General features: G+C 43.2%; 3 protein-coding genes across 3 annotated transcripts; all 3 read right to left on the bottom strand.

The window, feature by feature from the left end:
- Positions 1–566: 566 nt before the first annotated feature.
- DDX51 (DEAD-box helicase 51) lies at positions 567–29,615 on the bottom strand. Its single transcript, XM_070951083.1, has 16 exons — positions 29,543–29,615; positions 27,328–27,689; positions 26,241–26,419; positions 25,610–25,760; positions 10,857–11,002; positions 10,257–10,328; positions 9,206–9,312; positions 8,661–8,769; positions 8,065–8,210; positions 7,693–7,885; positions 7,093–7,208; positions 6,793–6,909; positions 6,108–6,209; positions 5,890–5,953; positions 5,460–5,594; positions 567–954 (listed from the first exon to the last, which is right to left on the bottom strand). The coding sequence occupies exons 1-16, from the start codon at positions 29,563–29,565 to the stop codon at positions 928–930; spliced, it is 2,049 nt and encodes a 682-aa protein (XP_070807184.1). The 5' UTR covers positions 29,566–29,615; the 3' UTR covers positions 567–927.
- Positions 29,616–29,701: 86 nt separating this feature from the next.
- MIF (macrophage migration inhibitory factor) lies at positions 29,702–30,347 on the bottom strand. Its single transcript, XM_070950737.1, has 3 exons — positions 30,142–30,347; positions 29,868–30,040; positions 29,702–29,790 (listed from the first exon to the last, which is right to left on the bottom strand). The coding sequence occupies exons 1-3, from the start codon at positions 30,247–30,249 to the stop codon at positions 29,724–29,726; spliced, it is 348 nt and encodes a 115-aa protein (XP_070806838.1). The 5' UTR covers positions 30,250–30,347; the 3' UTR covers positions 29,702–29,723.
- Positions 30,348–32,759: 2,412 nt separating this feature from the next.
- LOC139321945 (solute carrier family 2, facilitated glucose transporter member 11-like) lies at positions 32,760–50,640 on the bottom strand. Its single transcript, XM_070950895.1, has 12 exons — positions 50,617–50,640; positions 47,270–47,368; positions 46,868–47,028; positions 46,502–46,626; positions 45,989–46,118; positions 40,241–40,389; positions 35,925–36,112; positions 35,508–35,618; positions 35,153–35,254; positions 34,798–34,873; positions 33,177–33,304; positions 32,760–32,966 (listed from the first exon to the last, which is right to left on the bottom strand). The coding sequence occupies exons 1-12, from the start codon at positions 50,638–50,640 to the stop codon at positions 32,760–32,762; spliced, it is 1,500 nt and encodes a 499-aa protein (XP_070806996.1).
- Positions 50,641–52,978: the final 2,338 nt, after the last annotated feature.

Here is a 52,978-nt window from a genome sequence, read left to right as displayed (position 1 = left end):
TAGCAAGACCTGGAGGTCTTGGATCATGAAGAATCCACCAGCATTGAGTCCCTGATGACCAGAGCTCAGGTGACATGGGTGGGCCATGGCATCAGAATGGACGGCCTCGCCTATTGTTCTACAGTGCACTAGAATCCGGGAAGGTCAACCACACAAGGGCTACAAAGATGCTGTGCAAGAAACACTGTGCCCTGGGACATCCAGCCAAGGGAAGCAGAAGCTGCGGCTTTTGACCTAACCCGCAAGTGAGCTCTGGGCTACGAAGCCTCCACTGGCTTTGAAGACAGGCAATATGGAAACCTGACAGAAAAGCTGTAAACGGCATCGCAGAATAACACCCCCAGTTACAAGAAGAGTAGATCTCCGGTGTCCCTGCTGCGCTAGACTGTTTCCACTGCAGAGCAACGGTATCCCTGCTGCAGAGCAACCTCCGTGTCCACAGAAGATCTGCCGCAAAGCGTGTCTCCTTTGAACCTGAAGGACTGCTGTACAGCTTAGTAGCAGAATGCATGCACTCAAATAGTGTAATTTTTGTAATTGAGACATAGCTAGAAACAGACTGGATATTAAAAATTAGCATAACTGTTATTTCATCAACAAGGACATCTTAGACACAACTAGTTTGCCACATTTTGGAGATTCAGCCATTTCAAATACTAATTTGTGCAAGTGTGGGGTTGCTCATGAAAGTGGCACTGCGCTGGCAAAGGCTGAAGTCTTCTGCCCAGAAAGGCTTTTATTAATCTGTTTTTTAAGAGTTGAGAATTATTCCTCCTGCTTCGCAGTGAGAACAGGCTGTGTCCCTTCATTCATTCTTTGGCCCTCAAGTTGCTCTTCATGAATATCTGCTTCCAGGCATTGTGTCCTCAAGAGTGTGGGGCCAAATTCCAGTTCTGCTGGTTCGCAGCATCTTGGGGGCAGACTGCCTTAAGATCGCTTTCCAACCTGCTCCTCCTGTTGAAATAAAGAGGAGGTTAAGCCTATTTAATTCATTCAGCACTTGGAATAGTGGTTTGGACAGTTATCTCTCCTCCACTGTGGAAGAGATTAGCCTCAGAACTTAAGTTCTTTAGGCTTCTACACATTTTCACAGAGAGACAAGAGGAGCCAGTTCATGTTGTGGCCTGCCGGCGGCCAGCAGAGCTGGCAGCAGTCAGACAGTGAGGAGATTGGGGAGAAACATGGGCCAGTCCTGGGGGCTGGGGAAAGCTCGGACGAGGGCTATACATCAGAGGCAGAGAGGGAGATAGACAGCAGTGAGGCAGAGGAACAGCTGGAGCCCGTTCCCAGTGTGTGCATACGCAGAGCTGCCAAAAGACAAGAATAACTCAGAAAACAGGGTCGACTTGGAAGTAAAACCACACCTTAGAGATGATTGGCCCCTCCCATAGGAAACAAAAGAGGAGCAAACGGGGAGGGGGCTTTTGCAGGAAATAATTCGTTTGTTCGGTAGTTTCAACAGTGCAAAGTTCTGTTCGTAACTCTAAGAGACTCTGTGCCAAATTTTGCCTTACTCTGCGGTTGGAAACAAGTTACGTGGCAGTTTGCCAAACAAGATAAGGTGTGTTGAGAAATATTCCTTTGAAAAACTGTTTGGACAAACTTTGCTGATTGAGAATGAAAGTAATTCACAGTCGTGTAAATAAGAAGTGGACCAATTCCTGCTTCCTGCTTTTTAAGGGAGTCTAGGTCAGAACAGTTCACTTTTGCTCTGGCTAAACCACAGCCTGAGAAATGGGAGCTCAGAGTTCCCGTGCCGAATTCTCCCCATTGGTGGGCTCTGAGGGGAGTCAAAGCCTCCCTGTAGGGAAGGCGAAGCAAAGAGGGGTGCCCTGCGAGGTCATAGAGAGTCGCAATTCTCCTGTCTAACCCAGGGTTTTTCTTTCCCTGTCAGCCACGACGAGAAGAGACAACCTAAATATGGCTGCCATAAAGCTGGGGCAGCCAAGGAACACCTAAGACTGGTGCTGGAGCAGAGTGATTGGAGCTGGGTGAGAAGATCCCTTTTTTTGGTATTTAGCCCCTAAGCTTAAAGGAAAAAAAGAAGAAAAGAGAAAAGAGACTCTTAGAATTACCTTTTTTAAAGCGGCGAACAATCATAGAGAGAAAAATCCTAGACCCGAATGAAAGGAACTGAGGGGAGAAAAGCTAAAGATCTTTTAATCACAGAAAATTGGATTTTAAATTGGATAGCCATTGTTATGGAAAGGCATTATAAAATGCTGGAACTATTTACCTGAATCTACTTGAGTACTTAATTTTGTCTCTACAAATTGAATTATATTTGGATTAATTAATCTATCATGTTTGAAACAACGCTAAAACCTCTGTTGATGCTGCCATCTACTAGTGAATGGAATATACTACACCTCTACAAATCTAGGAAAATTCTGACAGAAGAAACGAGCAACATTCTTTTGAAGGATTGTGGTGAGACTAATTGTTCTATAATTAATCAGTTTACTATTGTGAGAATAAGAAAGACCCTTAAGTAAAGTAAAGTGACTTTTGTTGTGTGGAAACTGCCTGGACTACTTAAATGGAATTGATCAATAACCCTGAGATATAAAGAGCTATGACTATGGAACTCTGATGAGCAAAATTGGAACTGAATATATTGTTTGTGGCCCTGACTAAAAGCGGACTTATTAAACTAGATGCTCTTTCAGGGGGAAATAAAGTGAGATTTCAAGAGATATGGTGTGGATGTTTCAAAGCTTTAGGGATACCTTCATGGCTTAGGCCTGAGGTACTTGCAGGACCATCTCCAGCCGTTCTCCCATCGTCCTGTGCGCTCTCACAGAGTGGGCCTCCTCAGGGTACCGTCGGCCAAACAATGTCGGCTGACGGCCCCCAGGAGGAGATTGTTCTCTGTGGGAGCCCCGACCCTCTGGAATGGATTGCCCACCGAGCTTAGGACAGCCCCCGATCTTCTTTCCTTCCGTCGCGAGCTGAAGACATGGCTCTTCCGTCAACTTAACTGATCCGTTTGGGGGTACACTGTTATAATTTTAAATTGTTTTAATAGAGTTGCTGATTTTAATCTTTATTTCATTGTGATTTGTATTGGAAACTGTCATTTTGTAAGCCGCCTTGAGTCCCTAGGGAAAAAGGCAGCATATAAATCGCAATAATAAATAAATAAATAAATAAATAAATACCATGACAAAGAATCACAGAGTGATGAAAGACTTAAGTGGCAAATTAGAAAGTATGATGCAGTTGGCAATGACTGAAGATCAAAGAGTCCAGGAAAGGGAGGAGGCAGTGGAAAGAATGGAGGAAAAGATAGAATAGACAAATCACCAAATAAACCAGGAGGATGAGAAATTTTTTTGAGAGATAAAAAAATGGAATTGGATAACCTGGAAGATGTTTTTGAAAGGGAGATAGGGGTATGGGTGGATACCTTGGAGATTTGGCAGCTTAGAGATGGGAGAAATACTTAAATGGAATAATGAAGATACAGATGTTGACAGAGACAAAGATCCAAGAGAGGAGTATGGGAGGAAAGCCAAAAAACAAGAATTGAAGTATTAAAATGGACAAGAGATGACGGATAGAAAAGAATTATTTTTTCTTTCTTCTTTTTTCTAATATAATGATGGCCTGATTAAAAACTAGAAATAGAGGTAGAAATAAGAATACACACCTTTATATAAAGGACTATGCCTTAATTAAATATGTGTATTAACATTAGGATTAGTAAGTGACCTGATTAGAAATCAGAATATTATTATTATTATTATTATTTATTATTTATTGAATTTCTATACCGCCCTACTCCCGAAGGACTCAGGGCGGTGCACAGCCATGAAATAAAACACATAAATATACAAAATTTAAAATCGAATAAAATGGATTAAATAAATTTGGCTGAATTAATACCCATAATTTAAAAATACCCATATTTTAAAATCCATTAAAATTTAGAATTTACACTTAAAAGGGAGAAGATTTAGGCGAGGCCAGCTTGATGAAATAAAAGCGTCTTCAACTCGCGGCGGAAGGTGCGCAGATCCGGAATCCTCCGTATCTCTGGGGGGAGCTCATTCCAGATCGTCGGTGCCCCCACAGAGAAGGCTCTCCCCCTAGGGGCCGACAGCCGACATTGTTTGGCCGACGGCACCTGGAGGAGCCCCTCTCTGTGGGAGCGTACTGGTCGGTGGGAGGCTGATGATGGTAGTAGGCGGTCCCGTAAGTAACCAGGTCCCAAGCCATGGAGCGCTTTAAAGGTGGTAACCAGAACCTTGAAGCGCACCCGGAAGACCACCGGGAGCCAGTGCAGCTCGCGCAGGAGAGGTGTTACATGGGAGCTCCATGTTGCTCCCATAACCACCCGCGCGGCCGCACTCTGCGCCAGTTGGAGCCTCCGGGTGCACCTCAAGGGGAGCCCCATGTAGAGACCATTACAATAGTCCAGACGAGAGGTGACGAGGGCATGAGTGACTGTGCGTAACGAGTCCCGATCTAGAAAGGGACGCAACTGGCGAATCAGGCGAACCTGATGAAAAATCCTCCCGGTCACGGCCGTCAAGTGCTCTTCTAAAGACAGCTGTGAGTCCAGGAGGACGCCCAAGTTACGAGCCCTTTCCGTGGGGGCCAATGATTCGCCCCCAATAGCCAGCGATGGCACCAGCTGACTATATCGGGACATCGGAAACCACAGCCACTCGGTCTTGGATGGGTTGAGCCTGAGCCCGTTTCTCCCCATCCAGATCCGTACGGCCTCCAGGCACTGGGACATCACTTCAAGGGCATCGTTGGGGTGGTCCGGGGTGGAGATGTACAGCTGGGTGTCATCAGCGTACAGATGGTACTTCACCCCGAAACCACGGATGATCTCGCCCAGCGGCTTTACATAAATGTTGAACAGAAGGGGCGAGAGAACCGATCCCTGCGGCACCCCACATATAAGGGGCCTCGGGGTCGATCTCTGCCCCCCTGTCAACACAGACTGCGAATAGAATAGAGGTAGAAATAAGAATTAAGGGGAATATTAGCAGTTATAATTTCTATAAATTGAATATAAGTAATATTAGATGGAAAGATGAGAGGTTGAAAGATGGTATTACTATGTATGTTTAAGATCATTGACATTAGAATGGAACGTTGAAATATTGAATAACTACTTTAAAATAATTAAGTATATTAATATTAGGATTATATAAGTTTGATTAATGTAACAATTGACTGTTATTATTTGTATTAACATGAGCTATACCCAGAGACACACTGTTCATGTATTGATGTTGATATGCTTAAAAATAAGAATCCAATAAAAAATAAAAAAATAAAAATAAAAATGGAACTTTTCCACAACTGTGTATACTGTGAGTTGGTACACAGAATTTGCTTCTAAAGGCATAGTGACATATGCTAGTTGTACAGCTGCTTGAATATTTACTCTAGTGCCCCCTCCAACACTTTTGTTTCCCTCCCTCTAAAAGCCAGGCTACCTTGATAGTCTGTGCAAGTTCGGCCAGGGCTGCTTCATACTGCTGGAGGAGAGGCTGAATGGAGGTGCTCTTGACCAGCTGTGGCTGCAACTCTGGAAGGCCTGCATCCTTCAGCATCTTTAGGAACCTATACTCCTAGAGAAGGAAAGTGGGCTAACCTCATGACTTCTTCACACTGCAGTAATGGTGGCCTTCTCCAGCAACCAGCAGGTTCAGTAGAAGTGCATCTAGCCTCCTAAAGAGTTAGCCACTGGGTGCCCAGACCACAGGCCCTGCACTTTCGTGGGCCCTTTGCTCAACCGTTCTTGAATGTACCATTGAAACATGTCACTCTTAACTGGCTTGTGATATGTGCTCCACCCCCTGGCACCCAGGGGCGGCAGAACACGTTCTGAGGAGGGTTTCCAGAGGGCGGGACAAGGCCACCTACCTGTTGCTTGAGGAGCAGGCTAAAAGCCAGGCCTGCCTTCCCAGCACGAGCTGTTCTGCCCACCCTAAATGCAAAAGGCGTCTGGTGAGGAGATGAACAATCCCCCCCTCCGATCTTCCCCAAAATCAAAAAGGAAACTTGGTGCTTTCAGGGAGAGATCAGATTCCCTGACAGTATTTTCAGAATGCCTCGTCCCCACATTCCTCTGAGAAAAGTACCGGTGAATGTAGGTTCTGATGAACTGAGGGGCATCGTAGCTAATGACACATTTCACACCACCAAAATCAATTCCTCGAGCCGTGGCATCTGTGCTGATTAAACTGTTCCGGAAGAAACACAGGGCAATTAATTGCTTTCCACATGACACAAATAATTCGAGCATGACCAGACTCCAGTTGTGACAACCAGTTTGGTATATTGGTGAGGGCTAGAACCAGGAGATGGTCACGCCCAACTTGGGCACAAAGCCATCTGGGAGACCTGGGCCAGTCACTCTCTCTCACCCTTAGGAAGGAGGCAATGGCAAACCACCCCTGAAATCTTGCCAAGAAAACTGCAGACATTGGTCCAGGCAGTCACCAGGAATCGAGGCTGACTTGAAGGCACTCAAAAAAATAATAATGTGCTAGCCAAAGCACTAATGGATAAATCTGAGTGTTAGAAATTAGAATCAAAAATATGTAGCATTAAGAACAGACTATATTGCAAAGAGAAGTTGGCAAGATTTAGCTAGCAAAACTGGTGGTGAAGAATTGTTGAAGGCCTGAAGAGGAAGCCTCCAAAGAGAAGCACCTTCCCTGGTTAGTGCCACAGCCTCTAAATCCTGATGCAAAGAGGCCCTGGTGCAGATGGGATCAGCATTTCAGAGCAGATGATGCCAAAACTCCTCCAGGAGAGACTCACAGCTGGATCTTGCCTTGCTCAAACTCCTTCAGGGTCATCTTCCTTTTGCTCGAGCTCAGCTTTGAAGAAAACTCAGCTACCTTCACTCCACCAAAGGCCTGAATTAGCAGGAAGAGTCTGAGGACAAACAGAAGTGACAGTTGGGGGAGAGGGAACTGACTGGAAGATAATGATGCTTTTGTGCAAAGATGATCAGTACAGCTGACAAAGATCCTTGCTGGAAAACCCAGGGAGCTGTCACCAGTCAGGTCAGGCAATAGGAACCTGGGATCTAAGACCAGCTCTGCCATGCAATCTCACCTGTGCGAAGTTTCTTTGCTATTGGTGAAGCACAGCACTTGGGAGAATTTCAGCCTCACCAGGAAATGCAGGAGGAACAGCGGTTTCCAATTCAGGCTGCACGGGACATAATATTGCTAGAGAGAGAGAGGGAAAGGCAGCATTTGCCCTGGGAGTCCGGCTTGTTTGAAGCCGTCTCACTCAGGAGCAGAATATTCTGAAGAGTTTACCCAGGCCAGCCAGTAGCCACAAGGGATAAAAGTTCGGCAGTTCTGCTTTGTGTTTTTTATGGTAATAGGCTTCCAATGCCTATTTCCTTATTTAATTCTTTTATGAATTACCCATTTATTTACCAACTCTTGCAACAGCTGATCAGGTATCTAGTCCACCTTCAAAGCTGGAAAACAGAGGTGTCTGTTATCCAAAACCAGTCCCAGAGAAAGAGATGCTTCCAGTTCCTGTCCTATTAGATTCCTTTTGGTGGCATCCTACAGTAACTGTCTTGAGGGCAGTTATACTGACAGTGTATAATACTAAGCAAATCAACATATTTTCCTGGGCAAAGACTCCTCTTCCGAGGGCACAAAGGACATGAACAAGATCCAGAGAAGGGACACTTACTGAGAGTCCCTCGGGGAGAATGTACTTTTCGCTGACACGTGGCTGAGAGCCAAGCACATTGCTCCCTTTCTCAGACTGAGCTGGCGTGAAGAGGCAAGGCTGGTAGAGACCCAACCACTGCAGCTTCTCGGGGTTCTGCGTCAGAGTGGCTGAGAAGAGGAGCCTCTGCAGAGGGAGCCGGGGGCAGCAAGCCCTGAAAAGGAAAACAGGGAAGGGAGAGCCTTCCTCCTGAAAAGCCAGCCGCCCTCTTGGTTAATCCACCATCCTCCAGGTTGATTCTTTGAAGCTCAGTCCCCTCTCCTCTCAAGGGGGCCTCTGTGGCAGGATGAGACCCCTGTAACTCAGTGCAGACTCCCCGCAGAAATCTCTTACCTGGCTGCTGTGGAGGGATTTGGCTGCATCCTTTTGAACAGCCTGCCGGGACCAGAGCCCCCTTCAGCCCGGTGCACAGCCTCTACTACTTGCTGCAGCCAATCCTGATGCATGTTGTCAATCATGCGATCTGCTTCGTCAATGATCTGCACTCAGAAATAAGGGGGGGAAACCCATTAAGCCAGGTGACTCTGGTCTGGCAGGCTGGCAACCATGGTGGACATGTCTTGCCAAGAATTTAGGCTGGTTGCTCATTCTTGTGGGGAGGAAAGAAGTTCAGGATCTTTGGGGAAAAAGCTTGTGATGCATAAACTGTGATTCCAGCTATAGCTGCTCTGCCAACAAGCTCGCTGATCTAACCAGAACCTAGCCAGCCATGTCCTCCACTCCCAATTTACAGGCCCAATCAAAGGCAAATATCAGCATAAATATGTTGGGAGCTGCTGAACTCATGAATTTTATGGTAAAACATGAATATGCAGAAGTAAACTTGAAAACCCTTTTGCCTTGGGACACAGGAGGAATTCTGATGCTCTCACAATGGCTGCCCAAAGAGAGTTTTGATTCAAGCCCCACTTTTGGGGAGTTGCCCTCACCAGGAAACGAAGCTCTTGCAAGCTGAACTGGGGACTTTGCTGGAGATGGTCCACCAGGCGTCCTGGGGTGGCTACAACAATGTCTGCCAGACTACGAAATCCCATCAGCCTGCCCAAAAACAACAAGGCAGAAAAATTAGTAGCAGCACTCTTTGGAATGTTGCTTTGGGTCCCATCCAGATTTGATTCACCCTGGGGCTTGACTGTTTCCCCATCTCTTTCTAGGAACCAGAAAGCATCGAGCAAATGGGGAATTGACAGGACAATCAGCATGAGGTTACACAAAATATCACATAACAGGACAATCAAGGTCAAGCCACAACATACTCAAGGTCATGTCAGGATTAAGGATTCACAAATGCAGATATACAGCAGGCTTGGACTTAGCTACTGCTCCCAGGCAAACTTCTTTTCAGGGTCAGAAAAGCTGCAGTTGACCATCCTTAATTAGGATGGTAACAAATTTTGTATCTCTTGTTTCAAAGCTAACAGGCCAAGGCAGCAAGATTAAATTAATGCACAGGCCCAGGAGAACGTGGACTTACGTTGTCTCAACAAGGGACTCCTGTTCTTTCATGAAAGATTTCTGTCCGGTAAGCTGGACAACTTTCAGCCCAGTCCCATCAGTGTAAATGTTGAATATTTTAGCCACCTATCAAAAAAGTCAATGTTGAAAGAGAGATGAACAAAGAGAACATGAACATGTGAATATCAGGAAGGGAGGGAAGGAAAACAGTAAACAGAGTGGCATTTCCTCAACTCCCATCTTTCCAATGTATCCTTAGTTAGAGGGAGGCCCAACATTAGGAATACCCAAAGGCTCTGCAGAGAGGTCACCTGGCCCCGTCTCCCATTAGGTTCCCTAGCAGCCCAAAGAGTTGCTGTTATTCTGCACATTGTGCTTGAGGGCAGAAGGCTGTGTGTCTCAAAGTCATCTGGGAGCCCAGCTTACAACTCCCCTAGGGGTTGACAGTGAAGTGGCCAAAGCAGGGACTTCGCAATAGGAGACTCTGTAGTGGGATTCTCTCCACGGGAGGTTCCCCTGATCTTGCACAGCCTACTTTAAGAAGTAGAGGAAGACCAGCCAGGCTCTCTACGGACAACTTGATTGCGATTTTATTTTATTTTTTTGGCTAAAAATGAATATTTGTTGCATTTATTTTTTAAAGCATTATTTGTTTTTACTGCTCTCGTAGAAAATGTTTTAATGACATTGCCTAGCCTGGTAATGAAACATCTGGAAGAAGTCAACAAGCTCAGAGAGCACCAAAAACCTAACTGTTACAGCCTGAGCTCCTCATAGTCTCTTCTACTGGAGTATCAATAACAACAATGGCATCTCCCACTATGTTTGGGTCACCTGGCAGGTGGCTCTCAGGGCTCTAACAAAATACATAGCAAACATGACAAGCCACAAGTCTGTCTGCCAGTTTTATGGGGCTCTGCTGCAGATGCACTAACACAGTGTGAGCAGAAGGTTGTAGCAACTAATTCATTTTCTTGTGTTTGTCTCTTGGCCAGCTAGCCCACTCCAATATTCCTGTGTGTGGAGGGGAAAAATAGGGGCCACAAAAACCAACTCCCTTCAGATGATACCTGTTGAGCCAGCTCTTTGGTGGGCAAGACTGCCAGAGCCCGTACATGGCAGACAACGCGGTCCAACAGGGCCTGCCAACACAAAAACAGGAGATCAGAAACAGTCTTAGAGTTCCGTTACATCCTCCCAAATAAGTGCACAAAAAATACCTCCCTTGTACAAACAGAGAAACACATGCACATAAACATACGCACACACACACACTCTGTACAGAGAAACACACTCACACTGAAACACAGGCTGAGAGTTTCCAGAGCACTGACCACAATTATCTGTTGCTATTGTCCCTTCAGATGACCTACAACATTCCTTTCACTCTAGTTTTTCTATTTCATCTTTCAAAGGTACTTAACTCACTACAAAACTTTCAGTTTTATGGCAAGAAAATTAAATCTTTGCAACTGGACTAAATACTCAAATTCAGAAATCCTAGAAGTTGGGATCCAGTTCTCCCTGCTTCCACTGTTCACCTCTGGCATATCGTACAGACTTTGCAGCACTGGCTGTGGATCCTGGGTTGGGTGGGGACTTTGGTTCTGGATGATGCCCTGCACACCCCCAGACACAACCAGCAGTGCTTGATTCCAGCTGAAGCTCACCTGCACCACTGGAATGATGAAGGCCAATGTCTTGCCACTGCCAGTGGGGGCTGAAACACAGATGTCGCTTGGGGGATAGCCACCCCTGCCAGCTAAAGCCCCATTGGGCCCACAATCCAAGATGGCTGGAATCACCTCAGCCTGAACTAAAGAGGAGAGTGGGAAATATTAGTGGGTTACCACCCAATAGAACGCTTGAGAAGAGCTTCACACAAAACAGAAAATGGTAAAATGTCTCAAATGTCCATTGATATGAAGAAAACCTTTAGGGACTTCCGGTTTGTCTGCTACCGATGAAAGACGGTCCCTCTTCTTGGACCGCCAGCCCCGCCGCCTGTAGAGCCGCTTCGACTCAAAGAAGCAGCTTGAAAACTCCCAAATCTGCAGGATTGGAGGAGGAGAGTGGGCAAGGAGCAGGTTGAGCCCCTGTGAGCCCCCAGAAAATCGCTACTGGGGAGGAAACAGGCGCGGCTCCCTTTCAACTTGCTGAGACTCCGGACGGCGTGGGACGACTCTGCCTTGCGCAGAGCAAGTCGGCTGCAGCAACCTCTCAAATTAAATGAAATTAACTTCAATAATTAGTGGAAACAACAACCTGAACCTTCAAACCTAGAAACTGCAAGTATTATGCTTTTGTGACTTTTTGATTCAAGTAAAAGTGCGAGGGAGTGAAAGAGGCTTGAAAATGGCGCCCGGCTTCAGCGTTAACAAGCTGAGAGTGAGAGTGGATTTATAATGTTATTCCAACTAGCTACAAAGTTGCGCTGTTTGTAACAAGGAGGAAAAAGAGAAGAGGAAAAATTCTTTTAAAATAAGCCTGAGCTTGCTTCAGTTTAATTCTATCCCCAACTTGATTAAACCTGGGGGATTTTTTTAGAGGACTTTGTGGTGGTGGAAAAGGAAAAAGGATCTCCTTTTTCAGAAAAGCTAGTCTACGTGGCAGAATGGCTTCTACGAAACAGGAAGGAAAGGCAGCGGGGGGGGGGATCCCCCCACGTAAACCTGAGCAGCAGCTTCCTCCCAGTCAGCAGAGTCAGAAAAAAGATTTTGATGTTGAAAGTTTAAAAGATTTTATTACTCAGGCTCTGGATGATAAATTTCAAAAATCACAACAGGAAATTAAGCAGGAAATTAATGAAATTAAAAAGGTGGTGCAAGAGAAATATGACAAGGTGACTAATAAATTAATGAATGTGGTGTCTGGCCTGTCAGAAGTTATTATTAGAACAGATTCCAAGTTGGAAGAATTTAAATCAGAAATGAATGTTAAAATGAAGGATACTGATTACAAAATTTCTGATGTTGATGATAAAATGCAGAGAGTTGAAAACGAAATTACGATGATGCAGTTCAGGTCCATGGAGTTTGCCATAAGGCTTAGAGGTATTAAAGAGAATGATCGACAAGACCTGAGACAGATTTGTGCTGATGCTCTGGCTGTGCTGTTAAAAATTAATCCTGAAGAGATTTTTTACAAAATAGACAAAATTTACAAAGTGAATTCATGGTTGGCCAGACAAAGACAACTGCCTAGAGATGTGGTGATATATTTTACAGACAGAAGAATGAGAAATGATATTCTGCAAAAGTCTTTTCTCTCTGCTGTGCAAGTGGAGGGAGCTCAGATCGGAGTCTATAAAGAATTACCACCCAAGATGTTAAAAGACAGAAAAGATTTTGGTTTTTTAGTGAATAAATTAAAAAAACAACAAATTCCATTCCGGTGGGATGCCCCAACTGGTATAATTTTGAGGTATAATGGAGAAAGACATCGATTAAACACTGTTGAGAAGGCGGAACACTTCTATTCTACTGTTCTTAAAGAGAGATCACCATCCCCACCTACATCCACTGTGTTGGAGATAAAGGAGAGTGACAAAGAGAAGCAACTTCAGCAAGAGATGGAAGAGCAGCTTAAGCAGGTGGAACCCGAGGTAGTGGAAATGCAGGGTGCTACAGAAGGTTTTCTGGAGGAGCCCCTGTCAGAATCTTCTCCAATTTTGACTACAAGAGATGTGGCTTTGGACCTAGTCCGGATGGCTGAAGCTAAAGACCAGCGTGTAACCCGAGCAATTTCCAAGCAACTTAAAGAAAAACAACGATAGGAAAGACTCAAGCTACAACAATACAAGAAGGGAGTTAAGAGTACTACACAAGAAAGTGAAGCCATGGGGGGAGCAAAGCCAAAGACTTCGGAAGATATTCGGCAATTCTGCTCGTCGCTTCAAAAAAGTCTACATGACGATTAAGTTTCTATCCTGGAATGTGAATGGATTGAATTCATCACAGAAAAGGAAGAAATTATTTACATATTTGAGACAATTTAATAATGACATAATTTGTTTACAAGAAACTCATGTCAGAACACAAGATCAAAAATACTTGATAAACTCAAAACTAGGAACACATTTTATAGCTTCAAATTTGGAAAAAAAGAATGGTGTGGTTATTTATATAAATAAAAGACTGTCAGCTAAAATTCTAGAAGCAGATGAAGGCGGCAGGTTTATAGCAATTGAACTGCACACAGTAAATGGCCAAATTCTAGTGATTGGAATTTACACTCCTAATCAACAACAGGATCACTTCTACAAAACTTTGCACACCAAAATACTGCAATGGGATTATAGATCTATTTTAATCATGGGAGATTGGAATGGAGTAATTGATTCCAAAGTAGATTAAAAGAGTTTGGTGAAATCAAGGATCAGACTACCACAGACTTTTTTTGACATGAAAGAAGATCTGGAATTAAAAGATATTTGGAGGATACATAACCCAAAAGAATTGGACTTTACTTTTTTCTCTGATAGACATAGATCTTTTTCTAGGATTGACTTTATTTTATTATCAGATGATCTACTTGTTAAGACAAAAAGAACAAAGATTTTTCCAAGAACTCTAACCGACCATAGCCCAGTATGGATAGAAATTGAGATTGGAAAGATTGAGAGAAGATCATGGAGATTAAATGAAAATTTGTTTAGATATGAAAAAAATTTAACAGAATTTAAAAAGCAATTGAATTTTTTGAAATGAATTTGAATAAGGGTACCCCAATTGAAATAGTGTGGGATGCGAGTAAAGCGTATATGAGAGGGGTACTCATTCATATGAATTCTAAACACAAACTGAATCGACAAAAGAAAAGATCTGAAATGGAAGCAGAAATAAAGAATAAAGAACAGTTACTTATTAAAAATCCAACAGATGAAAGAATACGTGGTGCTATAAAACTTCTGAAAGATCAATTTCAAATGCTTATGGCGGAACAAACTGCAACAAATTTACAATATGCGAAGCACAATACATTTTGTAACGCTAATAAACCGGGCAGATGGTTGGCTTACACTTTAAGGAAGAAGCAGAGTATGCGGACTATTGATAGCATCGATATTGGAGGGAAAGAAATCTTTCAACAAAAACTAATTAAAGAAGTCTTCGTAGATTATTACACTAAACTATATGCTAAAGATGATATGTAGAATGGACTTATAGAAAAATATTTAGAAAATAAAAGAGTCACAAAAATTACCAACCAACAAAAGGAAAGAATGAATTATCCTATAACAGTTGAGGAGATTATTGCAGCAATTAAACAACTGAAAACAGCTAAAGCTCCTGGAACGGATGGCTTAACTGCGGTGTATTATAAAACTTTGCAAGCAGAAATGGTTGAGCATCTTAGAGACTTATTTTGTAATATACAACAAGGGGGTAAAATACCCCCGTCATGGAAAACAGCTTACATTTCTTTGATACCAAAAGAGCAAGCAGGTCCTAAAAAACCTGAGAATTATAGACCAATATCTCTTCTGAATAATGATTATAAAATATATGCAAAAGTATTAGCCAACAGGTTGATGCCAGTTATTCAAGAGGTGATTCATGATGATCAAGCGGGATTTATAAAGGGCAGATACATGAAGGACAATGTAAGGCAAGTTATAGATTTATTGGAATATCTTGAGAAGAATAAACAGATCCCTGCAGTGCTGGTTTTCTTGAATGCGGAGAAGGCCTTTGATAGAGTGGACTGGAATTTTCTATTAAAGACTTTAAATAAAATGAACTTTGGGGATCAATTTATACAGGCGGTTTCAGCAATTTATCAAGAGCAAAAGGCACAGATTATTATTAATGGAAGTTTGACAACAGACTTTAATATTGAAAAAGGAACAAGACAAGGTTATCCCCATTGTTATTTATTTTAACACTAGAAGTCTTGTTGAATACAATACGGGACTCGAATATCTTGAAAGGTATAGTGATAAGGCAAGAGGATTACAGAATAAGGGCATTTGCAGATGATCTGGTTGTTACCCTAACACAGCCGATGGAATCAATAATCCAGATGAAAGACATTATAAAAGATTATGGTACAGTATCAGGATTTAGATTGAACCAGAAAAAAACTAAGATGATAGTTAAAAATATGACACAAGATCGAAAACACGAACTTAAAAGCAAGGCAGGTTTTGAGATAGTACCAAAGGTCAAATATCTAGGAGTTCAGGTTGCACAATCAAATATGAAACTGTTTCAAAATAATTATGAGGTGTTGTGGCGAAATATACAGAAAGATATGGAGACTTGGAAAAAACTGCAGCTGTCTTTACTTGGAAGAATAGCAGCAGTTAAGATGAACATTTTACCAAGATTTCTTTTTTTGTTTCAAATGATTCCGGTGCTTAAAAGTGATAAACACTTGAAAGAATGGCAAACTGGATTGAATAAGTTTGTCTGGAACGAGAAAAAACTGAGAGTGAAATTGAAAATTATGCAAGATGTTCCAGAAAGGGGAGGTCTTAAACTTCCAAACCTACAATTATATTATGAAGCAGCAGCTCTGACTCAAGCAAGTGATTGGTTTGGAAGGAAAAAGACTGGAATATTGAATATAGAAAGTTTTGATCTTGAATTTGGTTGGCATGCTTACTTATTCTATGAAGACAAAGTGGATAAAGTATTTAAAAGCCATACACTTAGAGATTCCTTGATGAGAGTTTGGAAGAAGCACCGATCCAAATGGGATTATAAAATACCGCTATGGCTGGATCTTGGTCATACAATGTGGAATATAAATATAATGTCACTCAGGGGGTTGTTATATAAAGTTCTTTTTACAGATGCGGGCAGATGGCAACTGAAGACATTAGAGACACTGTTGGACAAAGGGATTAATCTAACTTGGTTACAGTATAACCAACTTCAACTGAGATGGAAAGAGGACCAAAAAATTGGTATTATGTTGCATGAGGAAGAATTGGTTAGACATATAAAAGAGAAAGGTCCAATGCATATTAAAAGGCTTTATAATGTTTTGTTAGAAAGGGATTCGGAAACTGAACTGGTTAAAGATTGCATGATTAAGTGGGCACAAAATTTTGCAGAACCAGTGATGTTGGAAACATGGGAAAAAAATTGGGTTCAGAATGTTAAATTCACACAGTCGCAGAATCTGAGGGAAAATTTTTATAAAATGTTTTATAGATGGCATTTAGACCCTAAGAAATTGTCATGCATGTACCCTAATGTTCAACCAAAGTGTTGGAGATGTGACTGCTTAGATGCTACATATTATCATATCTGGTGGACTTGTAAGAAAGTGAAGGCTTTTTGGATAAAAATTTGGTGGGTTATGCAGAATGTTTTAAAAAAAAAAATTCAGTCTTCTCCACAATTGTTCTTATTGGGTATAGTTAAGGGTTTTACATTGGGTGAAACAAAGTTGATATTGTATATGATAACAGCAGCAAGATTACTGATAGGTCATTATTGGAAAAATGAAGCTGTGCCCACCATTGAGGAACTTTGAAGATGGCCAGTTTTGCAGAGATGGCGAAGATTTCAGCATATCTAAAAGATCACTCACAAGAGACTTATGAATGGGAGTGGAAAAAGTGGATAGACTATGTGCAGAATAAATATCAAACTAGGAAGTATCAGCTTTTAACTGAAAATGTTATATAAAGATAGAAAGATTTGATTTTTGTGAAGATGAAAAATTATATTGGGGATGGAGGGGTTCAAGTTTTATAAAAAGGGGATTTTGATTGGATTATATTCTGTGGAAGTCCGGGGGGGGAGGGGTGGATTAGGGGGGGATGGGGAGGGTTGGGGGGGTTAGGGAGGGTTAGGGTGGTTGGGGAGGTTAGGGAGGGTTGGGGGGGGGGGAAATGGGGAGAAAATGTAATTGTAAAACTTTTGCAATAAAAAAAAAAAAAGAAAACCTTTAAATATTTTAGGCGTTTGCCACAGGTAATAACAAAACTCAAACAAACACCTGGTTGAAGGGTCCTTGGTTGTTTCCTTGCAGACGTTTCATTGCGAAACTAGGTAACATCATCACTGTTATGGTTGCACGTGGACCTCCCCAGTTCCACCCTGAGCTATAAATGTTCTCTTTTCCGATATCCGGTGGCTTTGAGCAGCACTTAGCCCCCTCTGCTCAAGTATTCCAGCAGGCCATGAATCCTTGCCTCCCTCCTCTTGTGGGTCAATCCCCTCCTGTGCTTCCAGATGAGGCAAACAAACCACTAATGTAGCAATGAAAAGAGGGAAGAGATGCCATGACAAAAGACGAGTAAACTTGGGATTTCTTCCTCCTTGTATAGTGCAACATAGTAATCCCGGGCAATTTCGAGCTTATCCTCTTCTTTATTCAATATACATCCCTCTGTATCTTCCAATTGGTAAATGATCTCTTTCTCAGTCTCCTTTTTTAATTTATAAGACAGCCATCTGCCCGGTTTGTTGGCGTTTTCAAAGTAATATTGTTTTGATCATTTTATCTTGTAGGCCAATTCTTCCTGATCCAGAATATTCAATTTGTGTCTTAATATCACCCAGCTTTCTTTTGCCACCTTATCTCCTGGGTTTTGCTGCAGGTTCTTTTCTGCTTCTCCCAGTCTCTCTAGAGCAGTGGTTCTCAACCTTCCTAATGCCGCGACCCTTTAATACAGTTCCTCATGTTGTGGTGACCCCCAACCAGGGGTGGGTTCTAAATTTTTTTACTACCGGTTCTGTGGGCGTGGCTTATTTTGTGGGCATGACTTGGAGGTCATGTGACTGGGTGGGTGTGGCTAGCTGGTCATGTGATGGAGTGGCCATGGCTGTGTGTATAGGGACTACTCAGAGGGCTGAAAAAAGTCATTTCTGACAGGTCCTCACACTTTTGACTGGTCCTCACACTTATGACCATCCTCACATTTATGCCCGTGCAGCTTTCTTAACAACCATGTCACTCATTTCACAACTGTTTCTCTTCACCATGGTGACAAGACAGGGCAAAAACGTAAAATGTGAGGACAGTCGTAAGTTCGAGGACTGGTCAAAAGTGCGAGGACCAGTCAAAAATAACTTTTTCAGCCCTCTGAGTAGTCCATGTGCACAAAAGGACTACCCAGAGGGCTGAAAAAAGTGATTTCTGACAGGTCCTCGCACTTTTGACTGGTCCTCACACTTATGACTGGTCATCATTTATGCCCATTGTAGCATTCTTAACAACCATGTTACTCATTTCACAACTGCTTCTCTTCACCAAGGTGACAAGATAGGGCAAAAACATAAAATGTGAGGACAGTCGTAAGTTCGAGGATTGGTCAAAAGTGCGAGGACCAGTCAGAAATAACTTTTTCAGCCCTCTGAGTAGTCCATATGCATAAAAGGATACAGCAATAGAGAGGGATGAAGGAAGGGAAGGGAAATTAAGAGTAGGAGTGAGGGTAAGAGAGGGAGGAAGAGAGGAGGAGAAGGGGAAAGGAAGAGGAAGTAGGGAGGAGAAGAAGAGGGGGAGGAAGCCAACTCCAAACAAATATAAAGATATTAAGATAAAGAATGAATTGTTAAACTTTAAGGAATAAAAGAGAATAAATATGAATAAATAACAATAATTAGAAACACACATACAAACATACAATGTATTTTCTTTTGTAGGAAGTTATCACCTTTCCTTGAAGAGTGATATATTTTAGGAAATATGAAAAAGGCAGAATATTATATTTCCCTGGGATAAGCATGTTTTGAAGCAGCTCCCATCTTCCTGCCCCCACCCTTTGTCAATGGGCCATTAAGGCCTGGGCCAGTCTATTCTACATAACAAAGATCTACCTCCTTCAGGCAGAGCCATAGTAGGAATTGCCCAAGATCCAATAAAGATAGGATTAGCTCTCTACCCATCTAGCAACAGAAACTCACCACATATGACCTGGGAAGCACATGTGACCATCAGCCAGCAAGGCTAGCTAAGATCCCCACTCCCTGGGAGTCTGACAACCAATCAGGATACTCTTTCGTGGCCCCAAGAAATGCAGAGCCAGAGAGAGCATAAAAAGAGGATTTACTGTATCTGCCCTTTTCTGTTCAGGTACTCAAGCCATGTGATCCTGTCCATCATTAAACCATCTTTCCAAGCAGTCTCCATGTTTCCAGTGTCTTTTTCCCCACTTAGAGCAGAATCTAGAAGGAGATTTCTTCCAACACTTTGAACAGAGTATTTGGCCGGTTCACAAATTTAAACAGTGTTTAGTCATTTCAATTAAATTTACAATTTCTATATTTCCTTTTTGCCATATTTATTGCTCATCTATTTTTGTAAAAAACCAATATTACCCTTCATCCTCATCTCTAATCTTAATCAAATTCAATTTTTCCCTTCTATTCTATATTATACCCCTTCCCATTGTCATCTATTTTTATATCCATCCTCACATTGGTTAATTATGTAATATTACAGTTGTTTAATATAAATTCAACATTTTAATATAAATCAATTAGTTATATAACTACCTTTTTTGTATATTAATCAATATGAACATGAATATTCCAATTATTTCCATGTAATCCAATTTCTTACAAATCAATTAATTATATTTACCAATAATAATAAACCAAATAATTTCCCCCATATATTCCTCCAAACCACAACTTAACCATTTCTGCTTTCAACACAATATACAATTAATAGTATCTCAATTATTACAATTCCCTAGTTAAATAGAGCTTTTTTTCTTTTTGTGTTTTAAAATCTTGAACTCTCCTCTTTTTCCCTAAATTTCCCATTGTTTGCACCTACCTTTTTTGGTGAGGAAAAAGAAAAGAAATCTGCCTGCCTAATTTTCCAACTTGCAGGAACAGCAAAGCCAACAGCCTCTTTACTTTCAGTTTTGTTTTTCAGCATAGCTAGGGGAAAAACAATCTGCTCGAGCAAGCAGCAGAGCCCTGAGCAAAACAGCTGAGAGCAAATCAGCTGAGAGTTGGGAGCCGATCTAATCAAGGGCTAATTAGCCTATGCTGAAGCTCCACGGCCAATAAAATTACAAAAAAACACCGAACCATTTGTTAAATTGCTGGCTCCCCCGCCCCTCGCCCACCACTATTTATTGGCAATAAATAGTGGTGCGGAGGGGCGGGGCAAGCCAGCAATTTAACAAACGGTTCGGCTGCACCACTGGCTATAGGGCGGCCCTTTGAAGCCCCGCGGCAAGAATTTAAACAGTTTTTTTTTTTCCTCTAGCCATCAGCTGGGACTCAGGAAGCAGCAATAGATTGGGAGTGGGCGGGGTAAGCGAACAGCCGGCGATCCAACAGAGCAGAGAGTGAGGGTGAGTGAAGGCGTGGGGGGGCGGGGCGAGAGAGGGCTTTGGCGACCTCTGTGAAATGGCCGTTCGACCGCCAAAGGGGTCGTGGCCCCCAGGTTGAGAACCGCTGCTCTAGAGATTCCTTCTTCAAAGAATAGTTTTAGTTCTCCCTTAACTTTTCCAATGTATTCCTTACCCCTCAAAAATTGTGTGTTTAACCTCCATCTCTTATGTTTTTCCTGTGTAAATTTTTCCATCTTATTTCTAAAGGGTTATGGTCTGCCCATATATTTGGTGTTATTTCTGCGGATTCAAATTCATTCCCAAACTCCTACTGACCCACATCATGTCAATTCTCAACCACAATTTTTGGAGATTCGAATAGAAAGTATATTGTTTCTTGCTCGGATGAAAAGTCCGCCAAATATCTACTGGGTTTAATTCATCCGCTAGGTCGAAGAAAGTTCTTGGTAATTTATCCTTTTTTCTTTTTGTCTTTACTACTCTTATGGTCTTTATCCGAATCTACTATCCCATTGAAGTCGCCAATTATACAAATGTTGCTAAACTCCATTTTACTTATTTTCCCTCCTAATTTTTTATAGTATTCCCCCAGGTTTTTGTTTGGGGCATAGATGGCTACCAATAGTATTGGAAGGTTCCCTCTCTCGATCTCAATCGCTAATGTTCTCCCCTTGGTGTCGGTGTGTTTTAATTCCGCTACAATCCTTTTTTGACATATAATGCTATACCCCTCTTTTTTTTCCCCTGCTAGGGAGGTAAAGGTTTCCCCAAATTTATTATACTCTAAACATTTCCCGTCTTCTTTTTTTATATGGACCTCCTGAAGGCATATTATTAACTTCCAGCCCTCCATTTCTAATTCTTTAGTACTGCCTTAGTTTTTATTTGCACGTGTGGTTCTTTGCGGTCCCAAGAAAAAAAATTGAACAATAGCTGGCAGAGGAAGAACTCCCATTGATAGGAGAGGAAGAGAGGGAAATGCTGAATAGGGAAATCACAATAGCGGAATTAAAAATGGCAATATCTAAACTTAAAAATAATAAATCACCAGGCCCAGATGGATTCCCAGGAGACTTGTATAAAAATTTGAATTTGAAGGATATACTTTTACCGAAACTATTGGAAATTTGTAATGAGGCCTTGATAGGATCCAACATTCCAGATTCGTGGAGGGAGGCATATATCACGTTATTGCAAAAAGAAGGTACCGATCCAAAACAGATAAAAAATTATAGGCCAATTTCCCTTTTAAATACAGATTACAAAATTTTTATGAGTGTAATGGCAGAAAGAATAAAGAAAATACTAAATAATTTGATACATACTGACCAAAATGGATTTCTCCCCGGAAGACAGATAAGGAATAATATAAGAGTAGTGATTGATATTCTAGAATATTATGAAGCCCATTCGGATAAGCAAATGGCTGTTTTCTTAGACGCTCAGAAAGCGTTTGACAATTTGAATTGGGAATTCATGGTCCAACAAATTAAAATGATGAAATTTGGAGTAAATTTTGAGAAAATGATAACAACAATTTATGACAAACAAAGAGCAAACATTTTATTAAATGGAGATATGACAAAAACTTTTCAAATCAGAAAGGGGGTAAGACAAGGATGCCCGCTGTCACCACTATTGTTTATATTGGCCTTAGAAACCCTATTAAGAAGAATTAGGAATAATAATGAAATAAAAGGGTTGAAAATTAGGAAAGAAGTATACAAAATCCAGGCATTTGCTGACGATGTAACCTTGATCATTAGGATGAAGGAACCATTAGAAACGGGACAAAAAATTTTGGAGAAATTGGGAAGGTATGGAGAAGTGTCTGGATTTAAATTAAATAAAACTAAAACTAAAATGTTGATCAAAAACATGTCGGAAGAGCAAAAGAAAGCACTAGAAGAATCCCTGGGTTTGCAAATAGTTAAGAAAACAAAATATTTGGGAGTATGAATAACGGCAAGATGTTCGGCTCTAAAGGAAGACAATTACGTGCCCCTGATTAAAAGCATCAAACAAGATTTGGAAAGATGGGGAAAATTACAATTATCACTTCTAGGCAGGATAGCCTCAATAAAGATGAGCATCCTGCCTAAGCTGCTGTATTTGTTCCAAACTATGACAGTTAACCTAGACAAAAAATTTTTCTTAGAATTGAATAGCATTATCAGGAAATTTATCTGGGGAGGGAAAAAACCTAGGATCTCAATCCGAACACTGTAGGATAAAAGGAATAGGGGTGGATTTGGATTCCCAGCATGGGAAGAGTACCATAAAGCAGCCAATTTGGTGTGACCAAGGGCTAGCTTGGAAAACAAAAGAATTTTGGCTTTGGAAGGGCACGATCTGCAGAAGGGTTGGCATGTCTACTTATGGGATAAAGGCAAAAGGACAAGGACATATTTTCACAGGCATAAAATAAGAGACACATTAATGCAGACCTGGAGGGAAATCAGGCAAAAGCAGTACACGAAAGTCCCGAAATGGCTCTCCACAATGGAGGCCATAATATATCCTAATGTCTTAGAAATTGGAAAAATTTCTAAGGTACAGGGTACATTTTATTTTATTTTTTTATTTTTTATTGAAATTATTAAAAAATACAGAAAAAAAGTATAACAATATGGATAGAACTGCAGAGAGTAATATAATACATATAGAGTTTTAAAGTATCAATTTTCGCCTAGAGAAAACCTCCATTAAACCAACTCATCAAAAGAAAGGTTTATCCAGAAGAAAAAAGGACATTTTAGATAGCGGTGGGAATCTCAAAACGAATGAGGCGTTAAAGGTACAAGGCATCCATATTGACTGGTGGCTGTATGTATAAATTAAGTCCCGATATCAAAAAGACAAGGAGGAATTTGGTATAGAAATAGGAGCCAATGGATTTGATAAGATTTGGATGGGAACGGAAAATAAACTATTAGCCAAATTATATAATTATTTGCTCGAATATGATAGGGTAGAGGAGGTAGTCAAAGAGCAAATGATTGCATGGGCAAAAAATATCGGACACAGTATAAACCTAGACAAATGGGAAACAATTTGGAATAGTAATCTTAAATTGACAATGGTGGTAGCGTATAAAGAAAACCAATACAAAATGCTATATGGGTGGCATTTAGCCCCTACTAGAATAACAAAAATTTACCCTAACACGAGCCCAAATTGTTGGAAATGTAGTCATCATCATGGTACCTTCTACCATATGTGGTGGACATGTCCCGAAGCGATGAAATTTTGGAAAATGATTCAAAGATGGACCCAAGAAATAACAGAGGAAAATATTGATTTGGCACCCGAAACCTTTCTCCTGGGAATACTGAAAAGGGCATATGAGAAAAAAAAAGAGGTACCTAATTATGCATATCATTACAGCTGCCAGAATAGTATATGCACAGTATTGGAAAGAGAAAGGACTGCCACCGGAAGAACATGTAATTAGAAAAATATTAGAATGCGCAGAGTTGAATAAATTAACATATGTGATAAATGAAAAAGAGAACTCGGAATATTACACAGTGTGGGAAATGTGGTATAAGTGGATGGAAGATAAAAGTAAAAGGTAAATAAGGGAGGGTGTAAATATTAATAACAATCAAGTAATCAGGGAACACCATGTATATAATTTGTATATATTTATGAACACCGCTAAACCAAAAACTATTAAATTGTATTATCATGTAATTCAATAAAAATTTTTAAAAAAGATGAGTAAACTTCCCTGGTATGCATCTGAATGAGGCTTCTTTGAAAGCCGAGCTCCATCCTTTCTTGTGATTGTTCTCAATGGAAGGGGCAAGGGAAGTCTGGGGCAGGGAATTGGCTTCTCCTCAACCTCCAAGGAGGTTGAGGGCAAGCTCTACTCTTAAGTAAGATTACAATAAAGAAACGAGAAGGAAGGACAGATGGATTGGCAGAAGGCAACTAGGGATCCTTGGTGCTCTCTGAGATTGGTTTTTTTCTTGCAGATGTTTCATTACTCATAGGTAACATCATCAGTGTTAGTAAGGAGTGGGGTTTGCTCTCAGTTGATGTTCTAGTGCAGGGATCCCCGTGGCGAAGAGGCCACGGTCGCCACCAGGCCGCATGACTGGCTGGTCAGTGCGTGTACAAGTATACACGGACAAAGCCTCCACTTGTTGCTTGCATCACCATGAGTGCCACATGGGTGCTACCATTGCCACGAGGGTGCTGTCATCACAAGTGTCGTTGGGCATTACCATTACTGTGAGCCCTGTGTGGGCACTACAGTTGCCACCCCATTTGTATTGTGTGCTCGCAGCCCTATTCACACACATGCAAAAGTCCCTGCCCCTCCCTCTCCCCCCTCCAGACCGCCAACCCAGACAGGTTGGGGAACTGTTCTAGTGACTTGCTCTGTCAGTACTGTTGAGAGTGGTCTTGAAGGTTCTTTGGTTGGGCTGTTTACTGTGAGCTTGTTTTGACAACAGCCGCTGTGTGACAGGTGTGTTCGCACAAAGAGGGCTCCTTCTTCCTCATTCACAGGCAAACTGATTCATGAATCTGGATAGAAGGTTGAGGAACAAAGAGATACCAAAGAGGCATCTGTCCATATCTCAAAGATTTGTTGCACATAACATTTTATTTCTTGAATTCTATAACAAGCATGAGAAAAGTGCCCTGCATAATATCACTCTCAAATTAAATATTAAAAGAAGGCTATATTGGCCTTAAAACTGCCTTTTTACGACAGTGTAATCCCTTAATTTGGGGCAGAGTTGGGGTGATAGGATGGAGCTGAGCGTTTTCTAGCCGGATGCCCTTCCTGATGCCACGTGGTGTTCACAGCAGCTATTTTTCTTTGTGCCCTAAGAGAGAAATACCTGCCACTAATTAGGATTGAACCCTCAACTTTCGGAATGGGAGGTGAGCGTCTTAACCTCTAGGCCACCACCCTGCTCATTACAGTGGCCTCAAATAACACTCATAAAAAATATGCTTGAAACAAAAAATATTAGTTAAGCAAAACTATTATTCCTCAAGGTTGTCTGGTAACTGCAACATTTAACATACAAAAAGTGAAAATAGCATTTTATTACTACATCACTTCCAATATGAAAACTTGGTGAATGAACTTCAGAAATATGTAGCCAACTCTCCTCTTTATTCTGATACCTGGAAAGAGAGATGCTATTCCATTGGCTTGCAGCTTCTTCCTCAGCTTAGGGTGAATGACTGGAACATCCTGGAGAGGGACAAGGTTCTCCCTGATCTGCCTCTGGAACTGCTGTGGCTGACTGAACCACCGTGGCACAAAAGGTTGCACCTGAAAGTTAAATGCAGAGCCCTCAACTTGAGAGTCCAACAGCCCAACCTAGGCAGGAATCCCTAGAAGACGGGAATTGCTCAGCCTCCGCTCTGGACTGACCCACTGAAGGAAACCCCCCCTGCCCCCATAGCTCCTGCCAAGGTTTCTGTTCTTCTCTAACACTCAAATAATCTGCTTTAAACCAGGGACAAGGGGGCAACAGTTCTGCAAATTAAAAAGTGAGTTTTCATTAAATAGGAGTGGAAGGAGCTGCCAGGAACCATGGTGAGAAGAAGAGTTCCTCACTGAAATGGCTAGGTGTAAGTTGGGAGGGGGGGTCTTCTTCTTCTGAGGGAGCTGGTGTTTTGGACTGGCTCTGACTTTCAGAGTTTTAGACTGAAGCAGCTTTTGGGCTTTTTAACTGACTGTACCCCATCTTCCTTTTGGACCATGGCCATAGTAAAGATTTGATTTGACATTGGTCTCACATCATGTTACCTTGTGCAGATTCCTTTGATCACAAGGACCAAGGACAATCAGGCTAGAAGCTGTTCTTGGATTCGGTGTCAGCATCATCTGATCTTCTCTTGCTTGGCTCTCTTTGTCTCCAAAACCTTCCATATATTCTTCTGCTGGGGTAGCTCTACTTTCCGGATGATTCTCCAACATACTTTCAACTGTTAAAAGGAACAGACATAACACAAATAACTTGGTTTTCAAGAAACATTTTATGGAAGAAAGTGGCTTATCTTAAGGTGTGTGTTTTCAGGCAGAAAGGGGCTCTAGATACATATTTTCTAAAAGTATTAGTTTGTTTATGCAATTCATAGAGGCACCCATCTCACATATTTGATTCTGGGCAGCTTGCAGAATGAAAGAACACAAAGACAAATAACCAAAATATAACAAGGAAAGCAATTAAAGCCATTAAAAAAACAATTGGTGGCAACCACACCCAAACTCACTAGCAGTATGACCATTTTGCAGCTCTGCACTACCCCTACCAGATGGCAATGCTCAGGTTTTCCAGAAAGCCGGTAAGGTCAGAGTCAGTCTGACCGCAGGGGGAACGATGTTCCAGTGGATAGGTGCCAAAGCAGAAAAGGCTTTCCTCCTGGGCCCCATCAGATGACATTCCTTCACGAACAGGTCCTGCAATGTACCCTTTCTGCTGGACCTGAAAGTGGACTGTCAAGTACCCTTTTCAAAAAGTACCAAACCAAAAAGCTAAAGGAAGAACGGCACAGGTAGTCTTACTTTGTGTTGACTTGGGTTCTTGCAGTCTGTTGGTAACAGAAATATTGATACCAATGAGGTGCTTGCATTAACAGCCACACAATGCAAGCAAGAAGGGAAGAAAATAATTCACTGAACACATGAAAACAGATTGTGCAGATTGTGCTAAGAAAAGTAAAATTCGAGACTCACAAAGTTTGTTGCATTTTGTTTAGGGAAGCTGCGACTATGGAATAAGTGCTCTGCTCAATGGTCTGAAAAATTATTAACAGTCCTTCATAGTATCCAAACGAAACCTGCCTGAGTAAAGCTCCCAGAAGGACCCAGCCAAAATCAAAATTTGTTTTACCTTGAACTGCTTCTGTCTTTCTTTCAGGTGTTCTGGAATTCCCACCATTCTTCTTACTTTTGCTTGAGTCATTTCCTTTCTCGGGCAAACTTTCTGCCCCAGAAGTATGTTGTCTTGGGTCCTTTTCTCTGTGACTTTGGGCTGAAAGAGATTCCTGACTTACTTTCTTCTTTTTGCTTGTTTGCTTTAATTTCTCGTTGGTTTCTTTTTCAAGGGTTTCAGGCACCAATCTCTTTCGTTGCCCAGAAGTGGGCCAGTTCTGCTCCTGTTTTTGCAGCTGTCGAGTCTTTGCTTGCTCCTGCAGCCGATGTAAGAGCAACTGGGATTTACATTCTGGATTATCCTCTTCATCACTAACGTACCTGGGGATTTCCCGAGGAAAGTTATTTTAACACATACACAAGATATTCATCCTTGGTGGTTTGATGGGAGGAAAAACAAAGTATCTTTAATGTTCAGTTGGATATTCAGCTTTTTAGCTACATTACCTCAGTTTTCATGTTTGCTTTTGCTTTAGAGCAGTATATGCTACTTTTAAGGCTACTGATTTCAAGCAAAAAGAATTTTCTGAGGCAGAATCTCAAGTGAAGAGTTTCCTTGTTTTATTAGTTAGTTATTACATAGTTATGCAGTGATGCTCAGAATGTTCAATGGTAAAAGGAAACAAGGCTGCCAAAAGCCAGGGTGACTAGACACCATCAAAGCCAATGCCAGCCAGAGCATAAAACAACTGAAAGAAGCTGTACAAGATCAAAAAATGTGGAGTTGGCCCACAGAAATCAGAGACTCAGACATAACTAAAAAAACATATTATATTGATTAGTATATTTGTTTTTCCAAACTGGCATTTTACTTCGTGACCATTTTTAGTTTAAGCATTTTGAGAACTTTTTGAAAGGCTGGTAAACTTCATGCCAAGTAGAACTTTATTGATCGTCAGCATTTTGAATTGAACCCAGAAGCAAATTGATAGCTAATGCAGGTCGCGGATTAGATTGAAGTGTGCACATGAATAGCAGCACCACATTTTGCACCCCTTCCAGTTGTTTTCCAAATGCAACCCAATGCAGAATGTATTATAGTTATCCAACATGAGGTGACCAGGGTAGTATAGGGTCTCCTCGTCCAGGAATGGGCACAGCTAGAACAGAATGGTACTCTGCCCCAGGCAGAGGTCCCTTCCAACCCTATTATTTTATGTTCTATGATAGAACCTGAAGGCAAAGGCCCTCCTAGCCGTGACTGCCCCCTGCTCTCCGAGCAAGTCATGAGTTTAAAATAAAAAATTAAATTAAAATTAAAAATTGGGAGAAAAAAGACAAGCAATTGTATCAGTAACTACAGGATGTTGAACCACAGCTCTCATCATCCCCAATTTTGGTGATGAGGATTGGAATTCTTTTATCTCTGAGGGAGGTGGTTATCTGAAGCTTTGTAACCCTGGGAGAAGTGTTTGTGCAAGACCGAAGCCATCACTTAATCAGCTGGTTTATGACATGTAATCACAGCTGCCATTTCTTTAGCTGGTGTTGTCCTTCATTTGCACCTAGAATGTGGTCATGCAAGGGGGCATTACATGTGCGGATCCCAGCAGTGTGGCCTTTTGCAATTGAAGGGAACGTTCAATTGGGAACGTTGCAGCTCTTATCAGAGATAAGAGAGATTTCATCAACGCTTGGCACACAGGTGCGATAGCACTTTAAAAACCCCGTTAGAGACGTTATGATATAGAACATCTGAATATTCCTATTCTTCTGCCAATCACTTCTTCCGTTAATGAACAGTTTTTGATTTTAAGGCTCGCCTTAACTCACTCGCTTAATGACTGTCGGATCAAGTTCGGGCTTTTGCTTACCCCGTTTGCAACACCCAGCCACCCCCTAATTGGCCAGGGCATTCCGGAGATTTTGAAAGCGTTGCCCGTTTTCTTGACTTTTTTCGAGCCGGGCACAAGCAGTGCGCCCTTTTGGTTTGTTTCCGACCTTCAGCGATTGAAACCTTTAAACTCCCGCGCGAGCGATGCTGAATGCCGCACGTCCGAGCCTCTGACGGGGTTTTCGTTTCCACGCTGATTTCGACCAAGTAAAGGCAGCGCCATCGGTTGCCGCCCCCTCAGAGGACCCAGACCGTTTGACCGACACCCGCTCGGGAAGCCCCGCCGCCTTCCTCCCACGCGGGCCGGTTCGGTCAGACAGCCCTAACCACGCGGCCTCACCTGCGAACCGCGAAGAGCGCCATGTCTGCCGGCGGCGCGTCCCGATGACGTCAGAAGGCGCCCAGGCCCCGCCCCCTCCGCTCGCGAAAAGACACAGCCAGGGGCGAAGGGACTGTTCGAAGCCTTTATTGCCCCGCCCTCCAGCCCCGCCCCGCCCCGCCCCTCCCCTCCCCAGCAGCCGCTAAGCGAAGGTGGAGCCGTTCCATCCCACGTTGGCCGGGGCCATGTCATAGAAGTTGATGTAGACCCTGCGGGAGAGAAGCGGGAACGAATGAGAGGGAGAGACGGAGGGAGCTCCGCCCACCGCCCGCCCACCGCCCCATACCTGTCGGCGGGCACACGCAGGCGCTTGGCCAGGAGCGCGCTCAGCATGGCGCTGTAGGCCTTGTTCTGCGGCGCGCTGATTTTGCCGATGCTGTGGAGGCTGCAGATGGCGCAGGGCGCGCTGGAACCCCCGAAGGACATCACCTGGTCCGGGTTCACCTGCACTGAGACATACTGCGGGGGGGAGGAGAGAGAGAGAGAGACAGATGGAGGGAGACAGAGATGGCGGGGCTTGCCCCGCGTCCCCAAAGTGTCCCCGGCCGCCCGGCCCTCACCTGCGCCGGCTTGCCCGTGGCCTTGGCCAGCTCCTCGGTGAGCTCGGCCAGCAGCCCCTCGGGCAGCGCGTCCCGCGAGACGTTGGTGGAGACCACGAAAGCCGGCATGGCTGGAGGAAGAAGAAGCGTCGGCGGAGCTGCTGCTGGAAGCTGCTGCTGTTGCTGCGCTGGCCACGACCCCAGAGCCGCCGCCGCCTCCTCCCCGATTAGCCCCTCCTCCGATGGGTGGAGCTGCGTCCCCCCGCCGCCCCTCCCCTTGCCAGGCGGGAAGCGAGAGGAGGCCCTGAGGGACAATTGAGAATTTCCACAGGCGTCCCTCCCGAGGGAAAAGTTCTTCCAGAAGGGTTGAGAAGGGGAAGATGAGAAGGAAGCCCAGACTTGGGAATCCCCTTCCCCATATTCATAGGGAATATGGGGAAGGGGAACTGAAGGGAGATGAAAGATTTGGTACAGGAGAGCCTGCCCTTGCTTCCTTCCTAGGGCTGGGAGTGGGCGACTGCCTAAAAAGCCTCCCATCTGGCTATGTGTGCCGGGCAGGACTCAAACTCACTGTCTTCTGGTTGATGCTTCAATTGCTACGCCAAAATTGGGCTCCCGGCTGTAAATAATGCAGCGCTCTAAAATCCCTCCAGACACTGCTGGGTCTCCACAGCTGTGGAGGCTCCTGGATGCCTTGCACATCTGGGTTGGGACCTGCCCCAGGGACTTCTGCCCAATTCCCCCGCTGAAAACCAGGGGTTCCCTATTAGCAGCTTCCTCAGAGGTTTTAGGTAGAGCTCATCCCTCTGGCCTGCCTTCCTTTCTCCCAGAGGAGCCCCCACAACAATTCTCTCCCTGAAGAGGAACTGACTGCTGTGCCACAAAATTATCTCACCTTTCCAACTTCTCTGCAGGTCCTACAGCAGACTTTTGCACTCCTGTCCATTGGCTAGACCAGCAATGTGTCACATGGTGGGGCTCCAGTCCCCAAGGCCTCCATACCTCACTGTGGGGCTGCTGACTCAACATTTCGACATTAGGCCTGTGAAAACTGACCTGCTTTTTTACTCTTTTTTTCCTTACTACCAAGACCAGCAAAACAGCCATGCAGGCCACTGATCCATGCCAGAAAGATGCTTACCCCAATCTCAACTTTCTGACTAAGAAGCATCTGAAGGGGGCCTTTCACAAGAGCCTTTAGTGATCTTTGAATGGCAGTCTGTTCTTATGAACTGCCACCACAAGCTGCTCTTGTTGGAGAAGAAAAGAGGGACTCATTCTGAGAATTCAGTTATTGTCCACCTGGGCCTGAGAGGCTGAGTAGAGGACTTTTGAGGGGGGCATCATGCCACAGATTTCCACATACCACATGCTCAGCCCAACCGTCTGAAGTATCACCAGGCAGCAAGATCCCTTTTGAAGTGTAGACTGACTACAAGAACTTACAAGCCCTGAAAACCCCAAGGAAACTATCCCCTAAGCAAGTATGGTGGGCTCAGTACTTTAATCAGTTCAATTTCACCCTTCGGTACTTGCCAAGGGGAAAGAATTTCCTTGCTGATGCTATTTTTTGAGTGCATCAGTATAAAAGGGAAGAAATAGTTAATGCTATTATCCCCTCCTGGCAAATGGCATTTTGGGTAATGGAGTAATTTGTGATTACTGTATTTTTTGGAGTATAAGACACACTTCCCCGCCCCTAAAAGAGGGCGGAAATTTGGGTGCATCTTATACACCAAATGTGGCCCTGCCCACCCACTGGCCCCCACCCTTTTGGAGGCTGCAAACGCCGCCTCAAACGGAGAGCCTCTCAAACAGAATTTTTTTTTTCTTAATTTCCTACCCCCAAAATAAGGTGCGTCTTATACTCCGGAGTGTCTTATACTCTGAAAAATATGGTACTTGTTTGTGAGTCAAAGAGCCAATTCAGGACTATCACTGCTGATAGGTAAAGGTAAAGGTTCCCCCGCCCATGCGTACTAGTCATTTCCGGCTTTAGGGGCTGTGCTCATTTCCGTTTCTAAGCCGAAGAGCCATTGCTGTCCGAAGACGTCTCCGTGGTCATGTGACCGGCATGACTAAATGCCGAAGGCGCACGGAGCACTGTTACCTTCCCACCAAAGTGGTCCCTCTTTTTTCTACTTGCATTTTTTACATGCTTTCGAACTGCTATGTTGGCAAAAGCTTGGACAAGTAACAGGAGCTCACTCTATTACACGGCGCTAGGGATTTGAACTTCCGACCTGATCTACCACCTCGTCTTAGCCACTGAGCCACCGCATCCCTGATCACTGCTGATACATTTGTGTAAAATGGTTTTTTTATGGGAGTAAAGACATTCTTCAAGACAAAGAGAAGGGATAATTGGGTCAAATAGTTTAAGAACTACTGATATAGGGTGTCTGCTATACAAGTGGTAGCCAATTAATATGATTATGCTCTCTGGACACAAACTGAGGAGACAGGCTTTGCTTGCAGTCCAGGGTACAATATGACACATCAAATGTTGTTCTTCAAATGTAGAGGTGGATTTTGCACTTTGTGAAGCTATGCAAAATTTCAGAACAAATGCTTTAGGGTTGTGAATGGTAAATTTTATGTGCTGTACAGTTCTCAAAAAAGATTTTGCAGTTCAAGAGTTAAAGTTTGGTACAAAGTACAGTTTCCTTTGGAGAACTATTTTCTGGGAGAAAAACCTGTTTCTTTCCATAATTCATCTTATTAAACTCCATTGTAATTTCAAGAATAGATTTTCCCTTTGTTTCTGGAAGATATAAGTAGATGATTACACTTGAAACGGCCAGGATCCCCATAAAAATCAGAAAGCAGAAGGGACCAAGATATTCCTGAAAACAAAGAAAGAAAAATTAAAACCTAAAAAAGGCACAAAGTGTTGCATTCTTCAGTGTTATTTAAGGATAGGTCAATACAGGGCTGGATCTAGTTCATTAAACAAGCCCTGTCTATTTCATATTGTTGTGCAGTTAAACCAGTGTGTATATAACATCTGGTCCTTTCGTGACTCAGGTGCATTGGCCAAATCAAGTTACTCCTACCACAATGAATGGGAAGATCATCCCAAGCAGAAAGAGCCCCATCCAGTTGATAAATCCCACAATTACAAAGGCAGATGGACGGTATGTTTGATTGAAGATTTCCACCATAACTGATATTGTGGCACCAGCTAGCAAAGAAGGAGAGAAAGAAAGAATGCATAATATGACAGTCAGTGCTCATGTGAGGCCTCCAGCTGTGGGAAGAGTGAAGAGAGGTTTTCTTGTAGCCATGGATGGACAGGGCAAGGATAGATGCGTTTCTGAGGGCAGCAAGAATAAGCCATCTTGGGCTCTTCATTCCTCAAAATCAGGTGAGCAGCCTTATTGCATTCTCTTAATAGGAACTCATCATTCCAGAAATCATTATTGTGTCTGGGGAGGATTAAGGGACACACCTCAGCTCAGGTGTTGAGTGCCTAACAACAGAACCTTTGCTTCATTTCCAGTCTATCATTCTTGCTATCTTGAGCCGCGGTGATACAGTGGTTAAAGTGCAGTACTGCATGCTACTTCTGCTGATCACTGGCTGCCAGCAGTTTGGCAGATCGAATCTCACCAGGCTCAAGGTTGACTCAGCCTTCCATCCTTCTGAGGTGGGTAAAATGAGGATCCAGATTGTAGGGGGCAACAAGCTGACTCTAAACTGCTTAGAGGGTTGTAAAGCACTGTGAAGCGGTATATAAGTCTAAGTGCTATTGCTACCTTTTATTTTTTTTGTTCCCTCCTTTAATTGATTTTATTGTAATTTCCCTTCTGTGGGCGGCTTCATCACTGGGAGTTAACTGGCATACAGATTTGACTAATAAATAAATGGAGCTTGTGGTCAAGGACCTTATAACTCTGCTGTAAGCAATCTGCTTATCCCACTCTTCCTTGCCAAAGATCTGGGTGAAGCACCAGGTTCATGGCTCCTCTAAATAGAGTGTAGGCCTTCTGGATCTCAAGGAGAGCCTCATTCCAGAGGGCCAGGATTGCTACAGAGAAGGTGTGATTCTGTGGTCTTGATTAATGTTTAATTGAAGGAACATGGAGTGTGCCAACAGATCAAAATAGCTGTACAGATACTGTGGGAGACGGACGGTTCCTCCAATAACCAAGCCCTATGCAGCATATTGGCTTTAGAAGTAGTGAATTGCACTAGGAAGCAAGTTGGCAATCAGAATTAGGTTAGGATTAGCAGAGCAGTTACATAGGTGTATTGAAGCATGCTCGTCGCTGTCTGTGCCACTGTATTCTGGACCAGTTGGAACTTCCAGAGGGTCTTCAAGGGCAGCCCAATGTAGACTGCATTGCAATAGTCAAGTTGAAAGGTGATCCAAGGCATGAGTGACTATCAAACGCCCCTGGATCTAGGAAAGGGCACAACTAGCACATCAGATGAAACTGTGTAAAGGCCTTTCTGGCTATAGCTACCACCTCTTTTTGAGCTGGAACTGTGAATCCAGGAATATCCCCAAATTGTGCTCCACATCTGAAGGGAGTGCAATTCCATTCAAGATCAAAGATGTAATATCTCCAGATTTGGGTGGCCCAAACCCCACAGCCCCACAGATCTTGGATTGGAGATGGTTCTTCCCCATCCAAGCCCATACAGCAATCTGTCCTGGGTGGAGATACTCACAAGGTCCAATTCCATAGAAGATGACAAAGAGGAAAATGAAAACGACACTCAAGTAGTGCATCCAAAAGAAGCGATGCTAGAATGAAAAAGGCTCCTTTAAACATAACAGCAACCACACTCTGATTCCTCATTATTGCTAGGGCAGTTGGAAATTTGAGGTGTCAAATTGGGTTAAGGGGACATTTGGCCCTCCTGGTCTAGAATGGGGCTCTTGAAATATGCCCACAAAGCATATCTGAATGATCTTCATTTTGCCATCCACCTCATTTTCATTTTGTTATATCTCACCATTGCGAGAAGCAGACTTCCACTTCTACTTTTTCCAGGAAAAAAAACACTAAAATACCTCCCTTACTTGGAATGAAAGGGTTACTGTGAGCGCAGCCAGCACAAGCACCATGGCAGCATATCCTCCCCAGAGTAGAGGTTTCCGCCCAAAACGCTCAATTAGAGAACTCTAAAATGCAGAAGGAAATAAAGAGAAAATACATTTTGATGGGCTAAATGTGGGAATGCTATCAATTATTCTCCAAAATCTATTAATTAACAGTATAACACTGTTATACTGTAAGGGACCTTGGAGGTCTTCTAGACCAGGGGTGTCAAACTCAAGGCCGAGGGGCCGGATCCGGCCCATGGGGTACTTAGAAGACATGGTTCTGCCCATCTTTAATAAGGTCCTCCCTTCTTGCATGTCCTCTTGAACTTACGCACAGAATGGATGAGAAGCACTCGCATATGCCAACACCCAGTGCAATGTATGGAATGAGGGTTTCTTCAAACTGGGCTGTGCGAAAAACTTCAAATGAGTAGAAGTAGATCTAAAAAAGAACAAAAAATGAGAAGATAGGCAGTGTTTTTGGAAGGGAAGGAAAAGGAGAGAAGGGGAAGTTTGTTTGTTTTTTAGAAAAGGGGTTTTGGGTCCAGTTAATAATACCTCATTTTAAGTAGGGGAGATTAATGTCCAACTCAGCCTGCGCCAAATAAAACATTTTCTTTTCTTAAATGGTGCTATGATCTTGCCAACCTGGGTTTTGTGATGGGCTGAGCCACAGGTTGTGTTACTCTCTGCCAACAGTGACAGAGGACAGCAGCAGTTGTGGGATTCCTTTGAGCAAAGACTCAACTGCATTGATGCCACACAGCTGCAGGGTGCTCATGACGGTGATCATCACATACAGCTGCCAGCGCAGTGATTGGGCCTTCAGCACCTCTAGGACTCGGAGACTTTTCGTGCAAGACATGGCTGCCTTTTCCCTCTTGATGTCATCAATCTCGGCTTGATGGTCCCCCTCACCCCAGAGCTGTTTGATGGCTGTGGAAAGAAGGACACGCATGATAGCTCCCTTGTATCCCTTTGCCCACTTGGGTGACCCTAGATCACCCTTCAGATTGAGATATGGATAATCCATCCATGAATCTATTATGGAGATGGGGCAAAGTTATGAGTTAATATTTATGTCTAAGATTGATAAGTTATTGCCAGCTGTTCTAAGTTTATACAAAATCAGAATACAATATTGTAAAAAATTCTTACAATACTGTAAAAACAGTAAAACAGTAAAGAGTATGAAGCACACTCTTTCTTCATTAATTAGTTATCCAAGGCCTGCCAGCAAAGCTAGTCATAAGTATTTTTTGAGGTGGGAGACCCTTTCTTGCCTGATCCTGATCTGACCTTGAATCTGACCAAAAGGCGCAAAAGGCATTTGAGGCAATATGCTTCTTTTGCCTCTGAACTGAACCTATGCCTCTGGAATCCTTTGAGAACTTTCCTAGGGGAGACAGGATGTTGTTGTTGGAACTGTTCTTCAGGCTTACTCTTGTGCCTGTTTCTCAAGGAAAGTAAGCCCAACTAACTACTGTATACTAACTACTGTATACTATTTAGGATAAGGAGCTTTAGCCATCAGAGTCACTTTCAAAATATAGTGTCATCATATCAAAGGAGCCTGGCATACTGTAGAATTGCAAACTGTCTATTTGGAGTACCTGCAATCCACTCATAAACCTAACCAAGGAAGCTTAGATAAACCCTGGTTTTCTCTCCATTTGATTTCCAAGTTTTACATTCCAAGTAACCATAATAAGCAAGCTGGCACTTTGTCTTGGAAACCTGAATATAATTAAGTCGATCATGTTGACTTAAAAGCATCATTCTACTGGAAATAGTTGCAGCCATCAACACATCTGATGACTTGATGGATTTGCAAGAACAGTGGCACAAGAATCCTTATGCTTAAGACTGTATAACATCTGAACGATATTAGAATGACATCTACCTTGTTTTCTAAATTTTCAGCAAGATAATTGGGTGGAACATTTATCAATTGCAGAATATGCATATAACAGTGCACATCAGACAACAATTTGTATGTCTCTCTTCCCTACTAAGTATGGTGTCCTTGGTTCTCATTTTCCCAAGCCCCTTCGTCAAATTCAGTGTAGAACTTTTAAGAATTAGTGATGATTTATTAAGTTTTGCAAGATCAATTTAAGATAGCTAAAGAGGTTTACAAAGGATATGCAGACAACCATCATCAATCTGATCCCAGTTTACAAACAGGCAATTACCGTAAGTTTGGATTTCTACTTGACATGCCGCCTCCTTGCAAAAAATTAGATCACAAATTTAATATTCCTTTCCTATTGAATCTGTAATTGTGTACCAAGTCAAACTACCTGCCTCTATCAAGGTGTATTTCTTATTTCATTATTCCCTTCTATTTTCATTCTTGCTTGGGCCAGTTCTTTCATACTTCCATTTCCCTTCTGCCTCCCAAGTTGCTTCCATCCTGGACTCTCAGTTGAATTACACTTGAGAAGAAACTGGTAACCAATTTTATTTATTTTTTATTTTATTTTAAATTTATATACCGCCCTTCTCCCTGAGGACTCAGGGCGGTGTACAGCCAGAATTAAAAAACATGAAATACAAATATTAAAAACAATTAAAATATATATAAATTTGGCCCAAAATTAAAAATACAAACCAATTAAAACATTTAAAATTTCTTCTTAAGCCAGCCCGGCTTGCTGGAAAAAGTGGGTTTTAAGGGCACGGTGGAAGGCACTAAGGTCTTGGATTCTCCTTATTTCTGGGGGCAACTGATTCCAGAGGGTAGGTGCCCCCACAGAGAAGGCCCTCCCCCTGGGGGTCACCAGCCTGCATTGATTGGCTGATGGCACCCTGAGGAGGCCCTCTCTGTGGGAGCGCATGGGACGATGGGAGGTCGTTGGTAGCAGCAGGCGGTCTCGAAGATAGCTAGGCCCTATGCCATGGAGTGCTTTAAAGGTGATAACCAGCACCTTGAAGCGCACCCGGAAGACCACTGGGAGCCAGTGCAGTTCGCGCAGGAGCGGTGTTACATGGGAGCACCATGCTGCTCCCATCACTACCCGCGCTGCTGCATTCTGGACCAGTTGGAGCCTCCGGGTGCTCTTCAAGGGGAGCCTCATGTAGAGAGCGTTGCAGTAGTCAAGGCGAGAGGTGACGAGGGCATGAGTGACTGTGCACAGGGAATCCCGATCAAGAAAGGGCCGCAACTGGCGAATCAGGCGAACCTGACAAAAGGTCCCCCTGGTTACAGCTGTCAGATGTTCCTCCAAGGACAGCTGCCTATCCAGGAGGACTCCCAGATTGCGAGCCCTTTCTGTGGGGGCCAAAGACTCGCCCCCAATAGTCAGTGATGGAGTCAACTGACTATATCGGGATGCCAGGAGCCACAGCCACTCAGTCTTGGAAGGGTTGAGCTTGAGCCTGTTCCTCCCCATCCAGATCCGCACAGCCTCCAGGCACTGGGACATCACTTCAAGGGCATTATTGGGGTGGCCTGGGGTGGAGATGTACAGCTGGGTGTCATCAGCGTACTGGTGGTATCTCACCCCGAAGCCACGGATGATCTCGCCCAGCGGCTTTACATAAATGTTGAACAGAAGGGGCGAGAGGACCGATCCCTGCGGCACTCCACAGATGAGAGGCCTCGAGGTCGACCTCTGCCCCCCTGCCAACACAAACTGCGACCGGTCGGAGAGAAAGGAGGAGAACCACCGCAACACGGTGCCTCCCACCCCCAACTCTTCCAGCCGGTGCAGCATGATACCATGGTCAATGGTATCAAAAGCCACTGAGAGATCTAACAGGACCAGAACAGAGGAGCAACCCCTGTCCCGAGCTCTCCAGAAATCAACAACCAACGTGACCAATGCCGTTTCCGTGCTGTGCCCAGACCTGAAACCCGACTGGAACGGATCTAGATAAGATGTTTCCTCCAGGAATTGTGGGAACTGTCGCGCGACCACACTCTCAACAACCTTCGCCATAAAGCGAAGGTTGGAGACAGGACGGTAGTTGGCCAATATTGCCGGATCCAGGGACGGCTGGACCAATGCAGCCTTTGTAACCATGGGATTGTCCAATAAGCACAAGTGCTAGATTTATCATCAGCTGCTTGTTCTTACCTACTCCCTTGGTTTCATTGCTTTTCAATACTTCCTTTATTAGGTCATTTCATATATTTTGGCTACCTTTAGTGTACCTTTCACCATGGGATACAACGAAGAGGGAGCCAACCTATTCTCCAAAGCACCTGAGAGGCAGGATATGAAGTAGTGGATAGAAATTTATCAAGAAGAGATCCAGCCTAGAACTTTCCTGACAGTCAGAACAATTAACCAGCTTCCCTCCAGAAGTTGTGGGTGCTCTATCACTGGAGGTTTTGAAGAAGAGATTTGTCCAGCCATTTGTCCAGAACAGTATAGGGTCTTCGGTTTATGCAGTGGGTTGGACTAGAAGATCTCCAAAGTCTCTTCCAACTCTGTTATTATATATTCTATTCTGTATCTATCAAGGTTACCACATGACTCTAGTGCATGGTTGATGGCCAATTTGCCAAGCTTTTGATCTAGTGCTTCTAGTTCACTTTGTGTTTAGGATATAATGATTGAAAAAGTGGGCTAATTCAAGTGTTGATGGTTTTAATAGTATTTCCACCATTAAGCATGGATTTCAGGACTTTCCTTATGCTTTCTATATATTCCTTAGTTATACTGTATTGACCTCGAAGTGTCTAATGCTATTTGATTGTTGGAGTAACCCATTAAGTTTCTGTGGTGAAACTTAATTTATTTTCAACTGGCATTTTAATTCCATCACTTTTTAACTAATTTTCAGTTCTGGAGCATTGGCATGGTGATGGAAAAGCATAATTCTCTCAGGTTTCCTTGGTGGCTGCTCTCCCAGGTACCAGGCAGGAGAGTTTGATGTTCCCTTCCCACTTCCTCTCTTTGTAAGAGAAGATCCCCCACCCTCCTCTCTCCCCAGCTGCGTTAACGATCCTGCTTGTCTCCAAGGCAGAGGACTGCTGGACCTGACAAGCTTTCAAGTGTTACAGCATATTCCAGTCCTGTTCCCCTTTTGGCTGGAGAAGGAGGATTCTCCTACCTTTCAGGAAGGCCTCTTCGTTGCCTTTCTGTATCAGAAGGTATGGTGGGGAGTCAGGAAAGCATGGGAGTGTCACCAATTGGATTGTCGCTGTGAGCCCACTAAAAGCCAACAGCAGTGGCCACAAAGACTCTGAGCCCAAAATTTCCCTGCGGAAAAAGGAAGAACGTAATTTGTACTGTACCAGCAGAGAGGCGGCTTTGGCATTTCTCCACCAGACTTGATTTGCTCACTACAGTATTCATCACACTTTGTGAGTCTCTGCAGAGTCAAGGTCACTCAGTAGGGATAATGGAATCCTCTTGCAGATTTTACTTTGCTAATCATTGATGACTACAATGGATGGTTCTCATCTCCATTTCAATGCCATTTTTTTTTAAATTTAATTTGATTTATATGCCGCCCTTCTCCGGAGACTCAGGGTGGCTTACAATGCGCTAAGCATTGAACCAGCACTGTCATTTCCATGGTCATGTGGCCAACATGATGTCACGGAGCACTGTCATCTTCCCACTATTTATCTACTCATCCTACCATATGGAGCTTGGGTCTCATATCTGGGCTGCTGGCTTTCCAGCTGACAAGCCCAATGTCTTAACCACTGAGCCATGGCACCACCCAGCATGGATAAGATGTGGGGAAATTTTGCAATCTTCTCCCCTTCTTCACCAAGCAAAGATGGAAGAAAATCCCTCCTCCAAGGACTGAATAGCATTTAAATTTTAAATTTAAACTGAAATAGATAATCCAGATTTGTTTAAATAGCAAATAATCTGTCTAATTATCAGTCAAAGTGAAGGTAATATTTTTATTGTGCTATTTACATATACCAACCAGGAACTTGCGAATATACAGTAACAACAAACCTTGGTTCACAGCTAAACTTAAGCAGCTACGTCATTCCAAAGAGGAAGCCTACAGAAAAGGTGATAAAATGCTGTACAATCAGGCCAGAAATGTATTAACAAGGGAAATCAAAAAGGAGATCAGAGTAGTAAAAAGAAGCTACTCTGAAAAGCTAAAGAATCAGTAGAATTATGAAGACTTTATCTGTAAGGATTAAAGAGCATAATTAAAAGGTTGTTTGGAAATGGTATTTGACTCCATTAAGATTGTCATTGATGGATAAAAAAATTAGTAAACAATGTTGGAGATGTGACATGGAATTAGGGACTTATGTGGTACAAATGTGATAAAGTTAAAAAGTTTTGGCAACAATTGGAGGAAATGATATTTGAAATGATGGGGAAAGCAATAACATTGAGACCAGAAACTATATTACTGTTGATAATTAAGGAAATAGAACCAACAAAATATGAGAAAGAATTGATTAGAATTATGATTATAATGGGTAGAATTATAATAGCCAGATATTGGAAATTAGATGTGAATTTTAGAATAGAAGAATAGTATTGTGAAATGTGGAAATTAGCTTTAAATGATAAAATGACATGTGATATTAAAATTAGAAATGGTGACTATAAAGAAGATATTTTCTGGAAAATTTGGAAACCATTTGTGGACTATGCGCTGGGAAAATTGGATGCTTCGGTACTTGTACCCCGAGAACGTGGATTTTGGCGATCATGAGGATATATCCGAAGAACCAAATCTTCCTTTCTTATGTATAGCACAGGATGAAATATTGTATATGTTGTTTGTAATGTTAGTAATTTAAAATATAAAATGAATAATAATAAAAAAAAAGAATCAGTTCTCAACAAATGAACCAGCAAACATGTGGAAAACTCTTAAAAGTATCACTGGTTATGGCAAACCTCCTTCCCAGGCTGAAGGAAATCAACAACTGGCAGATGACCTGAATGTGTTTTACTGCAGGTTTGAAAGGAAACTAAGCCACCTATCTCCACAACCCCCATCTCAGACACACCAACAACAGCCAAACTTCCTACAACTGACCCCATCCCATTGGGTTCCTAACCCCTAGTGATCACAGAAAAGGAAGTGCAAGACCTATTTCACAGACAAAAGCCAGGAAAAACTCCAGGCCTAGACAAGATAACTCCTTCTTGCTTAAAAGTCTGTGCTGACCAATTGGCCCCCATCTTCACCTGTATCTTTAATAAATCGCTAGAGATGTGCTATGTTCCTTCTTGCTTCAAACGGTCTACTATCATCTCAGTGCCAAAGAAGCCCACCATCAACGAACTGAACAACTACAGACCAGTTGCTCTAACATCTGTAGTTACGAAAACCTTTGAAAGGCTAGTGCTGTCCCACTTGAAAACCATCATGGATCCGCTGTTAGACCTCCTGCAATTTGCATACCGAGGAAATAGATCAACAGATGATGCTGTTAATATGGCTCTGCACTACATCCTACAACATCTTGAATCTCCAAAGATCTACGCAAGGGTCCTCTTTGTAGACTTTAGTTCAGCATTCAATACCATCATTCCAGGCATTCTTCTAACTAAGCTAAACCAGCTAGCGGTACCTGAACACACTTGTAAGTAGATCATAAGCTTTCTAACAAACAGGAAGCAGCAGGTGAAGCTAAGCAGAATCATATTAGATACCTGCACAGGCTGTGTGCTCTCTCCACTTCTCTCTATATACCTGTTCTGTCCCCCACCTCACATAGGCAGACACATGAGCAAAAGACATCTACCAGTAATTTATTTTTACAAGCCGACCTGAATCCTTTGGCAGATAAAAGTGCTGGCATCTACTTTCCAAATGCCTGCCAAGTTTCTTATCACCTCTAGAAACAGGAGTCAGCGTATTTGTAGTCCGTTGCTGGGGCAACCAAGAATTCACAAGGCACAAAAGAGTAGTCAGAAATCATTCACAAAGTCCAAGCCTTAATTCCGAAAGATATCCCATCCGAAGCTCACGATATGCAGTTTTTGTCCATCACAGAGCCTGCAGAGCAACCCCACCCACTTTTATCCCCTGTGGAGCATAGCTCAGAGACTCAGCAATCTCTGGCCCTTCCACGCTGTTGTGAGTCCGACCCCCGAGGCCGACTTATCGGAGGGAGAAGGCTCCGAACATGAAGGAGAGGAGTTGGCCAGGCCTCCCTCTCCAGGACCTTCCTCTCTGGCAATGCCTCAGGTGTCTCCCGTAGGAGAAGAGATTGGCCAGGAGCCAGGTATCTCCTCACAGTCGGACAGTGACGGAGATAAGTCTTGGCTGGATCCACGCCAGCGTCGGAGAGACAGGTGCACGCAGCAGAAAAGGAGGCATGCCAGAGATTAAGCTGAGTCACTGGACCACACCCCACAGGGCATAAAAGGGGTGAGGTGGCCATTCAGACTCTGTGATGGACAAAACAAACTACTAGGAGTCACATTGTATCTTTGAAACAACGTTATCTGCCTTGGATTTAATACGGACTGCACTTGACAATTCTTGAACTGTGTGTATCTTGTTTGGGTTTATCTGTTGGAGGAACACCCCCTCCCTCTATGAGTAAAGTTCTTGGTAAGCAGCTACTGGGTTGCTGCCAAGCCTCTTATCAAAAGAATTTGTTGTCTGCCAGTTTTATTTAACCCCTATCTGTTTGTGTACATGTGTGAGACGGGGACAGAACACACACCTCTTCCTTTGCTGCGCACGTCTCTCCCTCCGATGCTGCCTGGGATCAATCCAAGATTGATCTTCATCACTCCCTATTAGTGGGTGCTACGACATGCCTTCCTCCTGGCCTTCAGCTGGAACCTGGGGCGTTGCCAGAAAGGAGGGTCCTGGAGAGGGAGGCCTTGTCAGTTCCTCCCCATCACTTTCAGAGTCATCTTCCTCCGTGAGGACAGGCTCGGGAGCCGGAGTCACAACAATACCAGTGACTGAATCTCATCTGTTAAACTACTGAAGTTCGCAGATTACACAACAGTGATCGGTCTCATTCGAGACAATGATGAATCCACATACAGATGGGAGGTTGAACAACTAGCCTCGTGAGACCAGAACAATCTGGAACTGAACGCACTCAAAACCGTAGAGATGGTAGTGGACTTTAGGAGAAACCCTCCCACACTACCACCTCTTACAATACTAGACAACACAGTATCAACAGTAGAGACCTTCAAATTTCTAGGTTCTAAAGACCTAAAATGGACGCCTAACATCAAAAACGTCATCAAAAAAGCACAACAAAGAATGTTCTTTCTGAAATAGATAAATGTATTAATAGAAAAGCAAGAAATGTGGGAGAAATGTTGTAATAAATGAAATGATAATATTAAGATATGATAAATAGTGGAGGAGTAGGAAGAAGACACAAAAGATGTACTCAGATGATACCCTGAATGATTGATTATGTATTGTATGTTTGTTTACAAAATAAAAAACTTTTATATATATAAAAAGAATGTTCTTTCTGCGCCAACTCGGAAAGCTCAAACTGCCCAAGGAGCTGCTGGAATTTAATAATTCCTCTACAGAGGAATTATTGAGTCTGTCATCTGCACCTCTATAACTGTCTGGTTTGGTTCTGCAACCCAACAAGACAGACAGAGAGTTTAGAGGATAATTAGAACTGCAGAAAAAACAATTGCTACCAACGTGCCTTCCATTGAGGACCTGTATACTGCACGAGTCAAAAAAAGGGCTGTGAAAATATTTACAGACCCCTCGCATCCTGGACATAAACTACCCCCAAAACGCCGCTATAGAGCACTGCACACCAGAACAACTAAACACAAGAATATTTTTTTCCAAATGCCATCACTCTGCTGAACAAATAATTCCCTCAACACTGTCAAAACTAGTTATTAAGTCTGCATTACTATTAATCTTCTTATCATTCCTATCACCTATCTCCTCCCACTTATGACTGCATGATTGTACTGGTTGTTGGTATCCTTACGATTTATATTGACTTTCTTAATATGATTTGATTGCTTATTTGTTTCCTATGACTATCATTAAGTGTTGTTAATGGTCATGTTAAGATTCTTGACAAACGTATCTTTTCTTTTATGTACACTGAGAGTGTATGCACCAAGACAAATTCCTTGTATGTCCAGTCATACTTGGCCAATAAAGAATTCTATTCTATTTTAAAAGATGGGAATAAGATTTGAGGTTTTCCTTTCCACTGGAAAATCACTCTTATTGTATGCAATACAAGATCACATTGTTTGGCCTATTTGAAATTCTGTGGAATGAAATTGCATCCAAGAAAATGGGAAACTTGAGATTCTACAATTTATGTTCCTGAGTTTATTATAACATTCAAAATATTTTTGCCTCATCTGTTTTTTTTGTTTTTTTTTTAATTTGATTTATATGCCGCCCTTCTCCGAAGACTCAGGGCGGCTTACAATGTGCTCAGCAATAGCCTTCATCCTTTTGTATATTTATACAAAGTCAGCTTATTGCCCCCACAACTGGGTCCTCATTTCACCTACCTTAGAAAGGATGGAAGGCTGAGTCAACCTTGAGCCTTGGCGAGATTCGAACCCTGCAGTAATTGCAGGCAGCTGGTCTTAATAAGCTTAATAACAGGGTGCTTTAAACCCCTGTACCACCAAGGCTCTTTGTCTGTATGTGTATTATTTATTTTTAGAGGAAAAAAGATGGTTGATCAGATTTCTATTGCACAGCAATTATCAAGTTAATATTCATATCATAATATTTTCACAACTTCAGGTTCAAAGCCAAATGCTCCAGTTTCAACAGAAATGAAAACTTTTTTTAAATTAAAGCTTAAATTAAGTGTTCACTTCAGACATCTGGTGATTTAAATGACTTTCACTGAGTGTGTTTTGGAAAGGGACTTACCCAAGACCAATGATTTGTCCTGCAACTTTGCCTAATGTCAGAAAAACAGCGACTGTTGCATTTGTAAATCCCCGCAACTTCTTTGGCGAAATTTCTCCCACATATTGAGGATGTATATTGAAAGAAAATCCTTCAGAAAGGAAAAGGGTTACAAAGAAGAGTATTGAAAAATTGGCCAGCATGTCATCTAAGATGTCATGTCATTAAAACCATCTTATATTGCAGAGAGGCATTACTGAGTTATGGGTAGCTGAGTGAGAAGGAATACAATGACACTAGGCGAATATGAAGGGGAGAAAGAGAGAGGGAGAGGCCTGTGCCAAGGAGGGCTCTGAGTTAACCACTCTTGAATCAGCCTCTCCTCTAGAACATTCGATCACAGCAGAACTTTGCCCGTGCTGAGTCAATAGACTTGCTCACAGTTATAAGACAGCCAACAGCTACCAGTGCCAATCCCATATAGCTACCAATGCCAATCCCATATAGCTACCAATGCCAATCCCATATAGCTACCAATGCCAATCCCATATAGGAGGCGTCCAAGGAGGATCATCTCAAAAGATTTGGCCATCTTGCTGAAACCCATGAACAGGGCAGCAGTCAGCATGATCAGGTTGGTGAACATCTGACACTTCTTTCTGCAACAGAAGAGGAGGCAGTGAGGGAGATGCATTTCAGGGGTTTCTCAGCAAAGCACAATGGAGGGCAGCATTGTGTCCGTCATCTTGACTTTTAGTTTGAGGGTACCATGTGAACACCCTGAACAGGGTGCCAAAGGGCTACAATCAATATAGAGTTTCAAACATTTTGAACATTTGATACTTGGAGATAACAAATAAGGGCCATACTATAGACAGATCTAACTAGTGAAGAAGTTACTTTCTATATTTTGTGGTGAGGTATCCACAACAGACACTCCCTACGAGACCTCCAATCCCGTAACTGGATACTATGAAGGACCATAACAAGATAACATTCTCTTGAGGCAGTGGTGAGCCATGTCGTTCCAGCCAGGTCTCATTAATGAATTTTTTAATATGCTGTGGATAAAGAAAACGCATTCATTTTACAATGATTTTTTTCACTTTTCCCCATGAGTTTACCTATCAGCCACCCCAGCACAACGTCCCAGCCACCCCACCACACTGGGCACCACAGGTCCTGGAACTCCAAGATGGTGAACCTTCTCTGCCCCTGGCTAAAGCATCAACTGCATTTCCTTCAGTTCAAAGTTCGAACTGAAGGAAATGCCCATAGAAAAGAAGGGCTACTATCACTTACCAGGGAGGGATAGTTTATTACAGAAATGTGAAACCCATAAGGAAAACTGCCCCCGATTCCCAGCACGAGGATCATTTGAAATAGTCCCCGGTATTGAATCTGGAAAGAGAAAAGAAGTTAAGGCTTCTAGCATTGGACACCCGTTTCCTACCAAAGCTGTATCCTCAAAGTCACCCCCTCCCTCTCTCACACCCGTGCACACAATTTGAGAGAGGGGAAGGGCATCCATAAGGCTGGATTACTGCCTAGAATGTAGAACAGCACATTGTATGGCTAGGAATTTGGCAAGGTAAACCAAAGAAGTTACTCCTCATGGGTTGTCACAGAACTTAGGAAGAAAGGAGAGAAGTGGTAAACTTCAGTTGGGGTAAAAACTAGAGCTTTCTAAAGAAGAAATGGGAGAATTTTTATACTAGTTAGTTTGCTTCCTATCCCATTCCTGCTAATTCTCCAATGAATGTACATCTTAGTGATGTAACACCCTGGTCCCCTGTCAAGTCCCTATCCTGGCTTTGCCCTCAGGCAAGCCCCCCTCCCCCCCAGAAGAGAATCATCTCCAGGGATATTATCACCTCTTGGATCTGTGTCTAAAGACAAAGCCAAGATCAGAGAGTCAGTTTTTTAAAGAGACATACTGTTTGGTGAAAGTCTATTTTGGTTAAACTTGTAACTCCTCTGGTCAACTTCTCCAGGGCTGCAACACAGGCATAGTGTTCTCAATATGCAAAAAAATATAAACCAATTAGCCTGATTAATGTCAGGGGCAATATTTATGCAAAACATCTAGTCAATAAATTAAAGGTCTGGCTCATTGATAACAATGTGTTTGCAGAGTCACAGGCAGGGATTCTCCACAGTTGACCATGGTTTTATATTGGATCATTTCATAAATAGCATGACAATAGAAAATTATTTCCTTTGTGACTAATTCATGCAGCTTTTGATCCTACCAATAGAAACAAGCTGTAGATTAACTTAGATGGTTGAATTTGAAAAAAAAGTAATTGATTTAATCATGGCATTATATACAAATAATCAAATTCAGATTAGATTTACTCTAGGCATGAGTGTCAAACTCGCCGCGTCACATTGCCATCACATGATGTATCACAGTGTTTTTTTCCCTTCGTGGAGCTTGGGGGTGTATGGCCTGCACATGACGCATCCATCCTGTGGGCCACCAGTCTTGCATGGTATACCTGACAGATAACTTCAATATCTCTAAAGGGGTGAAACAAGGAGGTGTGCTTGCCCTTCTCCTATTAATGATATTGTGTTGCTTGCCTTTTAATCAAACATGTTAGTCTGAGAGGATGCTATCAGACTCTGATTAATGAGTAGCTAGGTAACTCTAATTCTGCACATAAGGGATGTTTTAATGGAAACTCTGCATTAAACTAATAAAGTTTAAATATGAAAAGGGAGTTTATTGAGAAAAGAGAATGCACGAAAGCAAAGGTACAAGCACACAGAATTTCTTAGCAAAACTATTTATTGTCTCCTTGGATAAGCTTTTGGGTTCCAGCAGATGTTCAGAGTTGGAGAGACTTTCTCCGGACCAACTCTTTGAATTTGGCCTGTATCTTGGGCTTGAAATGGGGCTCTGAAGGAGAAGGTTGATTTGGGCATCCTTCTATTCTGGAACCCACCAGCACAATTCCTCCCCCTGCCCCCTTCCCTCCCTGCTGATGGCTTCTCCCAGCCCCCCCCCCATCCCATTGCTCCATTTCTTGATGTCTTTGGTATAGCCATCAAATCAGGAATTATCTAATGGCCAAGTCTTCCTTCTTAATGACTGTTGAATGATAAAAAAGAAAGAACATACCAGTTGTTGCTGTTTCTGACTTTATATTCTGTCTTTGATGTAGAACATTTTAGAGAAAAAGTACTAAGCCGATTCAAGTGCCGCTGCCCCCCCTCTTCCTCCCACCTAACATGGACCTGTCCTTCCCATAAAATGTTTTTGTTTCCACAATTTATTTTCAAGCTGGATCTGAACATGAAGCTACAGAAGGATGCCCTGGAGTTAGTCAGAAGAGGCACTCGAGGCAGGCTGCCCTTTCTTCCGTCCATGCTTTTCAGGCAGTCTGTGGCACCTTGCCTTGAGGTCGGGGGGGGGGGCAATGACTCACCCTCTCTCACTGCCGTCCCCCCCCACCCCCGCAAGCTACTTCTGCTCTAATCTCTGGCCCCAGAGTTCAGGCCCTTCACCTCCTGGCAACCTTACTGAGATAGCAAGTCCATCTTTAAATAAACTTGCTATTGTGCCTTTATCTTTAAAACAGGCCAGCTAATTAAAGACAAGTTGAAAACAACGTAAAACAGCCTGTTGAAGACTACTCTAGGTATATTTAAAAGCTTCTGGCATTAGGTGAAGAGTTTTTTTGCAGCTGAAGCCAAAAGAAGGCTCAACTCTGGCATTGCCCCAAGGGACCTGGCAGAAGTGGCCCTCTCCAAGGAAGAATCCCACCTCTTGTCTTTTAGACCCTGTTGTTCCGCCAGGCAGGGCTGTCAATATAATAATTTTAAATTGGGGTATTTTAATTTTGGGGGTTTTAAATCGGCCAAATCTATTTAATTATTTTAATTTTTAATTATTGTTGTGTCTTGTGTTTTTAAATTGGCTGTACACCGCCCTGAGTCCTTCGGGAGAAGGGCGGTATAGAAATAAAATTATTATTATTTATTATTATTATTTTAGACTACTGGCAATCCAGGACAGGAGGGAGAACTCAGGCCATGCCATTAGCACAGTATTTAATGATCATGCATGATAAAAAGCAGAGGTACTGCATCACCTAGAGACCGAGAATATGTCCACTCACCTCCTGCTTATGGGGCAGCCTCACAGTCACTGTACTTGAATTTAATGTTGAATTTTGAATTTAACTGGGATTCACCTCTTGACAGACATGTGTACTCGGAACACAAAATGCCATAATGTTCCAGCGCAATGAGGAACCCTATCACTGAATCCCACCTCTTATCTTTTAGACTACTCCCATCCCAAGCCTTCTCCCCAGCTCCAGCTGGCGCTCAGCATCCTCTCCTGTGCTTCTTTTACGGCACTCCCCCTTCCCTGGAAATTGGGGCAGAGCTTCCAAAAAGTGGTAGGTGTTTGGGGAGGGAATGCCTCCCTCCCTCTCTCACTCACTCTGGAATTACCAGTGTCCCTGGTAATTCCCTTCACAAATCCTAAAGGAAAGGTGGGCTATCAACTGAATAGCAAGGAGCTATAGCTGGGAGCAAGGAGACTCCCAGTGAGTTTCGGCACCCAGAGTTTTTCTTCTCTGGATGTGTCTGGGTATGGGGTGGTGGTGGTAAATGACAGGTAGCCCAGTACTCACCAGATCGGAGAGGAAGCTAGCCATCTCTTAGCTAAGGAGTGAGCAGGAACTAATTTCCTGTAACTGGAAGGCACATGGGCTGCTCTCAAAGAAGTCTCTTACTGCAGAAATTAGCAGTTGGCCCCATTTAATTAAAGTTAAACTTTACCATGCAGGTTTCTACTTAATCTATTAATTTTGCTTTCTCTGCAAAGTTGGAGCTTTTGGGTTAAATAAATAACCCACCAGTAGATACAATGACCAATTAAAGGATCAGACACTGCCTAGCTTCTGTTAACACCCACAGATTTTGGAAATATTTGGCCTCTGCTGCCATCAGATTATATAAATTTCCCCTTTTAACAGATTAACAGAGTTGGAAGGGACCTTGTAGGTCATCTAGTCCCTTGCCTCACTAAGTCCTGAAAACCATGTGAGATGTTATAGAAATGAAACTTTCTTTTTTTTTTTATTAAAAAGTTTTACAAGACAAAAAACATTTTTACAAGAAAAACATAAACCGTTTGCCATCTTTCCATATATGAATTGTACAATCACATTTGCAAATTAACAACCTCTTTAAAAAGAAACAATTACGTAAACTCCAAAAACCTCTCCAGATTCTTTACACATGTTTTCCCTTCCCTCCTCCCCCCTCCTACCCCAGCCCTCCCCACCCACTTCCCAGAGCAAATATAGGATATAGCATCTAACAAACATATATATATATATATGAATGAAAGAAAAAAAAACTTTAACTCCCCTTGTTCATATCTAAATATAACTATTTAAACCAATTATTATTTAAAAGTAGTCAATCCAACTTCTTTCTCATCCGTTCTTCAATAATAAGCAAGTCTTCTTTCTTCCAGCATTACACAATCAGAGCCCAGTTACAATTAACCATCATGTTGTAGTGCGGGAATAACGAGAGGCACAAGCAGGCTAGCGACAACAGCCTTGATATAGGGGATATAGCCATCGAACCCTTGTCATGGTCTGACCACTTGCTCCTTCGACTGGACTGTCTAACCGCTGCACCCCGCCGCAGGGAGGTGGGACCGACCAGGTGGTTCCACCCCAGGTGCCTGATGGACCCTGATAGGTTCCAGATGGAGCTTGGGCCATTTCCTGAGATTCTGGCTCATGACTCGGCTGAAGACCTGGTGGCCGCCTGGGATAGTGCGGCTGCCGGGGCCTTGGACCGTGTTGTGCCTTTGTGGCCTCTGACCCGGCACCGAACTCACCTAGCTCCTTGGTTCTCCGAGGAGCTTAGGGAGATGAAGCGCCAGAAAAGACGCCTGGAGAGTAGTTGGAGGACCAGCTGCTCCGAATCCGACCGAACACTGGTGAGGTCTCATATTAAGACCTACCTAGTGGTGATAAAAGCGGCGAAATCTAGCTGTTTTGCCGCTCTTATTGCGTCATCAGATAATCGCCCGGCTGCCCTGTTTAGGGTGACCCGCTCCCTCCTCCATCTGGAAGTGTGGGATGACCCCTTGCAGGGCCGAGCTGAGGACTTTGTGCAGTATCTGTATGACAAAATCGCTCAGATTCGGGAAGGGCTGGCCTCTGACTGGGTATGTCCGGACGGGATGACTGAGGCAGGTCTTGAGAGTGTTACCTGGGGGGAGTTCGATCCTGTGGCTCCCGAGGACATGGACAGGGTCCTGGGACGGCTGAACGCAACCACATGTTTATTGGACCCGTGCCCCTCCTGGTTGGTACTGGCTTCCCGGGAGGTGACACGAGGCTGGCTCCAGAAGATTGTTAACGCTTCTTTGAGTGAGGGGGTCCTGCCGGCCGCTTTGAAAGAAGCGGTTGTGAGGCCCCTCCTCAAGAAGCCCTCTCTGGATCCGGCTGTTTTGGCTAATTATCGTCCAGTCTCCAACCTTCGCTTTGTTGCGAAGGTTGTTGAGAGTGTGGTGGCGCAACAGCTTCCCCGGTACCTGGATGAAGCTGTCTATCTAGACCCGCTCCAGTCCGGCTTCCGACCTGGGCACAGCATGGAAATGGCATTGGTCGCGTTGGTGGATGATCTCTGGAGGGCTTGGGATAGGGGCTGCTCCTCTATCCTGGTCCTGTTAGACCTCTCAGCGGCTTTTGATACCATCGACCATGGTATCATGTTGCACCGGTTGGTGGGGTTGGGGGTACCATTCTGTGGTGGTTCTCCTCCTACCTCTCTGACCGGTCGCAATCTGTGTTGACAGGGGGGCAGCGGTCGACCCCGAGGCACCTTGCTTGTGGGGTGCCACAAGGGTCGGTCCTCTTGCCCCTTCTGTTCAACATTTATGTAAAGCCGCTGGGTGAGATCATCCGTGGCTTCAGGGTGGAGTTCCATCAGTACGCTGATGACACCCAGCTGTACATCTCCACCCCA

The sequence above is a fragment of the Pituophis catenifer genome, unplaced genomic scaffold (genome assembly GCF_029215685.1).
Source record: "Pituophis catenifer annectens isolate HBS135680 unplaced genomic scaffold, rPitCat1.0.hap2 SCAF_10, whole genome shotgun sequence".
In the NCBI taxonomy this organism is placed as follows: Eukaryota; Metazoa; Chordata; class Lepidosauria; order Squamata; family Colubridae; genus Pituophis; species Pituophis catenifer.
This window is presented reverse-complemented; position numbering and strand designations above follow the sequence as displayed.

What these genes read in the sequence shown, in the direction of transcription:
- DDX51 (XM_070951083.1), bottom strand. Translation starts at nt 29,565, where the DNA reads ATGGCGCTCTTCGCGGTTCGCAG. An exon ending in AATAGCATCTCTCTTTCCAG is followed by an intron (nt 11,003 to 25,609) that starts GTATCAGAATAA and finishes TCTCCTCTTTAG; the next exon opens with TTCAGGCTGAGGTGATTCCA. An exon ending in TTCTCCCCGAGGGACTCTCA is followed by an intron (nt 7,209 to 7,692) that starts GTAAGTGTCCCT and finishes CTCTCTCTCTAG; the next exon opens with CAATATTATGTCCCGTGCAG.
- MIF (XM_070950737.1), bottom strand. Translation starts at nt 30,249, where the DNA reads ATGCCGGCTTTCGTGGTCTCCACCAACGTCTCGCGGGACGCGCTGCCC. An exon ending in CCACGGGCAAGCCGGCGCAG is followed by an intron (nt 30,041 to 30,141) that starts GTGAGGGCCGGG and finishes TCCCCCCCGCAG; the next exon opens with TATGTCTCAGTGCAGGTGAA. An exon ending in CTGCGTGTGCCCGCCGACAG is followed by an intron (nt 29,791 to 29,867) that starts GTATGGGGCGGT and finishes TCTCTCCCGCAG; the next exon opens with GGTCTACATCAACTTCTATG.
- LOC139321945 (XM_070950895.1), bottom strand. Translation starts at nt 50,640, where the DNA reads ATGGCTAGCTTCCTCTCCGATCTG. An exon ending in CTAGCTTCCTCTCCGATCTG is followed by an intron (nt 47,369 to 50,616) that starts GTGAGTACTGGG and finishes TTCTCTTTCCAG; the next exon opens with ATTCAATACCGGGGACTATT. An exon ending in CGAAGAGGCCTTCCTGAAAG is followed by an intron (nt 36,113 to 40,240) that starts GTAGGAGAATCC and finishes TTCTTTCCACAG; the next exon opens with CCATCAAACAGCTCTGGGGT.